At 46.6% G+C, this 72,089-nt stretch overlaps 5 non-coding genes across 5 annotated transcripts; 2 read left to right on the plus strand and 3 right to left on the minus strand.

Annotated features, from left to right (window-relative positions):
• Nucleotides 1–15,503: 15,503 nt before the first annotated feature.
• On the plus strand, nucleotides 15,504–15,575 carry trnae-uuc (transfer RNA glutamic acid (anticodon UUC)). Its single transcript has one exon. It is a non-coding gene; the product is annotated as a tRNA-Glu (tRNA).
• Nucleotides 15,576–19,664: 4,089 nt separating this feature from the next.
• trnaw-cca (transfer RNA tryptophan (anticodon CCA)) lies at nucleotides 19,665–19,736 on the plus strand. Its single transcript has one exon. It is a non-coding gene; the product is annotated as a tRNA-Trp (tRNA).
• A 5,817-nt stretch (nucleotides 19,737–25,553) lies between these two features.
• On the minus strand, nucleotides 25,554–25,625 carry trnae-uuc (transfer RNA glutamic acid (anticodon UUC)). The gene has a single exon. It is a non-coding gene; the product is annotated as a tRNA-Glu (tRNA).
• Nucleotides 25,626–45,254: 19,629 nt separating this feature from the next.
• trnae-cuc (transfer RNA glutamic acid (anticodon CUC)) lies at nucleotides 45,255–45,326 on the minus strand. The gene has a single exon. It is a non-coding gene; the product is annotated as a tRNA-Glu (tRNA).
• Nucleotides 45,327–47,844: 2,518 nt separating this feature from the next.
• Nucleotides 47,845–47,918, minus strand: trnan-guu (transfer RNA asparagine (anticodon GUU)). The gene has a single exon. It is a non-coding gene; the product is annotated as a tRNA-Asn (tRNA).
• Nucleotides 47,919–72,089: the final 24,171 nt, after the last annotated feature.

Here is a 72,089-nt window from a genome sequence, read left to right on the forward strand (position 1 = left end):
TTTAACTGGACAGTAGAATCTCGAGAGAACAGCTCCTGGGCTCAACAAGCAGCAACGCCCAATGGAATCAGTTGGCTGCGGGGCTAGGTGGGGCAAGGGCATAAAACAAAAAAGCCCACTGACTCTCCCACTTCACACACACTGTCAGAAATCACAGGGGCTCAGTACTGGGAGTTACCCACAGCAGTTCCATCAAGAGAACCACACTTGATGAACAGATCTTGCACACCAGAATTATAATTTAAACAAAAACAAACAATTACGAATACCACAAATTTACTCAGGCAAAGTTAAACAAGATAATCCAGTTAATAGCAATGATTTAATCCCTTTGATCAAGTCCTCCACCATCTCAGAGGCAGAAACTTGAAAGGTAAATTAAGGAAGAGAATTTTTAAAATTATCAATTCAAGCAAACAGTTTCCAACAATGGCTTGCCAAGCCGTTGGGCAATCCTTCAATGATGAGTTCTTCACAGGCACATAACCATAAATTTAATTTCTAAGTCACTGATGAATGCGAATGGACACCCTGGAGTATTCAGCTATTTCTTACAGACTGGAGCTCGTTCCTAGTCAGAGTCAATAATTGTTTAACTGGACAAAAAAAACTGAAGAGAACAGCGCCTGGTCTCAATGAGCAGCAGCTCCCACTGGAAGCAAAGTTGCAGGGGTGGTGGAGCACGACGGCATAAAACAAAAAAATCCGACTGACTCTCCCATTATAAGCACTGTCAGAATGTGCAGGGTTTCAGTCCTCGCAGTGACCCACAGCAGTTTCACCAGCAGAATCAGATTGTTGGGAGCACTGGTGTGTCCGCTGGCGCTTCTGCAAGGTGCAGAATGATGAGAACCTCCGCTTCCACTCGGGGCAGGTGAACGGCCTCTCCCCGGTATGGCCCCACCTGTGCCTCAGCAGGTGGAAGGAATTGCTGAAGGCCTTCCCCCACTCTGGGCAGGGGAAGGGCCTCTCCCCCGTATGGACCCGAAGGTGGGATGCCTGGCTAAAGCCCTTCCCACATTTGAGGCAGGAGAACGGGCTCTCCCCGGTGTGGACCCGCTGGTGGTTCAGCAGGGCAGAGGTATCGTTGTAGGCCTTCCCGTACTTGGAGCAGCTGAAGGGCTTCTCTAATATGTGGACCCGGCGGTGGGTCAGTCGGAAGGAGGAATAGCTGAAGGCCTTCCCGCATTCGGGGCAGGAGAATGGCCTCTCGCCTGTGTGGACCCCCTGGTGCCTCTGCAGTACAGAGGAATTGCTGAAGGTCTTCCCGCACTCAGGGCAGGAGAACAGTCTCACCCCGGTGTTACTGCGCCCATGAGTCTCCAGGTCAGATGGGAAACGGAAGCCTTTCCCACAGTTCCCACATATTCATGGTTTCTCCACGGGACGGGATTCCTTGGGTTTCTCCATGACCGAAGCTTCAGCTGCACACAAACGCGAATACAGCACCTCTCTGCCGTGAATTCCTCTTCCCAGTCCGTATAACTTTTACTGGCTCCACAATCAGAGTGCTGCAACAGTCAGGTCTCTCTTCCAGTCTCACTGATGCTGAAAACGTACTGAAAGAGGAACCAAAAAGCTTGGTTCCTTCTCACAGAATCATAGTCGAAAATTGTTATCGTCCCGATGGATTCAGTGACTGCCAGACATTGACGTGAAATTGAGGACTGCAAATGCTGGAGAGTCGGAGTCAAACCACAGCAGATCAGGCAGCATCTGAGGAGCAGCAGAGTCAATGTTTCAGGCAAAGCTCTTCATCTATGGATATTGAAACTTCCGTCTTCAGATCTTCAAATAATCTGTAAAAAGAGATTACAAAAGTCATTACTGTCAGTCCAGGTTAGAAATTCCGAACAAGCAATTCTACTTTCTGCAGAACATTCTTTTCTTTTTCGACAAAATTGAAAGCACCATCCCACCCCTTCTCACCCCTCTATTCTCACTCCGCTCAAACTAATCCTCCTGACGGTCCTGATACAGGATCTTACAGAGACCGAAAACTGAAAACATCAAGATAGACACCTCTGAATTTTGGATCCTCCACCTGAGAGTTAGTATCTTTCACGACATCGAGGAGTGAGTAAGTCTGATTTTGGGAACCAAACAAAGTGGCAATTCAGGATGAACCTTCAATGCAGCTTCTTGAGAAACAACCAGACACGAAATGGTTAACATCTGGGGAGGTGGAAGTGGGGAGATGGAGGAAATGAGATATCAAGGCATTGGCACCGACACCAGACAGAAACTGAACACATAGGCAGGGCAAACATTACAGGCAAGCCAGAGTCACACAGATACACAGCACAGAAACAGGTCCTTCAGTCCAACTCATCCATGCCGACCAGATAGCCTAAATTAATCTCGTCTCATTTACCAGCACTTGGCCATATCCCTCTGAACTCTTCCTATTCATATACACATCCAGATGCCTTTTAAATGTTATAATTGGACCTACATCCACCACTTCCTCCGGCAGATCATTCCTTACACTTGCCTCCCTCACCCCAAACATAATATCGTCCTGTTCTGGACTTTTCCCATCCCAGGGAAATGACCTTGTCTATTTATCCTATCCATGCCTCTCATGATTCTATAAACGTCTGTAAGATTACCCCTCAGCCTCTGGTCTACCGGGGAAAACAACTCAAGCAATGCACTGCGTTTACTTTTAGCTTCACACTCACGGAACCTTACTCCCGTGTAAAACATTGTTTCCCTCCCCCACACTGTCCATGGGAAAAGCCAAGAGTGCTGAGACTTTGGAGTTGGGGGAATGCCACGTAGAATTCCTGCAATGTGGAAACACGCCATTCAGCCCAACAAGTCCACATCGACCATCCAATGCGTAACCCATGTTGACACATTCCCCTATCCCATGCCACGACACTTACTGCACACTATGGGCCCATTTAGTATGGCCACTTCTCCCGAAACTGCACATCTTTAGATGTTGGGAGGAATCCAGACCACCCGGAGGATACCCAGCAGACACGGCAGGGAGAATGTGCAAACTCCACACAGACAGTCGCCCCAAGGCTGGAATCGAAAGCCGTTCCCTGTCGCTGTAAGGCAGCAGAGCGAACCACTGATCCATAGTGCTGCCCATGTGTGCAGAAAGAGGTGGGGGCTGGGAACTTTGTTAATTGTACTACGCAGTGGATTGTTGAGTAAGGTTAAATCTCACGGGATCCAGGGAGAGCTAACCAACTGGGTACAAAATTTATAAGCGCGTTGTTGTAGATGCTGGAATCCTTCCTGAAAACAACAAATGCTGGAGATCACAGTGGGTCAGGCAGCGCTGTACTACTCTCTGACTGGATAGTGTGGGCATGGAGATGATGTTTCCACTAGGAGAAGGGTTGAGGATGCCAAGTCATTGAGGGCATTTAAGACAGAGATAGGTTCTTGATTAGTAAGGGGTCAAGGGTTATGAGGAGAAGGCAGCAGAATGGGATGGAGAAATATATCAGCCATGATCGACTGGTGGAGCAGACTCGATGAACCAAATGGCTTCATCCTGCTCCTGTGTATTATGGTCTTAGAGCTGGGCAGATGACTTAAGGGGTTCTCACAAACTATTTCAGAATCCTGAAGAGGAGTTGTTGGACTCGAAAGTTTAACTCTGCTTTCTCTCCACAGATGCTTCCAGTCCTGCTGAGATTTTCCCGTGTTCTCAGTTTTTGTTTCAGATTCCCAGCATCCACAGTTCTTTGTCTTATTTATCAAATTCATTTCTAGCCCTTCCCAAGTGTCTGGAACTTCATCTCCCTGATCTCCAAACTGTTCACTTACCCTAGAAATGAACACTCCCTCCTTCTCAGAGTAGATCACTTTGTTGCAAAATGATTGTCCAATTCTGTGACCAAAATAATTGCATTCGTAATTACTTACACCAGGGTCTCTCAATATCTCAGCCAGAACAGTATGATCCTCTATCACTCACACACTTTATCAAGCACGCACACACTCACACATACTCTCATGCATGCACACTTACATATAAGGCTTTGGTGTGATTTGTATTTGCAGATACATTGTGCGCTTTTTGAGCCAAATACAATCTACAGGCAGTCAATCCATGTGAGATTTTATAAATTCCTAATCAAGATTGGGATACAGACCTTAAGTTGTCTCGAGAATGTGTCTTCAAACAAGTTCTGGGATTTACATATTAATGAACCAAAACCTGCATCCCATTCTAAAAGATGAAAGACTTCACAACAATCTCGGTTTGTTCTATATCATCATTTCTGTTGCATAAAACTGCGATCTTTTGCTATAGTTTCTCCAATGATCCTGCTCCACAAACACCTGATGAAGGAGCAGTGTTCCGAAAGTTAGTGCTTCCAAATCAACATGTTGGACTATAACCTGGTGTTGAATGATTTTTAAATTTGTTTCTCGTGAATACATCCCACACTTCCAGGTGCTGCCAGTAAACCTTACAATGTGAATGAAACGATGCAATACCTGCAGAGATGAAAACTTTACAATTTCTAGCGATATTAGCTACTCATTCACTGCTCCTTCTGAAACTTAGTGCAAGAGGTTGAAAGAATTGAGCAGCTTTAAAACAAAAACCTATTGGATCTCATAGGTTTCACTGACAGTCTGAGACTGGGGTTAAGTTCAAGTAACCTTTATTGTCACCCAACTTTGTTACAGCTTCAGATCTCCCCAGCAAAAAAAGTGTGTGAAAAGAAGTGTTTTTTTTTAAAAACAGCTCAAAGCTCACATACTCCTCCCAACTCCACTTGCTTTACTGTTAGTCAGCACCGAGTTGTCCCTTTATAATTGGTCCTTGGGAGAGCCTTAAGCTGAAGGAAGTATTGTCTCACTCAGCAATTTCAACCCACACACTGTATCCATTTAAGTTACTCCCACTCATTTGCCATGGAGGGGGGCAGTCAAGAGTCAACCATGCTGCTGTGGGTCTGGAGTCAGGTGTAGGCCAGACCGGACAAAGGATGCAGTTGAGATGACTGAGTGAATCATTTCCCACAATGGCAGTTTCCTTTCCTAAAAGGGACATGAGTGAATTAGATGGCAGTTTCTCCCCCCAAAAATGGTTTCATTCTTAGATTCAGAACTCCAAATTTCTGACCGGATTCCAATCCCACCATCTGCCTTGGCGTGATTCAAACCCCGGGAATTCCCGGAACTGGGTTGATAGTCCAGTCGATAATGGCACTCAGCCGTCGCTCCTTCAATCCCCCTGCAATGGCACATGAACTCAATAGACAATAAACAATATGTACAAGAGTAGGTCATTCTGCCCTTTGAGCCTACACGACCATTCATTATAATCATGGCTGATCATTCTCAATCAGTATCCTGTTCCTGCTTTATCTGCATAACCCTTGATTCCACAATCCTTGAGAGCTCTATCCAACTCTTTCTTCAACGAATATAAAGACTGGGCCTCCACTGCCTTCTGAGGCAGAGCATTCCACACACCTACCACTCTCTGGTGAAGAAGGTTCTCCTCAACATTGTCCTAAATGGCCTACCCCTTATTTTTAAGCTGTGTCCTCTGGTTCGGGACTCACCCATCAGTGGAAACATGTTTCCTGCCTCCAGAGTGTCCAATCCTTTAATAATCTTATATGTCTCAATCAGATCCCCTCTCAGTCTTCTAAACGCAAGGGTATACAAGCCCAGTCGCTTCAATCTTTCAACGTAAGATAGTCTCGCCATTCAAGGAATTGACCTCGTGAACCTACGCTGCACTCCCTCAATATTCCAGGCCACTATGCTATTGGCTTTCTTCACTACTTACTGTACCTGCATGCTTGCCTTCTTTGACTGGTGTACCAGAAAGCCCAGATCTCTTTGTACTGCCCCTTTACCTAACTTGACTCCATTTAGGTAGTAATCTGCCTTCCTGTTCTTGCCACTAAAGTGGATAACCATATATTTATCCATATTAAACTGCATCTGCCATGCATCTGTCCACTCGCCTAACCTGTCTAGGTCACCCTTTAATCTCCTAACATCCCCCTCACATTTCATCCTGCCACCCAGCTTTGTATCATCAGCAAATTTGCTAATATTACTATTAATACCATCTTCTATATCATTCATGTATATTGTAAAAAGCTGCGTTCCCAGCACTTATCCCTGCGGTACCCAACTGGTCACTGCCTGCCATTCCGAAAGGGAGCCATTTATCACTACTCTTTGTTTCCTGTCAGCCAACCAATTTTCAATCCAAGTCAGTACTTTGGCCCCAATACCATGCGCCCTAATTTTGCTCACTGTGTGGGACTGAATGAATCATTTCCTATGTGGGACTTCATCAAAGGCTTTCTGAAAGTCCAGGTAGACTATGTCCACTGGATCTCCCTTGTCCATCTTCAGAGCTACATCCTCAAAAATTTCCAGAACTCGCTGGTGGGAGGAGCGGGTGAAGCACTTTCCACACTGAGAGCAGATGAACGCCCTCTCCATGATATGGACCCTTATGTCGATTGCAGTGTAGATGTCTGACTGAACCCCTTCCCGCACACAAAGCATGTGAATGGCCTCTCCGTTGCATGGATCGGCTGGTGCCTCCACAAGTTGCCCACATGACTGCACATTTCGCAGTCTCGCACTTCGGGCAGGTGAACGGCGTCTCTCCGATGTGGATCTGCTGGTGGGTCAGCAGGGTGTAAGAATCGACAAATCCCTTCCTGCACTCAGAGCAGGTGAATGGCCTCTCCCCCATGTGAACCCACTGGTGTTTCAGGAGGTGGGATGCATCGATGAATCGCTGCCCATACAGAGAGCAGGTGAATAGCCTCTCTCTGGTGTGTACCTGCTGGTGTATCTGCAGGTGGGACGACTGAATGAATCATTTCCCACAATGGCGGCAGATGAACGGCCTCTCCCTGGTGTGAACTCGCTGGTGTGTCTGCAGTCTGCACAGCCAACTGAATCCCTTCCCGCATACTGAGCAGGAGAACGGCTTCTCCCCAGTGAGAACGCATCTGTGGGTGTCTAGCTCCAATGGGGAAGGGAGCCCTTTCCCACAGTCCCCATGTTTCCATGGTTTCCCCATGAGGGGAGCATTCTTTGTGTCGCGCTGGGTTTGACATTAAAAACAGAATGGATACATAGTCTCTCCCCACTGTGAGGGGTGAGATTTTGATCCCCCAAGCTGAGTAAATTGTTTGACACATTTTTCACAGACAGCGTACTCAATCTCCCTCACTCGGGTGTCTCAGTATTATTCCTGCCATACCAGTGTTCAAAATCTCTCATACAGACAAAAGTAAACATTTCTTCTCGAATGAATGGCTGCTGATATTCAGCCCCATTGATTCAAGTGGCTCTGTCAGAAAATAATGTGTCATTTGTTTTCAGATTTCTTTCTGCATGTCTTCCTGCAAAAAAAATCACAAATTGAGTGATCACTGTCAGTACTGTTAAATGAATATAACATCGGTGGCAATTCCTGTCGATCACTAGATGAGTGCTGACCATATATTATGCAGGACACGGAAAACCCTCATGCAACAAGATAGCCTTAAGTGTGTATCGAGGAAAACTTAATTTAGATCGCAATAACCTGGAACAAGCTATCGACAAAGGTGCTGGAAATCGAGCTGAATCAAGAATATGATAATGAAATGTCAAGGCTGCTTGGGAAAAGAAAGCCAGTGAAGTTAATGAATGACTTCCTGCTGTCCTAGTAAATAAAAAAAGACAAGAAATATAGAACGTGACTCTATTACTGCATTAGAAGGTGAACAATTATAGCCACAAAGATTTTATAATAGCCAACAATATTAGATATACACCATATGAAGCAATATATGTCTACATTTGAAATCAATGTGCCAATCCCTTAAATACTGCTCAGTTCCAAGAGAAACTACCCTTATAATTCTGAGCATGAGGAAAGAAGTAACCTTTTCCGGGTACAAACTCTTTGGGTGCCAAACTGAGGGAATACACAAGGAAAATACCTTTGAGAGGGACAGAGAGCATCTGAGCACCTTTGGAGAGCCTGCTCCCTCCATGGAGTCACTCCAGTTGCTACAAGTGAACAGTCTCCACCTCACTCCACACCCACCCCCACCCCCACGCCTCTCTCTCTCCCCCTCCCAGGATGAGGAATGGAAAAGGGGAGACATTGTTTTGCTCCCAGATGTTGCCCAGAGGGAGGGAGTTTCTCTCTGAAATTGACAGGGCTACCTCCACATTGTGACGTCCACAATGGGGGGAGGGGGGGTCGCACTGCGCCTGCGCTGCCTTGCAGATGAGGCACATGGGGAGGGGAGGACACTTTTAAAACTCCTTTCGCTCTCCTCCACGTCAATGCGGTTTGAGTTCAAGCAAATCACGGGGTTTAATTTTAGCTTTACACTCTCAGAAGACGCCCACCTCTGTGAATCCAACACTTTACTCTCCCCTCCACTCCATGGAAATACCGATTTGAGAGACTCCAGAGTTGGAGTTGCTGCCATACCTGCTGTAGGGGGTTTGGTAGAAGCTGTTTATTTCAATGAACCATTTCAATTCAACTTCATCCTTGCCATTCAAATACTAATTTTACACAGAGAGTGGTTGATGTGTGGAATGAACCTCCTCAGGAAGCAATGGATGCGGGTACAAAAAAATACATTTGTTTTAGTACATGAATAGGAAAGGTTTGGAGGGATACAGGCCAACAGCAGGCAGGAGAGACTGAATTAGTTTGAGATTATGGTTGGCATGAACTGGTTGGACCAAAAGTCCATGATCATGCTGTATGATTCGATCGTAGGTTCATAGTTCCTTGAAAGGGGAGTCGCACATCAACAGAATAGTGAAGAATGCGTTTGATATGCCTGACCTTATTAGTCAATGCACTGGGTGCAGGAGTCGTGAGGTCATGTTGCGACTGGAGTATTGCATGCAATTCTGGTACCAGTGATCCCACCCTGACACACCATAAACCAGAGACAGTGACTGCAATTGACTCTAGTACAAAATCAAATCATTAAATCGCTGCAGTGCAGAAATAAGCCATTTGGCTCATTGAATGCATTGGGTATAGGAGTTGGGAGGTCATGTTGTAGCTGTACAGGACATTGGTTCGCCCACTTTTGGATTATTGCATTCGATTCTGGTCTCCCCACTGTTGGATAGGAACAACGTTGTGAGACATGAAACTGTGCAGAAAAGATTGACAAGGATGTCGCCAGGGTTGGAGGGTTTGTGGTATAAGGAGAGCCTGAATAGGATGGGGCTGCTTCCCTGGAGTGTCGGAGGCTGAGGGGTGATCTTATGGACATTTATAAAATCATGAGGGGCATGGATAGGGTAAATAGGCTCAAGGACGTGGTGGAAGCTGGTACAATTACAACATTTAAAGGGCATCTGGATGGGTGTGTGAATAGGATAGGTTTGGAGGGATATGGGCCAAATGCTGGCAAATGGGACACTAGATTTATATAGGACATCTTGTCAGCATGGATGTGTTGGATCAAAAAGTCTATTTCCGTGCTGTATATCTCTATGTCTATTTGATAGTCGATGCTTTATTTCTGTTGATGTAAATGTTGTTAGGGAGAGGGAATTCCTCAAGGGGGGGGGGGGGGATGATAAGAATCCTGGGAGACCCCTAATTCTGGTTTACTATCTAATGAACACACTTTAAGCAACAAATGTGCATTTATGTCTAATTTTGTTTCATTTTTCTTGTTTTATTCCCTGCTCCGATGACTCTCTCAGTCTGGATGGTTGTCAGGCTGAGAATATTTTGGATTACGCCTTGATGAACTGAATGTTTCATTGCTCTGGAAGGTGTAAAAGGGGTTCAAAGTTTCAGCAGAAAGCCAGCTGAGCTGAGAACAGACAACATCTTACTCGTGGGAACAGGGAGAAGAGGACAGAGAAATCAGGACCTGAAATCCGAGCTGACAACAGACTACCATGTTATCAGTGCTTTGATTAGCAGTGCCCACCCTCTACCTTTAGTGAGCCTCTCACTCGAATTGAATGCCACGTATCCCCTCAAAATTCTGGATCCAATCCTTGTCATTCTGAAGCCATATCTCTGTAAGGAGTCTCAGATCATAATTATTCTCTTCAATGTGTGCAGTCAATTAATTCGCTTTTTTTTTACAATGCAGCTTATAGTTTTATTTTTTGTGATGGTGAGAATCCAGTTTTGATTGCTAGTACATTTATTCTCCTTGTCCCTTTCTCTCATTCTCTGGTGTTTGGTTTCCACATCACTACGTTGCTCACTGGCCTTGATTTGGACTGGCCATGCTAAATTGCCCAGTGTCCAGGGACGTGCAGGTTAGGTGGGTAGGCCATGGGAAACGCAGGGTGTCGTTTCAAAGTAATAGAAGGAGTAGCCCATTTGGCCCGCCATTCATTAAAATCATGGCGGATCGATCAATCGTCTCAGCTCCTCCTAATTGCATAAATCCCAACTACCCTTAATTCCCTTGCCACGCAAAAAAACCCATCCAACAGTGTCTTAATGAAGCTGCCTCTACTGCTTCCTTGAGCACAGAATTCCATTAATTTACCTTTAACCACATTGGTCCTGCCCTGAGTTGCCTCATCAAAATACAACAGCTCATATTTGTCTAAATTAAACTCCATCCACTACTCCTTGGCCCATCGGCTCATCTGATCAATTATAATTTACATTAAACTTTCTTTCCTACCTTATTCCCTAAAAGCTGAAAATCTCCATCCCACACTCTCACCCTCCATTCTCACTTTGTTGAATCTAATCCCTGCTGTCCTCATCCTGAAGGGTTTGGTTCATGCTGATTAACAGGCCCACATTCAAGGGAGATCTAACTGAAACGTACAGAACGTTGAACGGTCTGGACAGAGTGGACATTGGGAAGATGTTTTCATTGGGAGGAGAAACTAATACCCATGGGCATAGCCTCAGCATAAAGGGAGAATGGAGATTAGGAGAAATTTCTTGAGCCAGAGATTGCTGAATCTATGCAATCTGTTGTCACAGAAAACTGTGGAGGCCAGGTCACAGAGTATGTTCAACATTGAGATAGAGATGTCCAGCACAGAAACAGACTGTTTGGTCCAACTTGTCCATGCCGACCAACTATCCCAACCCAATCGAGTCCCACCTGACAGCACACGGCCCCATATCCCTCCAAACCCTTCCTATTCACAAAACCTATCCAAATGCCTTTCAAATGTTGCAATCGTATTAGCCTTCACCACTTCATCTGGCAGATCATTCAATAAACGTACCATCCTCTGCGTGAAAAAGTTGCCCCTTAGATCTCTTTTGTATCTTTCCCCTCTAACGCGAAACCCATGTCCTCTCGTTCTGGACTCACCCACTCCAGGGAAAAGATTCTGTCTATTTATCCTATCCATGCCCCTCATGATTTTATACACGTATAGTTACGACGTTCAAAAGACATTTGGATAAGTACATGAATAGGAAAGATGGAAGGGTTATGGGCCAAACACTGGTAGGTGGGACGAGTTTAGTTTGAGAACATACTCAGCATGGACTAGTTGGATGAAGGGTCTGTTCAGTGCTGTCAGACTCTGTGACTGACCTGTACTGGTCTTAAAATCATTTTCTTACCTCCCCCCATAACCATCCACTTCTTTGTTGTTCAAAACTCTGATGAACTTCGCCTTAAATATGTTCAATGACCCCACTTCTGAACTCAATTCCTCTTCGTAATATACCACTTGCCTTGCTCATTGCCTGCTGCATCTGCCCGACAACTGGCATTGACTGGTGTGGAGGGACTCTGAGACCCCTTAGTACATCCATATTCATTCCTGATGAAGGGCTTGTGCCCGAAACGTTCACTGTCCTGCTCCTCAGATGCTGCCTGACCTGTTGTGCTTTTCCAATGCCACATTTTTCGACTTTCACCTCTAGTCCTCACTTTCTCCACATTCCAATATATCACCATTTAAACAATGCACTGTTTTTTTTTGTAAATAGCAATGTTTATAACTTCACATTGCGGCACTGCACTTGCCATGTGTTTGTCAATTGAGACACAGACCTGGACCAACTTCGGGAAGAGGTAAAAGACTGAGTTCTGAACAAAAACCGTAGCACCACTCAAAACGTCGGCTCTGTTTACCTTTCCACAGATGCTGCTCGACCCCTTGGCTTTCTGCAGTATTCGCTGTGTTTGTTCGACACAAATGCTGCTTTCCATTAAAGAACTTCAATCCCTGTCCTCTGGGAACTGAACCTAGTCAGTGGCAATAGGTTCTTCTGATCATTAATCTGCCCATTCCCACCACGTCTTCTCCCATCATTGACAACAGCCCCTGGGAATCTCCAGTTAACCTTCTTTGCTCCAAAGAGAACATTCCCAAACTTGGGAATGTCTCCACAAAATGGAAATTCCTCATCCCTGGACATGATGCAAATGTTACAATGGGGAAGAGGTTTTGGCAAAATATCGTCAGTTAGCAGGTGGAAAAATGTTCAGGAAGTAAAACACAAATCCCAGTCTCCAGCTTTGTGAATCTTTAGAAACTCTTTGGGAAGTGGAATTAGAGGAGAATGAAGGATGAACTGACGGACTGAGCAGAGACAGTCCAGACACTGTCCCCTTGTTTAAGAGGCTGATTGACTCTGATATTCTCGGGACATGAACTGACCCGAGACATTGAAAGAATTCTCGGCACATCAGGAGTTCAAACCCCTTCTCGGCTCGGGGCCAATGAGAAAATTCGGGAAGAGGCAAAACACTGAAAGGCTCGGAGGGCGATGGCCCCGGTGTAGCAGAGCTCGTTCCTCGTGACATGGATGTGCCTGCAGATGGTGGGATCAGGCTGTCCCCATGTCTCCATAATGAATGTCAAAGGCTTTATTATGGAAAAGTAAAACTGATAGAAGACAATGGTAATTTTGGGCGGGACAGGTTGAATTATGAATTGATTAGTAGGTTCCTCAAAGACACTGTGCTTGCGGGGCCCAGGCCTATCTGTGTGGCGCAATTGGTCAGCGCGTTCGGCTGTTAATCGAAAGGTTGGTGGTTAGAGACCACTCAGGGACGGAGTGTTTCTTGTTCTCGCTCCTACCGCTTTCTTGGCTGCGAAAGTGCACGTTTTTAATGGTTTCAGGAAAATGTTTCCTAAAAGGAAATCTTTTCCACTGAGGCAGCACAAAGGGGTTTCTGAATTGATTGTGTTTCTAACGTAAAGAACTGCGGATGCTGAGAATCCGAGACAGAAAGAGAAACTGCTGGAGAAACTCAGCAGGTTTGGCTGTACTTGGTTGAGGAAAAAAACGAGTTCTGAAATGTTGTCTCTGATTCTCTTTCCACAGATGCTGCCTAACCTGCTGAGTTGCTCCTGCAATTTCTGTTTTTGACTGAACGTCCATTTCATCTTTCGGGATGAAACACCCAGACTCGCCATTTGCAGATATTTAACCCTTTCGAAACCTGTGAAGTGATTGGATTCAAACAAACTCTGCAATGATTCACTCTTTCTCAGCTCCACAGGCAGAGAGACCTGGGAAATGAAGCTGTCAGTGTGATTCTGTTTTGGTGGGCCGAAGTGGTGAATGCGATGGACATGAAATCCATTGCGGTTTCCCCACGCAGGTGTGAACCCTGCCGACTACAGTTGAGAACTGTCGTCAGAAAGAAAAGGAGATTGCTCCACGGTTTTTTTAAAAATGCAAATCAGTGGAGGGGTTGAAGTATTTCAATCACACTGGGACTGGTCGGGAATTTGTAGCCCACTGCCTGTCAGGGTGGAAACAAGCAGATACCCACAGAGCTGCTTTTGAGGCTATGAGCCAAGAGTTTGGAAATGAGACTAGAACAGTGAGGGGCGTGAAGTCGTGATCGAAGTTAAGCAGGCACCTGAGGATTAATGTGTTTTATTTGCCAGTGAAAGATACTGCTTCACAAAGTTGGGACTATGGAAGGGAAGCAGTGACGGTGATAATCTTTGGCTGTTCCTCTTGTGAATGTTCCCATTGCTGCGCATGTCCGTGTTAATGTCAGAACTCTGACCCATGGCGGCGTCAGGTTCGCACATTGCCAGGGGCGCAATGGATGACGCATCTGACTCCACCTACCTGTTTGAAATGCATCTCACAGCTTCTTCACACACCCCAATTCATCTTTCTCATTGTCCTGAAGCCGACATATTGTTTGAATTCCTGATCTGCAGGAACGAGACTCTTTTCATTGTCTCGCGTCAGTAAATGTCCCTGAGAACATCAGAGTCCCGTCACAGCGCTGTCAGAGGAGGGGAAGCTGAAATAGCCCCACACGCTGCTCACGGGCACATTTCACATTCCCCAACTCACCGCCCGAACCACTGCGGCTCTTGGGAGTGGAAAGGAAACAAACACCAAAACCCAGTCTCAGCTTTGTAAGTCTTCAGGAAATAAGAAAACTGTCCATCCCTTCGGGTCTTCCATCCTGGGCTGACAGCCTTGATTTTAAATGGCTGTCCAGTCAGTGCCGATTCGTTTAGGCTGAAAAAAATCTTCCTTATCTCATCCCAGCATTTCTTGCTACAGAGAACTGTGTGGCAGTGTTCATGTATATATTTCCTTGTATGGTATTTTGTAAATTACATTCGTTTGCTGGTTGTTTGTATCGGGTATTTCAGGTTCATTAGCCGCTGTTTAAGTGTGTTGGTAGGTTTGTGGGCTACCATGATGATGAGAGGGTTGAGTTGTCTGGACATCATTTCCCAGATGTCTTTAATGTAAAGTAATGTGGCTAGGGTTTCTGCAGACGTTGTGTCTACTTGTGTCAGTTTGTTGATGTGAAATTGGCACAATGGGTTTATTGGGTAGGCAAAAGTGAGGACTGCAGATGCTGGAAACCAGAGTTTAGAACAGAGTTGTGCTCGAAAAGCACAGCAGGTCAGACAGCTTCCGAGGAGCAGGAAAATCGACGTTTCGGGCAAAAGCCCTTCATCAGGAATAGAGGCAGGACGCTTCCAGGGGTGGCGAGATAAATTGGGGGGTGCTGGGCCAAAGGTAGCAAAGAGTACAATAGGTGAATGGGGTTGGGGACGTAGTTGACAGGTCAGAGAGGAGGGTGGAGCGGATAGGTGGGAAGGGAGATTGACAGGTCCTGAGGACAGCGCTGAGCTGGAAGGTTGGAACTCAGGTAAGGTGGGGGGAGGGGAAATGAGGAAACTGGTGCAGTCCACATTGATGTCCTGAGGTTGAATGTATCCGAGGCAGAAGTTGGGGCGTTCTTCCCCCAGACATCGGGTGGGGAGGGAGGGACGATGGAGGAGGCCCGGGTCCTGCATGCCCCTGGCAGAGTGGGAGGGGTGGTTGAAATGTTGGGCCACAGGGCGATGGGGTTGATTGTTGCGGGTGTCCTGGAAATGCTCCCTCAAACGCTGTGACTTGACTCTGCGACGGGGCTCCAGTCTCCCCAATGTAGAGGAGACCGCATCGGGAGCAATGGATACAAGAAACAACTTTTGTGGAAGCCTTCTAACTACCGTGACCCGTGTTCGATTTCCGGGCAGGGAAGCAATTTTCAGTAGAGCTGTCAAACTTCGCTGCCGTCTCCCTGGTGGTCTAGTGGTTAGGATTCGGCGCTTTCACCGCTGCGGCCTGGGTTTGATTCCCGGTCAGGGAAGCAATTTGCAGTGTGTTTCTCTCCATGCTTCAGGCTCACTGCCTTTATTCCTGACGAAGGACTTATGCCCGAAACGTCGATTTCGAAGCTGCTTGGATGCTGCCTGAATTGGAGTTGCGCAGTTATGTTGTGGCTGCACAGGACATTGGTGAGACCACTGTTAGAATATTGTGTGCAATTCTGGTGTCCCTCCAAGCAGAAGGATATTGTGAAATTTGAAAGGGTTCTGAAGCACCAATGGGTCCACAGAGGGGAAGAGGCCCTTCTGCTGCCCTGAGTGTGGGAAGGCCTTCAGTGATTCCTCTGCCCTGCTGACGGACCAGTTGGTCCACACCGGGGAAGGCTGTTCTCCGGCCCCAAGTGCGAGATGGCCTTCAGCAGTTCTTCCCACCTGTTGAGACACCAGTGGGTCCACACTGAGAGGCCGTTCTTCTGCCCCAACTGCAGGAGGGGCATTGCTCTTTCCTCCGACGTACTGGCCCATTGGTGTATCCAAATGGTAGAGAGGTCGTTCAGTTGCCCTATGTGCAGGAAGGCCTTCAGCAATTCCTCGGCCCTGCTGAGGCACCAGTCTATCCACACCGGGGAGAAGCCGTTCTCCTGCCCCGAATGTGGGAAGGTCTTTACCCACTCCTCCACACTGCTGAATCACCAGATGGACCACACGGGGGTTTAGTGGGGGGGGGGACAGTGGCGGAGGAGGGGAGGCCATTCTGCTGCCCTAAGTGTGGGAAGGCCTTCAGCAATTCCTCCGCCCTGCTGAAGCACCAGTGTGTCCACCCTGGGGAGAGACCCTTCAGCTGGTCCGAGTGTGGGAAGAGGTTCATGTTTTCCTGCAACTTGCGGAAGTACTAGCGGGGGCACCAGCGCTCCCAGCAATCAGATCCCACCAGTGACGCTGCCTTCGGTTACCCCCCAGGACTGAATCTGCTGCCAGTTCTGACAGTGGGTGCAGTGGGAGAGTAGGTGGGCTGTTATTGTTTTCTGCTGGAATGCAATTGCCTCCCCTACACCCCACAAACCCAACCCCAAGGTAGCTCAGGGTTAGCACTGCTGCCTCATGGCACCAGGAACTCAAGAATAATTCCACCCTTGGGGTTCTGTGTGCAATTTATGGAGGGTAGGAAAATGGATCTGAGTGGGTTAGTTTTCGGAAGATCAGTGCAGATGTGTTCGGCTGAAGGACCTGTTTTTCCACATTGTGGGTGTGCTATGATTCTATGAGCTTTGCCTTCAGTGGACACTGTTGCTCATTGAGCCCGGGACTGCACATTGCCAATGAAATGATCCAGAGAAACCTAAGACCGCAAGACCATCGGAGAAGAAGTTTGGCCTTCTCTGCCATTCGTTCGTAACAAAAGTATTGGATGAGATTAGCTACAGTGTGGAAACAGGCCATTTGTCCCAACAAGTCCACACCGACCCTCCGAAGTGTAACCCATCCAGACCCATTTCCCTCTGACTAATGTACCTAACTCTATGGGCAATTAAGCATGGCCAATCCACAAGACCTGCACATCTTTGGTTTATGGAAGAAAACAGGACCACCCAGAGAAAACCCACGCAGACATTGGGAGAATGTGCACACTCCTCACAGACTGCCACCCAAGGCTGGAATAAAACCTGGGTCCCTGGCACTGTGAGGCTGCAGGTGTAACCACTGAGTCACTACATATTGCAACCCGAGGTTGGAAAGCCGGGGGTTGGGAGAATACAGCAAGCCAGGCAGCACCAGGATGTGGAGTAGTCAGCGTTTTGGGTATTAACCCTTCTTCATTACTGAAAGAGTGACTTATCTATGAGAAAAGATTTACATGAATGTTGCTGGGGGTTGGAGGGTTTGAGCTGCAGGGAGCGGCTGAATAACGTGGGGTTGTTTTCACTGGAGCATCGGAGGCAGAGAAGTGACCTAATAGCGGTTACAAAATCATGAGGGGCATGGACAGGGTAATAGACAAGGTCTTTTCCCTGGGCTGGGGGAGTCCAGAACTAGAGGGCATAGGTTTAGGGTGAGAGGCGAAATATATTAAAAGCGACGACATCTTCATGCAGAGGGTGGTACTTATATGAAATCAGCTGCCAGAGTATGTGGGTCAGGTGTTGTCAAATGGGACTAAATTAATATAGGATATCAGGTCAGCATGGACAAGTTGGACCGAAGTGTCTGTTTCCATGCTGTACGTGTCTCTGACTACTGCTCCTGATGTAAGTTTAAAATAGAGTCCAAGTAACTTTGAATACTTCAATCTTGTTGAGCTCACCTACTGAAAAGTTTCAGATTAATCCCTCTGAGAGATACTGTTTAAACATGCTAAGTTGGACAAAGTATCCCATCAAGTTCAACACAAACCCAGAGTTGAAGAAGTCAGAAGTCAGAACACCAAGGGGACAAAAACTGATCACAATATTCCAGGTGCGGCCTCATCAACGTCCTGTATAACTGCAACGTAACTTGCCAACATCTGTCCTCAATTCCCTAACTGATGAAGGCCAGTGTGCTGAAACCTTTCTTCACTACCTTGTGTACCGATGGTGTCAGAGATATTGGACCTACTTTAAACTGATGCAGAATCCAGCTGCTGAGTGCCCAGAAGCAGAGTAGTGCTGAGTGAGTGTGCTGGGCTTTAGATTTTGATACCACCTCCCCACACCTCTAGAGACCTCAGGTCTGTAGCTTGCCTTCTTATCTTTGAGGGTTTTCCACCTGTTTGAAACAGCCTGTCCTGCAATTAACCCCTTTATGCCAAGGCGTTCCTTCTACAGGCAGAATTAATTGTCCTTCTGTCACACAGTTATTAAACACCATTATCTCATCTGTCCAAAGGAACTGCTCATTGTTTTGCCTCCTCCTTCCCAGTGATAGTTAATGTATGTTATTTGTTAACTCCCTTGTAGCAGTTTCTCATTGGCCCTTTCGTTTCTTGGTCCAGAAAGAGTTATTGCTGACTCATGAAGTTTTCAAAGTTCTGGAGTTTACAGGACCACACCACATTCCTCTCTGCCTCCCCCAGGAATAACGATTGCTCCTGAGGTACTCACAGTTCCTGACGTTCCTTGATATCCCCAAATACAATCCATATGTCAGGAAATCACTGGTGCTGCCCTGACATAGATAGTCAATGTTTGAACAGAAGATTATGGGGAGAAAATGCAGAAATCCGAAATGTAAAGAGACTTGGGAGTTCAAGTCCAGGATTTTCTCAAAGTAAACTTGCAGGTTGAGATGCACTTTCCCCTGCAAGTGCCGAATGTGTGACACCAGCCCATTTACCTATTCCCTCCTCGCTATCCAAGGAGCCAAACTTACATTCCAAGTGAAGTGGCCCTTTACCTGCACTTTCCACAACCCAGTCTACTGCATTTGCTGCTCACAATGTTGCCTCATCTACATTGGGGAAAACGAAGCCTTAACTGGGTGACTGCTGCACAGAACATCTACGTTCTGCCTGCAAAAAAGACCCTGAGCTTCCAGTTGCCTGCCAATTCCACACCCCACCCTGTTCCCCGGCCAACATCTCTGTCTCCGGTTTGCTGTTGTGTTCCAGCGAAGCTCAGCACCAGCAGAACGAAGAGCACCGAATATTGCACTTGGGGACCATACATCCCTCTGGTCCCTATATCCAATTCAATCATTCGAGGACCTGAACTCCATAGTATCCTCGTCCCTTCCACACACACCAAGTCTTGTTATCACATAGTCTGTCATTCCACACTACTTCGCCACGAACAGTCTCCATTAACAGTTATTCACCCTCCCACGCAGATCGTTATCAACTTCTTTTTCTGTCCAACAGTTCTTCCCTCGCTTTGGGCTCTGTCCTGATCTCCGCCTTCCTCCCACAATATCTCCTGCATATAAACCGACAATTTCCCAATCACCATCTGTTCTGTGGAAGGGTCACCGGCAACTCCTGTTTTTTGTTCCTGATATACAGCATCCGCAGTTCTTTCAGATTTTTATTGAGAGAGAGTTGGAAATTGTTTCGAGAGACAGAAAGAGAAGGGGGAGAAACAGAACAGACATGAACGTAAAATCATTGTAGTGCGATCACTTCCCTTAAGCATCAACAGAGCGCACAGACCATCCGTGAGCTTGTGGCGCAACGGTAGCGCGACTGACTCCAGATCAGAAGGTTGTGTGTTCAAATCACGTCAGGCTCACTACAATCAATATCGAACATGTCGAATGAAGAAAAGAGTACGTTGTGTTGAAAGTTCTTTGCGGAAACTTTCGATCACACGTGAATCTTTGCTGTCAGTTTGATTTGTGAACACTGTGTCAGGGAGGTGGTGTGCCCATTGTTTGGGTAAATGCTCAGCTCCCCGCAATGTGAGAAGTAAAACACAAACTGTTCATCACGGGATTAAAACACACAGCCGCTTCGTTCAGTTGGTGACAGCGCAGTGTGAATCACATTATACCGATATTTTTACAACATAATCTAGAGATTTCCATCCAGGTTTTAGTCACATCAAACTGCCACGTAATGCTGTCATGGCCTCAGTAAACTATAATAACGTGAAGATCGCTGGGATGATTTTCTACATCCGACTGCAATATAAACACAGATCATTGTTTCCAATTTTGGTGGAACAAAAGACATCATATTGGTGGATAATTACAGTTAGTGCAAACACAGCTAGCCATCGATAAATATTAATCCTGTTCCCTTCAATGGCCAAATTTCAATTCAGAAACCAAGTGCACTCGGCTGCTTGTAACGGAGACAACATGACAAAATGGCTCATAGGAGGAGAAATGGGACATTGAGGAGAAGTGAAATGTTTGCTTTTGGTCACCTCCACAATTGTTAGAAAAACAGGTTGAAAGGATTCTTAAAAGGTGTCTGAAGGAGTGGTGAGGGATAACACTTCAGACAGCGCAAAGTGGAAGACCACTTTCTAGGGGAAGGAAAAGACATTCCTTATTTCTGAAAGAACTGGGAAACAGAAGAGGGAATGAAATCTCACTTGGGAGCTATTTCCTATTTGTTGAGGATGTTGCTTCATCACAGTCTTGGTTTCGAGCATAAGCTCTTCATCAGGAATAAAGGGTGGCCCAAGAGGGCTGAGAGATAAATGGGAAGGAAGTGAGGCTGGAGGGAAGGCAGCTGGGAGTGCAATAGGTTGATGGAGGTAGGGATTGATGGTGATAGGTCAGAGATGAGGGTGGAGCAAATAGGTGAGAAGCAAATTGGACAGGTATGACAGGTCAAGGGGTTGGTGTCGAATTGGAAGGTTGGATCTGGGACAAGGTGGGGGAGAGGAAATAAGGAAACTGATGAAATCTACATTGATACCATGTGGTTGGAGGGTCTGAAAGCAGAAGTTGAGGTGTTTTCCTACAAGTGTCGGGTAGCAAGAGTTTGGCAGTGGAGGAGGCCCAGGACTTGCATGTCCTTGGTGGAATGGGACGGGGAGTTAAAGTGTCCCGCCACAGGGCGGTGTGTCGTTTAGATTTAGATTCCCAGAGTTGTTCCCTGAAATGTTCCGCTAGTTGGCGTCCAGTTTCCTCAATGTGGATGAGACCATATTGCGAGCAATGGACATAATCTTATAAATAGATTGCATAAATCTTAGCTTGCCAGAGTTATTTTCTTTAATTAAATTAAAGAATTTTTTTATTCAATTGGATGACTGCATGAAACGGTTTGTTGGTCAGATTTGAATCATCACACCCAAATGAGACGATGCCATGAATATCAGTGAACTGCTCTTTTTGTTAAAAACCACAAGTTCTTGATTTATTTTCACAACTTACTGGTATTCACACCTGCACATTCAATGTCAAACTCTGACATCAGATATGACATGACACCATTAATTTTGACTTATAATATTCAAACAAACAAATTAATAGCACACAGTGAATCGCAAGTCTGATTAATATGAAATTAAATTTGACCAAAAAAATATAAAATCAAGATGGGAGATAAGAAATGGGGTAAGGGCAGAAGGCAAGAAATGCAGCATCATATAAAGTGCTCCCCCAGAGAGTGCATTTTACCAACTACCACTGCTAAATATAAACACTCTGATATGATCCTCCGGTTTTAATGTAAACCATAGCCCCATACAGTAGGTACCATTAAAATGAGTTAAAAATACAAGCCTTGAGCAAATCCTGCTTCCAGCCTTACCCCGCGCTTCTTGGAGCTTGGAACTTCCTCCAGCTCCGGGGGGTTGTTGAACGCCTGGGCTCCAGCGGCCACGCCTCCACTGAAGAAGCTTTGGGAACCAGATGCACAGAACCTTTGTATATGAAAGCAGCTTACAGAGACATTGAGCAATAGCATCACATGGTTTTTACCCATCGACCTCTGGGTTATCGACCCAGCACACTCACGCAGCACTACTCTACTTCTGTGCTACCAGCAGCTAGATCGTGGATCAGTTTAAAGTAGGTCCTATATCTCTGAGTACATCGGTACACAAGGCAGTGATGAAAGGTTTCACCACACTGGCCTTCATCAGTTAGGGAATTGAGTACAGATGTTGGCAAGTTATGTTGCAGGAATACAGGACGTTGATGAGGCTGCACCTGGAATATTGTGATCAGTTTTGGTCCCCTTGGTGTTCTGACTTCTGACTTCTTCCACTCTGGGTTTGTGTTGAACTTGATGGGATACTTTGTCCAACTCAGCATGTTTAAACAGTATCTCTCAGAGGGATTCATCTGAAACTTTTCAGGAGGTGAGCTCAACAAGATTGAACTATTCAAAGTTACTTGGACTCTATTTTAAACTTACATCAGGACCAGTAGTCAGAGACACGTACAGCAAGGAAACAGACCCTTCGTTCCAACTTGTCCATGCTGACCTGATATCCTAAATTAATCTACTCCCATTTGACAGCACCTGACCCATATACTCTGGCAGCTCATTTCATATATGTACCACCCTCTGCATGAAGAAGTTGTCCCTTTAATATATTTCGCCTCTTACCCTAAACTTATGCCCTCTCGTTCTGGACTCCCCTACCCCAAGGAAAGGACTTTGTCTATTACACTGTCCATGCCCCTCATGATTGTATAACCGGTATTAGGTCACCTCTCTGCCTCCGATGCTCCAGTGAAAACAGCCCCACGCTATTCAGCCTCTCCCTGTAGCTCAAACCCTCCAACCCCCAGCAACATTCCTGTGAATCGTTTCTCATGGAGAAGTCAACGTTTCAGTCCTGAAGAAGGGTTAATACCCAAAATGCTGACTACTCCACATTCTGGTGCTGCCTGGCTTGCTGTATTCTCCTAACCTCCTGCTTGCCAACTTCGGGTTGCAATATGTAGTGGCTCAGTGGTAACCACTGCAGCCTCATAGCACCAGGGGCCCAGGTTTGATTCCAGCCTTGGGTGACTATCTGTGAGGAATTTGCACTTTCTCCCAGAATCTGCGTAGGTTTTCTCTCTGTGATCCTGTTCTCTTCCATAAACCAAAGATGTGCAGGTCATGTAGATGGGCCATGCTTAATTGCCCATAGAGTTAGGTACATTAGTCAGAGGGAAATGGGTCTGGATGGGTGACTCTTCGGGGGGTGGCGGGGGGGGTCGGTGTGGACTTGTTGGGACGAATGACCTGTTTCCGCAGTGTAGCTCATCTCATCCAATACTTTTGTTACTAACGAATGGCAGAGTAGGCCGAATGGCCTAACCTCTTCTCCGATGGTCTTGCGGTCTTCGGTTTCTCTGGATCATTTCATTGGCAATGTGCAGTCCCAGGCTCAATGAGCAGCAGTATCCACTGAAGGCAAAGCTCATAGAATCATAGAACTCCCACAATGTGGAAACAAGTCCTTCAGCCGAACACATCTGCACTGATCTTCAGAAGACTAACCCACTCAGATCCATTTTCCTACCCTCCATAACTTGCACACAGACCCCAAGAATGGAATTATTCCTGGGTTCCTGGTGCCATGAGGCAGTAGTGCTAAACCTGAGCCCCCTGGAGTTGTGATTGTGGGGTGTGGGGGAGGCAATTGCAGTCCAGCAGAAAAGAAAAACAGCCCACCTACTCTCCCACTGCACCCACTGTCAGAACTGGCAGGAGGTTCAGTCCTGGGAGGTGACCGAAGGCAGCGTCACCGGTGGGATCTGATTGCTGGGAGCGCTGGTGCTTCCGCAAGTTGTAGGAAAACATGAACCTCTTCCCACACTCGGGCCAGCTGGAGGGCATCTCCCTGGTGTGGGCACATTGGTGCTTCAGTAGGGTGGAGGAATTGCTGAAGGCCTTCCCGCACTGAGGGCAGCAGAATGGCCTCCCCCCTCCTCCACTGTCTCCCCACCCCCCCAAAACCCCCGTGTGGTCCAGCTGGTGATTCAGCAGTGTGGAGGAGCAGGTAATGACCTTCCCACATTCGGGGCAGGAGAACGGTTTCTCCCCGGTGTGGATGGACTGGTGCCTCAGCAGGGCAGAGGAATTGCTGAAGGCCTTCCTGCACATACGGCAACTGAACGACCTCTCCACCATGTGTACACACCAATGGGCCAGTAGGTCGGAGGAAAGAGCAATGCCCCTCCTGCAGTTGGGGCAGAAGAACGGCCTCTCAGTATGGACCCACTGGTGTCTCAGCAGGTGGGAAGACCTGCTGAAGGCCATCTTGCGCTTGGGGCCGGAGAACAGCCTTCCCCGGTGTGGGCCAACTGGTGCGTCAGCAGGGCAGCAGAATCATTGAAGGCCTTCCCATACTTAGGGCAGCAGAAGGGCCGCTTCCCCTCTGTGGACCTATTGGTGCTTCAGAACCCTTTCAAATTTCACAATATCCTTGTGATAGGAGGGAGACCAGAATTGCACGCAATATTCTAAAAGTGGTCTAACCAATGTCCTGTACAACCACAACATAACTTCCCAACTCCAATACTCAGTCAGAGGATTGGGAAAGCTTTCAAAACCGACAAAAAACAAAGAGGAAAGAATGGAGGTTCAAACCGAATTTTTGAGAGTCAGCTTGAAAGCATCAATGAGAAATCGGCGGAATGGGTTTATTGGGGACACGTTCTCCCTCAATGCACCATATACTTATTTCTCTTGAGCTCTTCGTAGTTTCTCTGTGCTGCAGTATGTAGTGGCTCGTTGAAATAATCTCCTGATGCAGCTTCGTTTGTGGGTGTTGGGATGATTGCTTCTGTGGTTAAGTATTTGGTTTGTGTGTGTTGTTTTTCTGTAGATGCCAGTTTGAAGTTCCCCGTTGACTGTTCGCTCTACTGTGACATCTAAGAATGGCAGTTTATTGTTGTTCTCCTCTTTTTCAAACAAGGAGCCCCCCACAGGCCAGAGTCTCACTACTTGGAACACCAATATACAGACTAGTCCAAGGCCTCCACTGAGGACTAAAACACCAAGTCGAAGATTCATGCCACTCCATTCACTCCATCCAAGAATTCCTGAACACCAAAGACACGAAGATAGAAGAGGATGGAATAATGTTGTCCTTTGACATAACAGCCCTGTTCACATCCATTAACATCAACGTGACCAAAGAAAACTGAAGACACTACTCGAAGAACTAAAGACAAAAACACAGCACCAACTTCATCAGCAAAGATAGCACTGTCAACCTCGTGGTTACCACCCACTTTATATTCAGTAACAAGCCCTACAAATAAATCAACGAAATACCGATGAAACACTTCTGTCATCAAAAAATGAAACAAATTAGAGGAAACGTACAACACCATCAACAATCTCCTTACTGGCATAAAATTCACAAAAGAGGAGAACAACAACAAAGTGCCATTTCTAGATGTCACAGTAGAGTGAACAGTCAATGGTAAAATCAAAACAGCCTCTACAGGAAAACACCACACGCGAACCAAGTATTTCGCTACAGAAGTAATCATCCCTACGCATACAAACAAATCTGAACGAGGGCACTATTTCAACGAAACACGACACACTGTAGCACCCAATCACTACGAAGACAAATAATTAACTGTCCAGCGCTTTTAAGGAGAATGGATAGCCATGCAACAACACTGAAAATTGAATCCCTGACCGGGAATCGAACCCGGGCCGCAGCGGTGAAAACGCCGAATCCTAACCACTAGACCACCAGGGATATGCGGGAGAAGTTTGACAGCTCTCCTGAAAATTGCTTTCCTGCCCGGAAGTCGAACCCGGGTCACGGAAGGAAGAAGGCGAACACCACTGTCATTTCATGTATCCATTGCTCCCGATGCGGTCTCCTCTACATTGGGGAGACTGGAGCCCCGTCGCAGAGTCAAGTCACAGCGTTTGAGGGAACATCTCCAGGACACCCGCAACAATCAACCCCAGCGCCCTGTGGCCCAACATTTTAACCTCCCCTCCCACTCTGCCAGGGACATGCATGTCCTGGGCCTCCTCCATCGCCGCTCCCTCCCCACCCGATGCCTGGAGGAAGAACGTCCCAACTTCTGCCTCGGATACATTCATCCCCAGGACATCAATGTGGTCTGCACCAGTTTCCTCATTTCCCCTCCCCCCACCTTACCTCAGTTCCAACCTTCCAGCTCAGCGCTGTCCTCATGACCTGTCCTACCTGCCAATCTCCCTCCCCACCTATCCGCACCACCCTGCTCTCTGATATGTCACCTCCATCCCCACCCCCATTCACCTATTGTACTTTTTGCTACCTTTGGCCCAGCACACCCCAACCCTAATTTATCTCTCCACCCTGGAGGTGTCCTGCCTCTATTCCTGATGAGGGCTTTTGCCGGAAACATCGATTTTCCTGCTCCTCGGAAGCTGTCTGACCTGCTGTGCTTTTCCAGCACCACTCTGATCTAAACTCTGGTTTCCAGCATCTGCAGTCCTCACTTTTGCCGACCCAATAAACCCAGTGTGCCGATTTCACATCAACAAACTGACACAAGCAGACACAACGTCTGCAGAAACCTTAGCCACATTACTTTACATTAAAGACATCTGGGAAATGATGTCCAGACAACTCAACCCTCTCAGCATCATGGTAGCCCACAAACCTCCCAACACACTTAAACAGCCCCTAATGAACCTGAAATACCCGATACAAACAACCAGCAAACGAATGTAATTTACAAAATACCATACAAGGAAATATATACATGAACTCTGCCACACAGTTCTCTGTAGCAAGAAATGCTGGGATGAGAAAAGGAAGATTTTTTTTAGCCAAAACGAATCGGCACTGACTGGACAGCCATTTAAAATCAACGCTGTCAGTCCAGGATGGAAGACCCGAAGGGATGTACAGTTTTCTTATTTCCTGAAGATTTACAAAGCTGAGACTGGGTTTTGGTGTTTGTTCCCTTTCCACTCCCAAGAGCCGCAGTGGTTGGGGCGGTGAGTTGGGGAAAGTGAAATGTGCCGGTGAGCAGCGTGTGGGGCTATTTCAGCTTCCTCTCCTCTGACAGCGCTGTGACTTGACTCTGATGTTCTCAGGGACACTTACTGAAGCGACACAGTGAAAAAAGTCTCATTCCCGCAGTTCGGGAATTCAAACCGTATGCCGGCTTCAGGACAATGAGAAAGATTAATTGGGGTGTGTGAAGAAGCTGTGAGCTGCATTTCAAACAGGTAGGTGGAGTCAGATGCGTCATCCATTGCGCCCCTGGCACTGTGCGGACCTGACACCGCCATGCTGCAGAGTTCTGACGTTAACACGGACATGCGCAGCAATGGGAACATTCACAAGAGGAACAGCCAAAGATAATCACCGTCACTGCTTCCCTTCCATAATCCCAACTTTGTGAAGCAGTATTTTTCACTGGCAAATAAAACACCTTTGTCCTCAGGTGCCTGCTTAACTTCGATTACGACTTCACGCCCCTCACTGTTCGATCTCATTTCCAAACTCTTGGCTCATCGCCTCAATAGCAGCTCTGTGGGTATCTGCTTGTTCCACCCTGACAGGCAGTGGGCTACAAATTCCCGACCAGTCCCAATGTGATTGAAATACTTCAACCGCTCCACTGATTTGCATCTTTAAAAAAACCGTGGAGCAATCTCCCTTTCTTTTTGACGTCGTTTCTCAACTGTAGTCGGCAGGGTTCACACCTGCGTGGGGAAACCGCAATGGATTTCATGTCCATCGCATTCACCACTCGGCCCATCAATACAGAACCACACTGGCAGCTTCATTTCCCAGATCTCTCTGCCTGTGGAGCTGACAAAAAGTGAATCCTTGCAGAGTTTGTTTGAATTCAATCACTTCTCAGGTTTCGAAAGGGTTAAATATCTGCAAATGGCGAGTCTGCGTGTTTCATCCCGGTAGATGAAATGGACGTTCAGTTAAAAACAAAAACAGAAATTGCAGGAGCAACTCCGCAGGTCAGGCAGCATCCGTGGAAAGGGAAACAGAGCCGACGTTTTGAGTGTGCTACGGTTTTTGTTCAGAACTCAGTCTTTTGCCTCTTCCCGAAGTTGGTCCAGGTCTGTGTCTCAATTGGCGAACACATGGCAAATGCAGTTCCGCAATGTGAAGTTATAGCCTTTGCTGTTTAAAAAAAAAGCAGTGCATTGTTAAAATGATTATATATTGGAATGTGGAGAAAGTGAGGACTAGAGGTGAAAGTCGAAAAATGTGGCACTGGAAAAGCACAACAGGTCAGGCAGCATCTGAGGAACAGGACAGTGAACGTTTCGGGCACAAGTCCTTCATCAGGAATGATGTATGGATGTACTAAGGGGTCTCAGAGTCCCACACCAGTCAATGCCAGCTGTCGGGCAGATGCAGCAGGCAATGAGCAAGGCAAGTGGTATATTACGAAGAGGAATTGAGTTCAGAAGTGGGGTCATTGAACATATTCAAGGCGAAGTTCATCTGAGTTTTGAACAACAAAGAAGTGGATGCTTATAGGGGGAGGTAAGAAAATGGTTTTAAGACCAGTACAGATCAGTCACAGAGTCTGACAGTACTGAACAGACCCTTCATCCAACGAGTCCATGCTGAGTATGTTCTCAAACTAAACTCGTCCCACCTACCAGTGTTTGGCCCATAACCCTTCCAACCTTTCGTATTCATGTACTTATCCAAATGTCTTTTGAACGTCGTAACTGTACGTGTATAAAATCATGAGGGGCATGGATAGGATTAATAAACAAAGTCGTTTCCTGGGGTGGGGGTGTCCAGAAGGAGAGGGCATGGGTTTCGCGTCAGAGGGGAAAGATACAAAAGAGATCTAAGGGGCAACTTTTTGACGCAGAGGATGGTACGTTTATTGAATGATCTGCCAGAGGAAGTGTTGAAGGCTAGTACGATTGCAACATTTAAAAGGCATTTGGGTAGGTGTATGAATAGGAAGGGTTTGGAGGGATATGGGGCCGTGTGCTGTCAGGTGGGACTAGATTGGGTTGTGATAGTTGGTCAGCAAGGACAAGTTGGACCAAACAGTCTGTTTCTATGCTGTACATCTCGACCTCAATGTTCAACATACGCAGTGACCTGGCCTCCACAGTTTTCTGTGACAATGAATTCCATCGATTCACCACTCTCTGGCGAAAGAAGTTTCTCCTAATCTCCATTCTCCCTTTATGCTAAGGCTATGCCCATGGGTATTAGTCTCTCCTCCCAATGAAAACATCTTCCCAATGTCCACTCTGTCCAGGCCGTTCAATGTTCTGTACGTTTCAGTTAGATCTCCCTTGAATGTGGGCCTGTTTATCAGCATGAATCAAACACTTCAGGATGAGGACATCCGTGATTAGACTCAACAAAGTGAGAATGGAGGGTGAGAGTGTGGGATGGAGATTTTCAGCTTTTAGGGAGTAAGGTAGGAAAGAAAGTTTAATATAAATTATAATTGATCAGATGAGCCAATGGGCCAAGGAGTAGTGGATGGAGTTTAATTTAGACAAATATGAGCTGTTGCATTTTGATGAGGCAACTCAGGGCAGGACCTATGCGGTTAATGGTAAATTAATGGAATTCTGTGCTCAAAGAAGCAGTCGAGGCAGCTTCATTAAGACACTGTTGGATGGGTTTTTTTTTTGCGTGGTAAGGGAATTAAGGGAAGTTGGGAGAATGCAATTAGGAGGAGCTGAGACTATTGATCGATCCGCCATGATTGTAATGAATGGCGGAGCAGGGTCGATGGGCCAAATGGCCTACTCCTTCTATTACTTTGAAACGATAACCCTGCGTTTCCCATGGTCAACCCACCTAACCTGCACATCTCTGGACACTAGGCAATTTAGCATAGCCAATCGAAATCAAGAGCAGTGAGCAATGTAGTGATGTGGAAACCAAACACCAGAGAATGAGAGAAAGGGACAAGGAGAATAAATGTACTAGCAATCAAAACTGCATTCTCACCATCACAAAAAATAAAACTAAAAGCTGCATTGTAAAAAAAGCGAATTAATTGACTGCACACATTGAAGAGAATAATTATGATCCGAGACTCCTTACAGAGATATGGCTTCAGAATGACAAGGATTGGATCCGGAATATCGAGGGGAGATGTGGCATTCAAGTCGAGTGAGAGGCTCAGTAAAGGTAGAGGGTGGGCACTGCTAATCAAAGCACTGATAACATGGTAGTCTGGTGTCAGCTCGGATTTCAGGTCCTGATTTCTCTGTCCTCTGATCTCCCTGTTCCCACAGAGTTAAATGTTGTCTGTTCTCAGCTCTGCTCGATTTCTGTTGAAGCTTTGACCCCCTTTTACACCTTCTGGAGCAACAAAATATTCTGAGCCTCCTGGAAATGACACCTTATCTATACCCCTCCTGTTTTTAAAAATCTCGATAAAGTTATCTGTCAACTTGCTCGGCTCTGTTGGAAAAATGTCCCAGCTTCTTCTTCATTCAAACCCTCCATTCCCAGCAACACGCTGGCAAAGTAAGGAATAGGGAATTGCATCAAATCACATAAATGTACTGTCTGAAATAATCTAGCTGTGCTCTGGCCTGAGATATTGAGAGTCCCTGGTGTAAGTAATTACGAATGCAATAATTTTGGTCACAGAATTGAACAATCATTTTGCAACAAAGGGGTCTACATTGATAAGGAGGTAGCGGTCATTTCTAGGGTAAGTGAACAGTTTGTAGATCAGGGAGATGAAGTTCCAGACACTTGTGAAGGGCTAGAATTGAATTTGATAAATAAGACAAAGAACTGTGGATGCTGGAAATCTGAAACAAAAACTGAGAACACTGGAAAAACTCAGCAGGACTGGAAGCATCTGTGGAGAGAAAGCAGAGTTAAAATTTCGAGTCCAACAACTCCTCTTCAGGATTCTGAAATAGTTTAAGCCTGGCAGTAAGTTCAGGTAACCTTTACTGCGACCCAACTTTGTTACAGCTTCAGATCTCCACATCACAAGGCGTACAAAAAGTAGCTTTTCTTAAAAAAAAGCACCTCAAGCTCAAAGTGCGCACACTCACCCCCCACTCCCCCCACCACACTTTCTTTATTATTGGTTCGTTGAGTTGTCCCTTTGTTACTGGATTCTTCGTACAGCCGGTTAAAGCATGCAGCTGGGACGACTGAGTGAATCCTTTCCCGCAACGGTAATTTCCATCACTGAAAAGGACATGAGTGAATCAGATGGTGTTTTGATCTCTAAAAACGGCTTCATCCTTAGATTCTGAAGTCCAGATTACTGACCGAATCCCAATTCTGCCATCTGCCGCGACGGGATTCGAGCTGAGAGTCCCCAGAGCTGGGTTGTTAGCGGCGATCGGCCATCGCTCCTTCCATCCCCCTGCAATGGCACGTGAACGCGCTGGTGCCTCCACAGGTGGGAGGAGCAGGTGAAGCCCTTTTGGAACTGACAGCAGGTGAACGGCCTCTCTCCGGTGTGGACCCACTGGTGGGTCAGCAGTGCAGCTGACTGAGTGAACCCCCTCCCGTACATGGGGCACGTGAATGGCTTCTCTCACTTGTGGACCCACTCGTGCGTCTTCCGATGGCTGATCCGACTGAAGCCCTTCCTGCACACCGAGCAGGTGAATGGCCTCTCCCCGCTGTGAATACATCTGTGGGTTTCCAACACGGATGGGGAAGGGAATCCTTTCCCTCAGTCCCCACATTTCCACAGTTTCCCCATTGGGGGAGCTTTCCTTGTGTTGTTCTGGGTTTGAAATTACAATCAGAACGGGGACATAGTCAATCCCCACCGTCAGTGATGAGACTTTGATTCCCCCAAGCTGAGTAAATGGTGTAAAGCACTTTTCACAGTCAGCGCACTGAATCGCCCTCACTCGGTGTCTCAGTATTCTTCCTGCCACACCAGTGTCTAAAATCTCTCAAGCAAACAAAAGCAACCATGTCTTCTTGATTGGAATGGCTGCTGATATTCAAGTCCCAATGAATCAAGCGGCTCTGTCAGAAGTTGATGTATCATTTGTTTTAAGATTTCTTTCAGCATGTCTTCCTGCAAAAAAAATCACAAAATAAGTGATCATTGGCAGTACACTGAAACGAACATAACATAGGTGGCAGTTCCTGTAGTTTGCCAGATGCCTGCTGATCACATAATACCCAGCACACAGAAACCTGAAATCCCTCATGCAGCCAGATAGGCTCAGGTGTGTTTAGAGGAAAACTTCATTCAAATCTAATCTAATCTTAAACTAAATACGTGTACATATATATATATCAATATGACAATCCTTTCAATGCGGCTCAGTTCCATGTGAAACTACACTTTTAATTGTGAACATGAGGAAAAAAGCAATCATTTTCCAGGGTGCAAACTGCATATGTGACAAACTGAGGGAATACACAAGGAAAATACCTAAAAGGGAGATAGAAAGTATTTGAGCACCTTTACAGAATCTGCTCCATCTCTGGATTCACTCCAGTTGCTCCAAGTAAACCTCCCTGGAGGGTCAAGCAGCCCTGCATCGGGAAGCACTGGGATGGTCAACGACGACCAGTTTACATGGAGAACACATCTCCACATTAAACAGCCTCGAGGCAAACTTCCCTTCCTTCCACTTAAAGTTCAAGACCCCTCAAAGCGAAATTCCCCAGGTAAGTTTGGAAGAATTTCTTCCAGGTGTTCACTAATCATTTCTATGAGCACTTTGTTAAAGTTTGAATATTGTGAGTTTTGAAAATTAGTGATTCTGAGCGAAATCACAGTTCGAAAAACAGAATGTGGGAATTTGGACAGAGTTTATATTTGCACATCGACGATATGTCGGCACAACAGCATATGACACGACAGCAGAGAAGATCTTTTGACGTCATTCTCAAACGTGCCTGACACACACCAGATGAAAAGCTAAATACTTCTCTGTAAATACAGCCGAGCAATGCAGGAGAATGGCACAACGCGTGCTTATTGGGATCATAACCCAAAAGAGAGACCATTCTCTCCTATTCATTCAACGTCATCTTTAGCAGCTTTCCCGTGTAACAGCGCTCTGTTCTGCACCTTGCCTTCTCATCTGCTTCCCAAAAAAGCTTCGACATAAATATTTCACAATGATATACTGGCCCAATGTGCACAGTTGAGGTGAAAACCTCTGAGGGGTCTCCTGTTCTCTGTATCCTATGTTGAGGAGGGCAATGCTTGTCACTGGCCACTCGGGTGTCAGAGAAAAGTTTCGAAACAGTGGAGGGAGCCCGGTTCCTGAGGACGGGACAAACAGCAGCAGGGAGACAGAATGAGAAGCAGCTGTTCTGGAAACTCTTCGTCACTTGCAATTCTTCGAGCAATGTCAAATGTATTTCACACTAAGCAAGTCTCAGATGGCTCAAGAAGTGTGTGGTGGGGAAATAGCCGCTCTTTGGCTTGTTGGTCTAGGGGCATGATTCTCAGGGAGAGTCTTTAACTGTACAGACTTGTGCGCAGTCCTAGATTCAACTCCCAAAACAGGCTGCGTCTCTTAACTTGATTTGTGCAAAAATGGCCCATTAATTTTCTCAAAAAGCACCTTCGTGAAACGAGGTTTGGCTGCCAGGAATACGAATGGGGCAGAAAACAGGGAAGTGAAATGTTTGGAGATCGCGTTGAATAGGTTGACGTGAGTGGTGGGGTGTTTGAGGGATGTCAGCGATGAGGGTCGATTGGAAATTTGGGACAGCTCTCTTCGGAATACAGAAGTTTGAATCTGACACGATTGAAGCTTTTCAAGTCATGCAAAGTCTAGACAGAGTAAGTAATGTAGTCAAAATGTTCCCACGCCTGAGAGGATCGACAACGATTCGGCAGAGTTTTAAAGTCATGAGGAAAAGAACCAAAAGTGACATTAGGAAGAATGCTTTCGTACAGGGAGTGGTTGGGGTCAGTAAACCCCTAACTGACACTGACAAAGAGGCAGATTTATTACACGCAAACGGGAATTCGGTGATCATGTTTAAAGTAACAATGTGCAGAATTACATGGCGAAGGCAAGAGAATGATACGAATAGAGACCCACGTTTACTTTCGGTGTCGACCCAGCAGAGCGAAGGTGGGCCGCATGGCGTCTATTCAGAGTGAAATCAAAGGAGAATGAGGGTAGTTAGAAATAGTTTATATTGACACAGTCTCCATATGTCTGCGGAACACCATATAAGATGACAGCAGTGGAGATCTTTGACATCAGTCTCCAACGTGCATACCACGCGCCTGACGAAAGGCTGAAAGGACCCGTGGCAAACGCTTCCGTGTGTAGGGGCAGAGTGGCGCAGCGGGGGCGTGCTGGGCCCATAACCTAGAGGTCGATGGATCGTAACCATCCTTTCTTATCGTTCAGTGCCTCCTTGAGCGACTTTCATTGGTGGTGGCACTCTGTTCAGCATCTTGCCTTTCAAACGACTTCCGGAGTGTCTAAATATCTTTTACGGCGCTTTGTTCTTTTCCTTGCCATGTCGTTTGCTTCCCAAAACTTCGGGTATCTGAGCTCAATATCGATACACAGGTCAAATTTACACAGTTGCGCTGGCAGCCTTGTGGAGATCTGAGATGTCTTGTCCTGTTCTCCGTCGCTGTGGCCTGATCTCGTATGAAAACTCTTATCTCAGATGGCAATGAACCGGTGAAGTCGAAACACATGACTTGCTGTTTTAGTCCATTTCCTGCAGTAAAGAAACGAACGTCCGTGTAATAAATGACTTTCTACAGGATTGCTGTGTGAGGACAAATTCTGAACACCAAGCAGGCTGCACAAAAATGCACTCATATCAATTTACCTGAGGGAAGAGTCTCCGGAGTCCGTTTCTCTCTGTCCCGACAGCACAGCATCTTTCTGTCTCTCCGTTAACAAGACCTTTGAAACAAATTCAAAGTTGCCCATTTCCTCCGCATGACTGTAACTGACTTAACCTGCCTCACGTAATAGTGTGAGAGAGCAGAAGAGTGAATGGGCTCTGCCTTCCACCAGCACAGCTTGTAAGTAGAAACGAAATGGTTCAATTATCCAACAGTGGAGAGAGCCCGGCTCCTGGGGACAGTACAAACAGCAGCGTCCTGGGAGCAGGGAGACAGATTGAGAAGCAGATGTTCTTGAAACTCTTCCCTGCTTGCAATTCTGGGAGCAATGTACAATGAATTTCGTACTGAGCAAGTCTCAGCTGCTTCAGGAGGTGACTGCACCCATGGCTAGTGGCTCGTTAGTTTGGGATGTGATTCTAGCTTTGGGTCTTCGAGCATATGCAGCCGTGTGAGAGTTCCCGGGTTCCAATCCCAAGCGAACCATCATTCCTTAAATTGATATGAGCAAAAATGCCCGATGAATTTTGTCAATTAAAGCCACTTCGTTAATTTAGATCGGACTGCCTGAATTTGGGACGGCGCAGAGCTGCTATTGCTGTGAACACGGCGAAGGGAAACACGTGGTGAAAGTGAGAACAAGTATTGCAGATTTTTCGCCCGCACAATCCGAGTCTGAATGAATCCTCCACCTGTATTACGCTCAATTCTGAGGGTGATACTTCAGGAAGCGGGGAAGTGAAGTGATTGCAGACGGCGCTGAACAGGTTAACGTGAATGGTACCGTCCTGAGGAATGTCAGCAATGAAGGGAGATTGGAAAGTTTGGGGTAGCTCTCTTTGGAGAACAGAGGGCTGAAACCTGGTCTGATTGAAGTTTTCCACGTCATGAGGGTTTTAGACAGAGGAAATAATGCAGTGAAAATGCTCCCAGGCCTGAAAGGATCGAGAACGATTTGGCAGAGATTTAAGGTCATCAGGAAAATAAGTAAAAGTGACATTAGGAAGACCGTTTTCGCACAGGGAGTGGGGTCAGTAAGTCGCTGTCTGACAGTGAGAAAGAGGCAGATTCAATGGACACAAAAGGGAATTCGGTGGGCATGTTCAATGTAACAATGTGCAGATTTACAGGGAGAAGGCGACAGAATGAGACACTTATTTACATATTGTGTTGAGCCAGCAGAGCTAAGGTGGGCTGCATGGCCTCAGTCTGCGCTGTCACACATTTCGTGATTCTGAGTGAAATCGGAGTTGGACCAACAGAATGTAGGAAATTTGACAATGGATATATTCTGCCCTACAGGATACTCCATCACAGCAATGAAGGTGTTTTGACATCATTCTCGAAGGTACATGACACAATGCAGATTCAAAACCGAGTATTCCTTTCAATCACTGAGTAATTTGTTGACAGTTATTCAGTTGAGGTGAACGGAGTTGCGCATTGGGAGCCACTCCAGTTGATAGGTCGAAGCCGTTTTCTCCTGTGTGATAGTCCCACCAGCACTCCAATTTGCTGTGCTTCCAGTCAGTAGATGCAGATTTCTATCCCATACTGATACACAGGCCACGATGACCCAGCTGTGGTGTCAAGTTTGTGAAGGGCTGAGTGCTCTTCTCCTGTTCTCTGTCAGGCTGCTATGATCCGAATCATCAAACCTCTCTTCTCCGAGAGAGGAATAAACTGGTGAAGGTGAAACACATCAGTTGCGGAGTGTTCCATGCGCAGGAGGCCCTGCAGTAATTCCCCACGCTGTTTCACACAGCAGCATCCTCTCGGTGAATTACACTTGGCAAAAAAAAATCGATTGAACCAAATCAGTGTCCGCCACTGGATTTTACTGACACCGTTGATAAAATTCAGACTCACCGTTAATGTGGAGAGGGGCCGTCAGACTAGGGTTTCCGCTCCTTCTGATGAATAAAGATAATTTTAACTGTGTCCAGTGAGAGGAAAGGATTTGCTGTTGGTGAGAAACATTTCTATCTGAACTCGCTGTCACTCTCCTGATAGATTGAAACATAAAGACGGGAGTCTCTGGATTATGTTGTAAGAATATTGGTATTGTGTTATTCACACCACACTGTCACCAACTGAACGAAGCGGCTGCCAGAGGGAGACGGCTGTGTTTAAACCCCGTGATGAACTGGGGGAGATGAGCATTTAGCCCAACAACGACGTCAGTGAATCTGACATAATTCAATCACGCCATCTTCCGATCTGGAGTCAGACACGCTACCTTTCAGCTACACGGTCACGGATGGCTCCTTCCCTCTATTCATACTTCAGGGAAGTGATCGCACTGCAATGATTTTACATTATGAGTAACAACGGAGATAAATAGTTCATGTCTGTTCTGTCTCTCCCCCCTCTCCTTCTGTCTCCCGAAACAATTGCCAACTCTACCTCAATAAAAAGTTGAAAGAACTGTGGATGCTGTATATCAGAAACAAAAAAGACAGGAGTTGCCGGTGACCCTTCCACAGAACTGATTGTAATTGGGAAAACGTTGATTTATTTGCTGGAGATATCGTGGGAGGAAAGCAGATGCAGTAAAGGACAGATCAGGACAGACCCCAAAGCGAGGGAAGAATTGTTGGACAGGAAAGGGAGTTGATAACGATCCGTGTGGGAGGGTGAATGGTGACTGTTCGTGGCTCAGAATACATAGTGTGCAATGACAGACTGCGTGATAACAAGTCTTGGTGTGTATGGTCGGGACGAGGATACTATGGATTTCAGGCCCTAGAATTATTGAATTCGATATTGGGACCGGAGGGATGTATGGTCCCCAAGTGAAATATTCGGTGTTCTTCGTTCTGCTGGTGCTGAGCTTCACTGGAACACGACAGCAAACCTGAGACAGAGATGTTGGCCAGGGAACAGGATGGGGTGTGGAATTGGCAGGCAACTGGAAGCTCAGGGTCTTTTTGTGGGCAGAACGTAGATGTTCTGTGCAGCAGTTACCCAGTTTATGTTTCGTTTTCACCAATGTAGAAGAGGCCACATTGTGAGCAGCAAATGCAGTAGACTGGGTTGTGGGAAGAGCAGGTTAAGTGCCGCTTCACCTGGAAGGTAAGTTTGGCCCTTGGATAGTGAGGAGGGAGCAGGTAAATGGGCTAGTGTCACACATTCGGCAGTTGCAAGGTAAAGTGCCGTTGGACTATTGGGGTGGGAATGGGGTTAGGGTTGATTGGAATGAAGGAAGAGTTGACCCAAGCTATAACTTCTGCCCATTTACTTATCCGCCAAATAGAGAAATTTTTTAAGTGTGCACAAGGAAATTTTCTAATTCACACTGAGGATGTACATACTGGCGAGGGTGCAAAACCTAAGGACCAGCAACCATAATTCTATTAACATTACAATAGTGATTCAAAGTAATATATCAGATCTAAAAGTTGAAGTTCTAAATTGGAGGAAGACTCAGGTATTAGGCAAGATCTTTCAAAAGCTGATTGGGGGCAGCTGTTTGCAGGTTAAAGGACTGCTGGAAAATGGGAAGCCTTCAAATATGAGATAACAAGAGTCCACACACAGTATATTCCTGTTAGGGTGAAAGGAAAGGCTGGTAGGTGTATGGAATGCTGGATGACCAGAGAAATTGAGATTTTGGTAAAGATAACGAAGGATTCATACGTCAGGCATTGACAGAGAGATCGAGTGAATCCTTAGAGAATAAAGACAGTACGGCATACTTAAGAGAGAAATCATGAGGGATAAAAGGGGACATGAGATAGCTTTGGCAAATAGAGTTAAGGATAACCCAAAGGATTTTTTATAAATACGTTAAGGCCAAAAGTATAACAAGGGAGAGAATAGCGCCCCTCAAAGATCACCAAGGCAGCCTTTGTGTGGAGCTGCATTCGATTGGATTGGGCGGGGAGGGGGGTGGGGGGATACTCAACGGATTTTGTGCATCAGTGTTTACTGTGGAGAAAGGCATGGAAGATATAGAATGTGAGAAAGTAGATGGTGACATGTTGAAAAAATTCCCATATTACAGATGAGAAATTGCTGGATATCTTGAAATTCATAGAAGTGGATAAATCCCAAGGACCTGATCAGGAGTACCCTAGAACTCTGTGGGAAACTGGGGAAGTGATTGCTGGGCCTCTCACTGAGATATTTGTGTCATCAATAGTCACAGGTGAGGTTCCGGAAGGCTAGAGGGTGACTAACGTGGTGCCACTATTTAAGAAATGTGGTAAGGAAAAGCCAGGGAACTATAGACCAGTGAGACAGATATCCGTGACGGGCAAGGTTTTGGAGAGAATCCTGAGAGATAGGATTTACATGTATTTGGAAAGGCAAGAATTGATTAAGGATAGTCAACATGGCTTTATGCTTGGGAAATCATGTCTCACGAACATGATTGAGTTTTTTGAAGAAGTACAAAGTGGATTGATGAGGGCAGAGCGATGGACGTGATTTATATGGACTTCAGGAAGGCATTCATCAAGGTTCCACAAGGGAGACTGGTGAGCAAGGTTTAATCTCATGGCATGCAGTGACAACTCGCCATTTGGATACAGAACTGGCTAGAAGGCAGAAGACAGAGGGTGGTGATGGAGGGTTGCTTTTCAGACTGAAGGCCTGTGACCAATGGTGTACCACAAGGATCGATGCTGGGTCCGCTAGTTTGTGTCATTTATATAAATGATTTATATGTAAACGGAGGAGTATAGTTAGTCAGTTTGTAGATGACACCAAAATTGGAGGTGTTGTGGACAGCAAAGAAGGTTACCTCAGATTAAAATGGGACCTTGATCAGATGGGCCAATGGGCTGAGAAGTGGCAGATGGAGGTTAATGTAGATAAATATGAGGTGCTGCATTTTGGAAAAACAAATCAGAGCAGGACTTTTACACTTAATGGGAAGTTCCTTGGAAGTGTTGCTGAACAAAGAGACCTTGGAATTCAGGTTGATCGTTCCTTAAAAGTAAAGACGCAGGCAGATTGGGTAGTAAAGAAGGTGTTTGGTATGCTTTCCTTTGTTGGTCAGAGCATCGAGGATAGATGTTAGGACCTCATGTTGCCACTGTACAGAACATTGGTCAGGCCACGTTTGGAATATTGCATGTAGTTTTGGTCTGCTTCCTGTCGGAAAGATGTTGTGAAACTAGAAAAGGTGGAGAAAAGATTTACAAGGGTGTTGCCAGGGTTGGATGGTTGAGCTATAGGGCGAGGCTGAATCCACTCTTTTCTCTGGAGCGTCGGAGGCTAAGGGGTGACCTTATAGAGGTTTATAAAATCATGAGGGATATGGATAGGGCAAATAGACAAGTTCTTTTCCCTGTGATGGGGGAGTCCAGAACTAGAGGGAATAGTTTTAGGAAGGGGAGGGGAAATATATAGAATGCACTTAAGGGGCATCCTTTTCCCGCAGAGGGTGATGCATGTACGGCATGAGCTGCCGGAGTAAGTGATGGAGGCTGTATAATTACAGCATTTAAAATGCATCTGGACGTGTATATGAATAGGAAATGTTTATGGGGATTTGGGCCAAGTGTTGGCAAATCGGACTTGATTAGGTTAGGATATCTGGGCTGCATGGACGAGTTGGACCGAAGGGTCTGTTTCCATGCTGTACATCTGTGTCACTCTGTGAGACTCCATGGGATTATTGAGGAGAAAGTGAGGACTTCAGATGCTGGAAATCAGAGCTGAAAATGTGTTTCTGGAAAAGCGCAGCAGGTCAGGCACCATCCAAGGAGCAGAAGAATCGACGTTTCGGGCATGAGCCCTTCTTCAGGAAGTTTTAGCTATAAACTATAAACATTCCCTTAGTTAAACATTGTGAAGTGTGAAGCCATTGTTTTAGTCCCCAAGATCGACCTGAGCTCCCCCCTCCCCCATCCCAGTAACTCTGTTGACAGCCTTCGTGTCACATTTAAAACTAGGATCAATAAATTCGTGATCAGTTGGGGGATGAACAGTTATAGGAAAAGGGCAGGAAAGTGCAAGTGGAGAATGTCAGATCAGCCACAATCCTATTGAATGGAGAAGCAGGCTCAAGGGGTTGAATGGCATTTTCCTGTTCCTATTTCTTATGGTTCCCGAGCCCTTACCTCTGAAACAGGGTCCTGGCTTCAGTGTGTGCCATTACTGAGAGTGCTGATGTTCCCTTGTGTAATATCAACAACTTAGCAGCTGCTGAAACCTCTTGCTCCTTTGTTACCTCTAAACACAATATGCCAATGTGTCCAGGGGAGGTGATGGCCGAATTTATTGTCACCAGACTATTCACCCAGGTAATGTCCTGCGGACCTGGGTTCAAAACCTACCACGGCAGATAGTGGAATCTGAATTCAATATAAAACTGGAATTAAGAGTCTAATGATGAAACTGTTGTGGTTTGTTGTAAAAACTTATCTGGTTTCCTTCTCTCCGAACCTGATCTGATCTGATCTACATGTGATTTCTGATCCACTGTCAGCTGGTTGAATCTTCACTGCCCTTTCAGTCAATTCTTAAAGCTCACCTTTTTTAACTATGATGTTGCCAGAATGATTTATAGACGGCATAGGCTGGGACTTTCTTTCACTGGAGTGGAGGAGGTTGAGGGTGGAGGTGATGGAGGTTTATGAAGTCATGAGGGACAAAGATAAGGTGAATAACCAGCGTCTTTTCCTGAAGGGTAGGGAGTTCAAAGTCTGGGAGTATATTTTTAAGATGAGAGGGAGAAGATTTAAAAAGGACGGAGGGGGGCAACGTTTTTTACATTGAAGGTGGTTCGTGTGTGGAATGAACTGTCAGAGAACGTGGTGGATGCAGGTCATGTTACAATGTTTAAAATTATTTGGATAAGTACATATGAGCCACACACAGGCAGGTGGGTCTAATCTTCCCCCAGATATTCAAAGGGACAGCCAGTCAGAGGGGGGCAGGGCCACGCCTATCGTTGTTGTGTGGCATGTGTGACAGCTGCAACAAGACGTCCCAACTCCTGTGCTCAATCTCTGACCAATGAAAGCAAGCATGCCAAAAGCCCTCTTCACCACCCTGTCTACCCACGACACCATTTTCTAGGTGCTAATAACCCGCAACCCTAGATCTCTCTCAGTTTTGGTCCCCTTGGTGTTCTGACTTCTGACTTTTCCAACTCTGGGTTTGTGTTGAACTTGATGGGATACTTTGTCCAACTCAGCATGTTTAAACAGTGTCGCTCAGAGGGATTCATCTGAAACTTTTCAGGAGGTGAGCTCAACAAGATTGAACTATTCAAAGTTACTTGGACTCTATTTTAAAGTTACATTATTACCAGTCATCAGAGAGACATACAGCATGGAAACAGACCCTTCGGTCCAACTTGTCCATGCTGACCTGATATCCTAAATTATTCTAGTCCCATTTGACAGCACCTGACCCATATACTCTGGCAGCTCATTTCATATATATACCACTCGCTGCATGAAGAAGTTGCCCATTTAATATATTTGTCTCTTACCCTAAACCTCTGCCCTCTAGTTCTGGACTCCCCCATCCCAGGGAAAAGACCTTGTCCATGCCCGTCATGATTTTGTAACCTCTATTAGGTCACTTCTCTGCCTCCGATGATCCAGTGAAAACAGTCCCAGCCTATTCAGCCTCTCCCTGTAGCTCAAATCCTCCAAACCCCTGCAACATTCCCGTAAATCGTTTCTCACAGAGAAGTCAACGTTTCAGTCCGAAAGAAGGGTTAATACCCAAAACCCTGACTACTCCACATCCTGGTGCTGCCTGGTTTGCTGTATTCTCCCAACCTCCTCCTTGCCTATGGCGGCGTGCAGTATGTAGTGGCTCAGTGGTTACCACTGCAGCCTCATAGTGCCAGGGACCCAGGTTTGATTCCAGCCTTGGGTGACTGTCTGTGAGGAATTTGCACATTCGCCCAGTGTCTGCTTGGGTTTTCTCTGGGTGATTCTGTTTTCTTTAATAAACCAAAGATGTGCAGGTCTTGTAGATTTGCCATGCTTTCTTGCCCGTAGAGATAGGTACATTAGTCAGATGGAAATGAGTCTGGATGGGTTACTCTTCCGAGGGTCGGTTTGGACTTGTTGGGACAAATGGCCTGTTTCACACTGAAGCTAATCTCATCTGCGCTACATTTGTCACTAACGAATTACAGAGTAGACTCGCCAGGCCGAATGGCCTAACTTCTGCTCCGATGGTCTTACGGTCTTAGGTTTCTCTGGATCATTTCATTTGGCAATGTGCAGTCCCGGGCTCAATGAGCAGCAGTGTCCACTGAAAGCAAAGCTCATAGGATGGTTGAACTCCTACAATGTGGAAACAGGTCCTTCAGCCCAACACATCTGCACTGATCTTTCGAATAGTAATCCAGTCAGATCCATTTTCCTACCCTCCCTAAATTGCACACAGACCCCGACGGGTGGAATTATTCCTGGGTTCTTGGTGCCATGAGGCAGCAGTGCAATCCATGAGCCACCATGGGGTTGTGGTTGTGGGGTGTAGGCCAGGCAATTGAAGTCCAGCGGAAAACTAAAACAGCCCACCTCCTCTCCCACTGCACCCACTGTCAGGACTGGCAGGATGTTCAGTCCTGGGGGGTGACCCAAGGCAGCGTCGCGGGTGTGTTCTGATTGCTGGGAGCTTTGGTGCCCCTGCTGGTGCTTCCGCAAGTTGCAGGAAAATATGAACCTCTTTGCACACTCGGGAGAGCTGAAGGGCCTCACCCCAGTGTGGACACACTGGTGCTTCAGCAGAGCGGAGGAATTCAGGGCGCACTCAGGGCAACAAAACGGCCTCCCTCCTCCGCCACCACCTCCCGCCTCCACCACCCTGGGTGGATCAGCTGGTGCTTCAGCAGTGTGGAGGAGTGGGTAAAACCCTTCCCACACTCGGGGCAGGAGAACGGCTTCTCCCCGGTGTGGATGGACTAGTGTCTCAGCAGGGTTGAGGAACTGCTGAAGGCCTTCCTGCACTTAGGGCAACTGAACGACATCTCCCCGATGTGGACCCACTAGTGGGCCAGCAGGTCGGAAGAACGATCAAAGCCCTCCCTGCACTCGGGGCAGAAGAACTGCCTCTCCTCATTGTGGACCCACTGGTATCTCAGCAGGTGGGAAGAACTGCTGAAGGCCATCTCGCACTTGGGGCAGGAGAACAGCCTTCCCCGGTGTGGACCAACTGGTGCGTCAGCAGGGCAGAGGAATCACTGAAGGCCTTCCCACACTCAGGGCAGCAGAAGGGCCTCTTCCCCTCTGTGGACCCATTGGTGCTTCAGAACCCTTTCAAATTTCACAATATCCTTCTGATAGGAGGGAGACCAGAATTACATACAATATCCCAAAAGTGGTCTAACCAATGTCCTGTACAGCCACAACATAACTTTCCAACTCCAACACTCAGTTAGAGGATTACGAAAGCTTTCAAAACCCACAAAAAACAAACAGGAAAGAATGGAGGGAAAAATCGAATTTTTGAGAGTCAGCTTGGAAGCATCAATGAGAAATCGGCAGACCTGGTTTATTGGGTACCTGTTCTCCTTAAATATACTATATACGTATTTCTCTTGTGCTCTTCGTAATTTCTCTGTGCTGCAGTGTGTAGCGGCTCGCTGAAATAATGTCCTGTTGAATCTTCATTTGTGGGTGTTGGGATGATTGCTTCTGTGGTTTAGTATTTGGTTTGTGTGTGTTGTTTTTCTGTCGACGCTTGTTTGAAGTTCCCCATTGACTGTTCGCTCTAATGTGACATCTAGAAATGGCACTGTGTTGATGTTCTCCTCCCCTTCAAACCAGGAGCCCCCCCAGGCCCAAAGTCTCACCACTTGGTACACCAATATACAGACTCGTCAAAGGCCTCCACTGAAGACTAAAACATCAAGTCGAAGATTCACACCACTCCATTGCCTCCATCCAAGAATTCCTGAAAACCAAAGACACTAAGATTGAAGAGGATGTAATAATGATGTCCTTTGACATAACAGCCCTGTTCAATCTATTAACATCTGCGTGGCCAAAGAAAACTGAAGACACTACTCGAACAAGCAAAGACACAAACACAGCACCAACTTCATCAGCAAACATAGCACTGTCAACCTCGTGGAACTGTGCCTTACCACCCACTTCATATTCAGTAACAAGCCCTACAAACAAATCAACGAAACCTCCATGAAACCACCAGTATCAGGATTCCTAGCAGAAGCAATAATGCAGAGACTCGAACAAACAGCCCTTTCGACAATCCAACCCAAAATTTGAGTCCGCTACAGCGATGACACTTTTGTCATCAGAAAATAAAACAAATTAAAGGAAACCTACAACACCATCAACAATCTCCTTACTGGCATAAAATTCAAAAAAGAGGCGAACAACTACAAAGTGCCATTTCTAGATGTCACAGTAGAGCGAACAGTCAATGGTAAATTCAAAACAGCGTCTACAGGAAAACAACGCACGCGAACCAAGAACTTAACTACAGAAGTAATCATCCCTACACATAAAAACAAAACTGAAGCAGGTCAATATTTCAACGAGCCACTACACACTGCAGCACCCAGGAATTCCGAAGATCAATAAATCACTGTGCGGCTCATTTAAGAAGACCGGGCAACCTTCCAACGCCCTGAAAATTGCTTCCCTGAGCGGGAATCGAACCCGGGCCGCAGCGGTGAGAGCGCTGAATCCTAACCACTAGACCACCAGGGAGATGCGCCAAGACGCTGACAGCTCTACTGAAAATTTCTTCCCTGCCCGGAAATCGAATCCGGGCCACGGTTGTTCGAAGGCTTTCACCTGTGCATCCATCAATGTCATTTCTTGTATCAATTGCTCCCGATGCGGTCTCATCTACATTGGGGAGACTAGAGACTCCTCGCAGAGTCAAGTCACAGCGCTTGAAGGAACACCTTCAGGACACCCGCACCAATCAACCCCATCGCCCTCTGGAACAACATTTCAAAACCCCTCCCAGTCTGCCGAGGACATGCAGGTCCTGGGCCTCCTCCATCGCCGCTCCCTCCCCACTCGATGCCTGGAGGATGAACGTCTTACCTTCCGCCTCAGATAAATTCAACCACAGGCCATCAATGCGGACTTCGCCAGTTTCCTCATTTCCCCTCCCCCCACCTGACCTCAGTTCCAACCTTCCAACTCAGCGCTGTCCTCATGACCTGTCCGACCCGCCAATCTCTCTTCCCACCGACCCGCTCCACCCTCCTCTCTGACCTGTCACTTCCGTCCCCTCTGCCATTCACCTACTGTACTATTTGATACCTTCGGCCCAGCACCCTCCAATTTATCTTTCTACCCTGGAGGCGTCATGCCTTTATTCCTGATGAAGGGCTTTTGCCCGAAACGTCGATTTTCCTGCTCCTCGGAAGCTATCTGACCTGCTGTGCTTTTCCAGCACCACTCTGATCTAAACTCTGGTTTACAGCATCTGCAGTCCTCACTTTTGCCTACCCAATAAACTCAGTGTGCCAATCACACATCAACAAACTTACACAAGCAGACACAACGTCTGCAGAAGCCCGAGCCACATTACTTTACATTAAAGACATCTGGGAAATGATGTCCAGACAACTCAACCCTCTCAGCATCATGGTAGCCCACAAACCTACCAACAGACTGAAACAGTGGCTAATGAACCTGAAATACCCGATACAAACAACCAGCAAACGAATGTTATTTACAAAATACCATACAAGGAAATATATACATGAACTCTGCCGCACAGTTCTCTTTGGCAAGAAATGCTGGGATGAGAGAAGGAAGATTTTTTTCAGCCAAAACGAATCGGCACTGACTGGACAGCCATTTAAAATCAACGCTGTCTGCCAAGGATGGAAGATCCGAAGGGATGTACCGTTTTCTTATTTCCTGAAGATTTACAAAGCTGAGACTGGGTTTTGGTGTTTGTTCGCTTTCCACTCCCGGGAGCCGCAGTGGTTGGGGCGGTGTGTTGCGGTAAGTGCAATGTGCCGGTGAGCAGCGTGAGGGGCTATTTCAGCTTCCCTCCTCTGACAGCGCTGTGCCTTGACTCTGATGTTATCAGGGACACTGACTGGCGCGAGACAGTGAAAGGAGTCTTGTTCCTGCAGATCGGGAATTCAAACCGTATGCCGGCTTCAGGACAATGAGAAAGATTAATTGGTGTGTGTGAAGAAGCTGTGAGCTGCATTTCAAACAGGTAGGTGGAGTCAGATGCGTCATCCATTGCGCCCCGGGCCTGTGCGTTCCTGACGCCGCCATGCTGCAGAGTTCTGACGTTAACACGGACATGCGCAGCAATGGGAACATTCACAATGTGAACAACCAAAGATAATCACCGTCACTGATTCCCTTCCACAGGCCCAACTTTGTGAAGCAGTATCTTTCACTGGCAAATAAAACACATTAATCCTCAGGTACCTGCTTCATTTCGATCACGGCTTCACGCCCCTCACTGTTCTAGTCTCATTTCCAAACTCTTGGCTCATAGCCTCAATAGCAGCTCTGTGGGTATCTGCTTGTTCCACCCTGACAGGCAGTGGGCTACAGATTCCCGACCAGTCCCAATGTGATTGAAATACTTCAACCGCTCCACTGATTTGCATTTTTAAAAAACCGTGGAGCAATCTCCCTTTCTTTTTGACGACAGTTCTCAACTGTAGTCGGCAGGGTTCACACCTGCGTGGGGGAACCGCAATGGATTTCATGTCCATCGCATTCACCACTCGGCCCACCAATACAGAACCACACTGACAGCTTCATTTCCCAGGTCTCTCTGCTTGTGGAGCTGAGAAAGAGTGATTCATTGCAGAGTTTGTTTGAATCCAATCACTTCACAGGTTTCAAAAGGGTTAAATATCTGCAAATGGCGAGTCTGGATATTTCATCCCAAAAGATGAAATGGACGTTCAGTTGAAAACAAGAACAGAAATTGCAGGAGCAACTCAGCAGGTCAGGCAGCATCCGTGAAAAGAGAATCAGAGACAACATTTCAGAATTCTTTTTTCCCTCATCCAGGTACAGCCAAACCTGCTGAGTTTTTCCAGCAGTTTCGCTTTCTGTCTCGCATTCTCAGCACCCGCAGTCCTTCACGTTAGAAATTCAATCAACTCAGAAGCCTCTTTGTGCTTCCTCAGTGGAAAAGATTTCCGTTTGGGAAACATTTTCCTGACACCATTAAAAACGTGCACTTTCGCAGCCAAGAAAGCGGTACGAGCGAGAATAAGAAACACTCTGTCCCTGGGTGGTTTCGAACCACCAACCTTTCGGTTAACAGCCGAACGCGCTGACCAATTGCGCCACAGGGACAGGTCAGAACTCCAGCCGCACAGTGTCTTTGAGGAAGCTACTATTCCATTCATAATTCAACCCGCCCCGCCCAAAATTGCCATTGTCTTCTACCAGTGTTACTTTTCCATAATAAAGCCTTGGACATTCAGTATGGAGACATGGGAACAGCCTGATCCCACCATCTGCAGGCACATCCATGTCACGAGGAACGAGCTCTCCTACACCGGGACCGTCGCCCTCCGAGCCTTTCAGTGTTTTGCTTCTTCCCGAATTTTCTCATTGGCCCCGAGCCGAGAAGGGGTTTGAATTCCTGATGTGAGAGAATTCTTTCAATGCCTCGGGTCAGTTCATGTCCCGAGAATATCAGAGTCAATCAGCCTCTTAAACAAAGGGACGGTGTCTGGACTATCTCTGCTCAGTCCGTCAGTTCATCCTTCATTCTCCTCTAATTCTACTTCCCAAAGAGTTTCTAAAGATTCACAAAGCTGGAGACTGGGATTTGTGTTTTACTTCCTGAACATTTTTCCACCTGCTAACTGACAATATTTTGCCAAAACCTCTTTCCTATTGTAACACTTGCATCATGTCCAGGGATGAGCAATTTTCATTTTGTGGAGACATTCCCAAGTTTGGGAATGCTCTCTTTGGAGCAAAGAAGGTTAACTGGAGATTTCCAGGGGTTTTTGTCAATGATGGGAGAAGACGTGGTGTTTTCGCTGCTCGTTGGATGCTGCCTGAACTGCTGTGCTCTTCCAGCACCACTAATCCAGTATTTGGTTTTCAGCATCTGCAGTCATTGTTTTTACCTTGTTGATTTTAACCCTACTGCGAATCCTCTTGCAAGGATGCCTGCCTTGAAGAAGTTTTCCTCCTCTCTCTACAAGAATCTCAGGGAGTCCCTCTCCCACTGCAACTCCCAGGTCATTTCCTCTGCTCTGAAGCTCTTCAACCATGTTTTGAAACAAACTCGGTACCACAGCCACATTTGCCTAGTTTCAAACTTCCAGCTCAGTTACTGTCTCCTTGACTTGTCCGACCTGCCTGTCTTCTTTTCCACCTATCCACTCCACCCTCTCCTCCTTGACCTATCCCCTTCATCTCCTCCCCCACTCACCCATTGCACTCTATGCTACTCTCTCCCCACCCCCACCCTCCTCTAGCTTATCTCTCCATGCTTCAGGCTCACTGCCTTTATTCCTGATGAAGGGCTTTTGCCCGAAACGTCGATTTCGCTGCTCGTTGGATGCTGCCTGAACTGCTGTGCTCTTTCAGCACCACTAATCCAGTATTTGGTTTTCAGCATCTGCAGTCATTGTTTTTACCTTAATGATCAGAAGAACCTATTGCCACTGACTAGGGTCAGTTACCAGAGGACAGGGATTGCAGTTCTTCAATGGAAAGCAGCATTTGTGTAGAACAAACACAGCGAAAACTGCAGAAAGCCAACCGGTCGAGTAGCATCAGTGGAAAGGTGAACAGAGCCAACGTTTTGAGTGTGCTACGGTTTTTGTTCAGAACTCAGTGTTTTGCCTCTTCCCGAAGTTGGTCCAGGTCTGTGTCTCAATTGGCAAACACATGGCAAGTGCAGTGCTGCAATGTGAAGTTATAGCCTTTGCTGTTTAAAAGAAAAGCAGTGCATTGTTGAAATGGTGACATATTGGAATGTGGAGAAAGTGAGGACTGGAGGTGAAAGTCGAAAAATGTGGCACTGGAAAAGCACAACAGGTCAGGTAGCATCTGAGGAAAAGGACAGGGAACGTTTCGGGAACAAGCCCTTCATCAGGAATGATGTATGGATGTACTAAGGGGTCTCAGAGTCCCTCCACACCAGTCAATGCCAGTTGTCGGGCAGATGCAGCAGGCAATGAGCGAGGCAAGTGGTATATTACGAAGAGGAATTGAGTTCAGAAGTGGGGTCATTGAACATATTCAAGGCTAAGTTCATCTGAGTTTTGAACAACAAACAAGTGGATGCTTATCGGGGGAGGTAAGAAAATGGTTTTAAGACCAGTACAGGTCATTCACAGAGTCTGACAGCACTGAACAGACCCTTCATCCAACTAGTCCGTGCTGAGTATGTTCTCAAACTAAACTCGGCCCACCTACCAGTGTTTGGCCCATAAACCTTCGAAACTTTCGTATTCATGTACTTATCCAAATGTCTTTTAAACGTTGTAACTGTACATGTATAAAATCATGAGGGGCATGGATAGGATTAATAGACAAAGTCTTTTCCTGGGGTGGGTGAGTCCAGACCGAGAGGGCATGGGTTTCGTGTTAGAGGGGAAAGATACAAAAGAGACCTAAGAGGCAACTCTTTCACGCAGAGGATGGTACGTTTATTGAATGATCTGACAGAGGAAGTGGTGAAGGCTAGTACGATTGCAACATTTAAAATGCATTTGGGTAGGTGTATGAATAGGAATGGTTTGGAGGGATATGGGGCCGTGTGCTGTCAGGTGGGCCTAGATTGGGTTGGGATAGTTGGTCGGCATGGACAAGTTGGACCAAACAGTCTGTTTCTGTGCTGTACATCTCTATCTCAGTGTTCAACATACTCAGTGACCTGGCCTCCACAGTTTTCTGTGACAATGAATTCCATAGATTCACCACTCTCTGGCTAAAGAAATTGCTCCTAATCTCCATTCTCCCTTTATGCTTAGGCTATGCCCATGGGTATTAGTCTGTCCTCCCAATGAAATATCTTCCCAATGTCCACTCTGTCCAGGCCGTTCAATGCTCTGTACGTTTCAGTTAGATCCCCCTTGAATGTGGGCCTGTTAATCAGCATGAACCAAACCCTTCAGGATGAGGACATCCGTGATTAGATTCAACAAAGTGAGAATGGAGGGTGAGAGTGTGGGATGGAGATTTTCAGCTTTTAGGGAAGATGGTAGGAAAGAAAGTTTAATATAAATTATAATTGATCAGATGAGCCGATGGGCCAAGGAGCAGTGGATGGAGTTTAATTTAGACAAATATGAGCTGTTGCATTTTGATGAGGCAACTCAGGGCAGGACCAATATAGTTAATGGTAAATTAATGGAATTCTGTGCTCAAGGAAGCAGTAGAGGCAGCTTCATTAAGACACTGTTGGATGGGTTTTTTGCGTGGGAAGGGAATTAAGGGAAGTTGGGATAATACAATTAGGAGGAGCTGAGACGATTTATCGATCCGCCATGATTGTAATGAATGGCGGAGCAGGGCCGATGGGCCAAATGGCCTACTCCCTCTATTCCTTTGAAACTATAACCCTGCGTTTCCCATGGCCAACCCACCTAACCTGCACATCCCTGGACACTGGGCAATTTACCACAGCCAATCCAAATCAAGGCCAGTGAGCAATGTAGTGATGTGGAAACCAAACACCAGAGAATGATAGAAAGGGACAAGGAGAATAAATGTACTAGCAATCAAAACTGGATTCTAACCATCACAAAAAATAAGACTAAAAGCTCAGTATGTGAATGTGTGCTGCATTGCAACAAAAGCGAATTAATTGACTGCACACGTTGAAGAGAATAATTATGATCTGAGACTCCTTACAGAGATATGGCTTCAGAATGGCAAGGATTGGATCCGGAATATCGAGGGGATACGTGGCATTCAAGTCGATTGAGAGGCTCAGTAAAGGTAGAGGGTGGGCACTGCTAATCAAAGCACTGATAGCATGGTAGTCTGGTGTCAGCTTGGATTTCAGGTCCTGATTTCTCTGTCCTCTAATCTCTCTGTTCCCACAGAGTTAAATGTTGTCTGTTCTCAGCTCTGCTCGATTTCTGTTGAAGCTTTGACCCCCTTTGACACCTTCTGGAGCAATAAAATATTCTGAGCCTCCTGGGAATGACACCTTATCTATACCCCTTCTGATTTTAAAAATCTCTAAAAGGTTAACTGTCAACTTCCTCGGCTCCATTGGAAAAATGTCCCAGTTTCTTCTTTACTCAAACCCTCTATTCCCTGCAACACGCTGGTAATGTCGGGAATAGGGAATTGTATCAAATCACATAAATGTACTGTCTGAAACAATCTAGCTGTGTTCTGGCCTGAGATATTGTGAGTCCCTGGTGTAAGTAATTACGAATGCAATAATTTTGGTCACAGAATTGAACAATCATTTTGCAACAAAGGGATCTACTTTGATAAGGAGGTTTGGTCATTTCTAGGGTAAGTGAACAGTTTGTAGATCATGGAGATGAAGTTCCAGACACTTGGGAAGGGCAAGAAATGAATTTGATAAATAAGACACAGAACTGTGGATGCTGGAAATCTGAAACAAAAACTGAGAACACTGGAAAAACTCAGCAGGACTGGAAGCATCTGTGGAGAGAAAGCAGAGTTAAAGTTTCGAGTCCAACAACCCCTCTTCAGGATTCTGAAATAGTTTGTGAGAACCCCTTAAGTCATCTGCCCAGCTTTAAGACCACAATACACAGGAGCAGGATGAGGCCATTTGGCCCATCGAGTCTGTACCACCAGTCGATCATGGCTGATATGTTTCTCTGTCCCATTCTGCTGCCCTCTCCTCATAACCCTTGACCCCTTACTAATCAAGAACCTATCTCTGTCTTAAATGCCCTCAATGACTTGGCATCCTCAACCCTTCTCCTAGTGGAAACATCATCTCCACGTCCACACTATCCAGTCATAGAGTAGCACAGCGCTGCCTGACCCACTGTGATCTCCAGCATTTGTTGTTTTCAGGAAGGATTCCAGCATCCACAACAACGCGCATCTAAATTTTGTGCCCAGTTGGTTAGCTCTCCCTGGATCCCGTGAGATTTAACCTTGCTCTACAATCCACTGCGTAGTACAATGAACAAAGTTCCCAGCCCCCACCTCTTTCTGCACACATGGGCAGCACGATGGATCAGCGGTTCGCACTGCTGCCTTCCAGCGCCAGGGATCCACTTTCGATTCCAGCCTTGGGGCGACTCTCTGTGTGGAGTTTGCACATTCTCCCTGCCGTGTCTGCTGGGTTTCCTCCGGGTGCTCTGGTTTCCACCCAACATCTAAAGGTGTTCAGTTTCGGGAGAAGTGGCCAAACTAAATGGGCCCAGAGTGTGCAGTAAGTGTAGTGGAATGGGATAGGGGAATGTGTCCACATGAGTTACGCTTTGGATGGTCGATGTGGACTTGTTGGGCTGAATAGCGTGTTTCCACATTGCAGGAATTCAACGTGGCATTCCCCCAACTCCAAAGTCTCAGCAGTCTTGGCTTTTCCCATGGACAGTGTGGGGGAGGGAAACAATATTTTACATGGGAGTAAGGTTCTGTGAGTGTGAAGCTAAAAGGAAACGCAGTGCACTGCTTGAGCTGTTTTCCCCGGTATACCAGAGGCTGAGGGGTGATCTTACAGACGTTTATAGAATCATGAGAGGCATAGACAGGGTAAATAGACAAGGTCATTTCCCTGGGATGGGAGAACTCTAGAACAGGAGGATAATATGTTTGAGGTGAGGGAGGCAAGTGTACGGAATGATCTGCCGGAGGAAGTGATGGATGTAGGTCCAATTATAACATTTAAAAGGCATCTCGATGGGTATATGAATAGGAAGAATTCAGAGGGATATGGGCCAAGTGCTGGTAAATGAGACGAGATTAATTTAGGCTATCTGGTCGGCATGGATGAGTTGGAATGAAGGACCTGTTTCTGTGCAGTGTATCTCTGTGACTCTGGCTTGCCCGTAATGTTTGCCATGCCTGTATGTTCAGTTTCTGTCTGGTGTCGGTGTCAATGCCTTGATATCTCATTTCCTCCATCTCCCCACTTCCACCTCCCCAGATGTTAACCATTTCGTGTCTGGTTGTTTCTCAAGAAACTGCATTGAAGGTTCATCCTGAGTTAACACTTTTTTTTGCTTCCCAAAATCAGACTTACTCACTCCTAGATGTCGTGAAAGATACTAACTTTCAGGTGGAAGTATCCAAAATTCTAAGGTGTCTGTCTTGATGTTTTCACTTTTCGGTCTCTGTAAGATCCTGAATCAGTACCATCGGGAGGATTAGTTTGAGCGGAGTGAGAATAGAGGGGTGAGAGGGGGTGGGATGGTGCTTTCAATTTTGTGGGAAAAGAAAAGAATGTTCTGCGGAAAGTAGAATTGCTTGTTTGGAATTTCTAACCTGGACTGACAGTAATGTCTTTTGTCATCTCTTTTTACAGATTATTTGAAGATCTGAAGATGGACGTTTCAATATCGATAGATGAAGAGCGTTGCCTGAAACATTGACTCTGCTGCTCCTCAGATGCTGCCTGATCTGCTGTGCTTTGACTCTGCCTCTCCAGCATTTGCAGCCCTCAATTTCACGTCAATGTCTGGCAACAACTGAATCCATCGGGACTATAACAATTTTCGACTATGATTCTGTGAGAAGGAACCAAGCTTTTTGGTTCCTCTTTCAGTACGTTTTCAGCATCAGTGAGACTGGAAGAGAGACCCGACTGTTGCAGCACTCCGATTGTGGAGCCAGTAAAAGTTATACAGACTGGGAAAAGGAATTCACGGCAGGGAGGTGCTTTACACGCGTTTGTGTGCAGCTGAAGCTTCGGTCATGGAGAAAGCCAAGGAATCCCGTCCCGTGGAGAAACCATGAAAATGTGGCAACTGTGGGAAAGGCATCAGTTTCCCATCTGACCTGGAGACTCATGGGCGCAGTCACACCGGGGTGAGACTGTTCTCCTGCCCTGAGTGCGGGAAGACCTTCAGCAATTCCTCTGCACTGCAGAGGCACCAGGGGGTCCACACAGGCGAGAGGCCATTCTCCTGCCCCGAATGCGGGAAGGCCTTCAGCTATTCCTCCGTCCTACTGACCCACCACCGGGTCCACATATTAGAGAATCCTTCAGCTGCTCCAAGTACGGGAAGGCCTTCAATGATACCTCTGCCCTGGTGAGGCACCAGCGGGTCCACACCGGGGAGAGCCCGTTCTCCTGCCTCAAATGCGGGAAGGGATTGACCCAGGCATCCCACCTTCGGGTCCATACGGGGGAGACGCCCTTCCCCTGCCCAGAGTGCGGGAAGGCCTTCAGCAATTCCTCCCACCTGCTGAGGCTTAGGTGGGCCCATACCGGGGAAAGGCCATTCACCTGCCCCGAGTAGAAGCGGAGGTTCTCATCATCCTGCAGAAGCACCAGCGGGCGCACCAGTGCTCCCAACAATCTGATTCTGCTGGTGAAGCTGCTGTGGGTCACTGAAAGGACTGAACCCCTGCACATTCTGACAGTGCTTATAGTGGGAGAGTCGGTCGGTTTTTTTTTGTTTTATGCCGTCGTGCTCCCCCATCCCTGCAACTTTGCTTCCATTGGGCACTGCTGCTCGTTGAGACCAAGAGCTGTCCAGTTAAAGAATTGTTGGCTCTTTCTGGGAATGAGTCCCAGCCTGTAAGAAATGGCTGAATACTGGGGTGTCTATTCACATTCAGCAGTGACTTTTAAATTAGATTTACAGTTACGTGTCTGTGAAACAGTCATAGTCCAAAGATTGCACAAAGGCTTGGCAATCCATTGTTGGAAACTGTTTGCTTGAATTGGTAAGTTTAAAAAAAAATTCTTTCTTAATTTGCCGCTTAAGTCTCTGTCTCTGAGATGGTGGGGGGCTTGATCAAAGGGTTTAAATCATTGCTATTAATTCGATTATCTTCGTTAACTTTGCCCTAGAAAATTTGCCATATTTATAATTTGGTTGTTGTTTAAATTATAATGTTGATGTGCAAGATCTGTTCTTCATCAAGTCTGGTTCGGGACAGTTGAGAAATTGAGGGACATTGCATGTTTAAATTTCACTGTGTTGTGAATCTGGTGACAGTGACATTCATTTGTATTGGGTGACTTACCCTTAGTTGTAGTGTCTTCCACCCCAACTATTCACTATGGTAGTGAGTTCCGCAGTCTCACCACACTCTGAGGTTTTTCATGAAATCCTTAGTCGAGAATTGTAAGGGAAAATGTTGACAAGGGCAGAATATAGGGTCTTAACTGCAAATGCCAGGAAGACATTCGACAAAGTAAAACCATGACAATGTCGGGATAAATCAGGAACTTTGACAGTAATGAAGAGGTCACACGTCAGAGTTCTAGATATTGATCGTGACAAAAAGAAAAAGTACTCAGCAGATATTGGATATTGTAATTAAGCAAGTTTCTAGATGCTGTAGTTGGTTGAATACGATAATAAGAGATGAAATAACCAAAACCACTCATGTAATTTGATGTCGGTAACCATAAAGCAAGTGCATACTATTGATTGATATAGGCCAATTGCGTGCAAGTAGGCCATTCAGCCCATCGAGTAAACATTGACTGACCGTCCCACCCAGATCCAGTTCGTTACCCACCACCACATGCTGCTCTCTAAAGAAGTGAATTTCAAAGACTCGAGAACACTTGAGAGAAAAACAAAACTCTCCTATCTTAAATGAGAGACTAGTCTCTGGCTAGAATTGAGTTGAAATTACATTTACATTAAGTCCTCTCCAGATGTTATACAGCTCCATCGGATCATCTATTTCTTCTAAACTCAAACTGATACCAGCCCAGCCTGACATCCCCTTGTCCCCGATTATAAGTTGAGTAAATGAGCCACCCTCGACCTCACTGGCATGACAAAGGATGCCCTCAATCCAAGTTGACCTTAACTGTCCAACCTCTTGACCTCCACGCCACAATGTGGTCAGCCGCAACTCAGCCCTGAACGAGAGCAGAGGAACTGAATAGAGAGCAGTGAGGTGGACATTGCATTCTCATAGAATATTGTTCAAGTGTGAAATTTATTCAGCTCACATTTGGATCACTGCAGAGACTATGCGTCCTGTCATTTAAATGTCTTTGATTCCAATAACAGTCTAGTTTTGTTGTACATTGTGTGTGTTTTATCTGTGTGTCACGACATGATTTTCTGTTGCTGTCATTCCCATTAGGATGTGTGAATTCAGTACCAGATAATAGTCTCAGTTCTGAATTTTCCTTGAGGATTGGTATAGTACGGACTAAGTGTCAGTGAGAATGGACGAAGCTCTACTGTTTATTTAACCCTTTGCTGTCCTTCCCCTGGGACTGTATGAATGGGGAAGTGTAGAGGAAGTTTTACTCTGTATCTAACCCAATGCAGTCTCTGTCTTGGCAGTGTTTGTTGGGGACAGTGTTGAGGTAGCTTCACTTGCAATTGAAGAGTAGAGGAAGCTTTATTCTGATTGTCATCCCATGCTGTCCTTGTCCTGGGAGGTTTAGATGGCATCTATCATTGAAGTGAGTGCAGACTTGGCTGTGGGTGTGGAGGGTACTTGTACCTGAGCACGCCCATCTTTGAGATTGCTGTGCTGATCAAGACAATCTCAGACACCTTCATGCACTTTTCCAACCAACCACAGGGTGGTTAAGGATGGGTATAAATGATGGCATTGCCAGCGATGCCCACACCCCAGGCATGAATAAATACTTTCTGTTTAAAAGTTTACATTCACGTTCCAAACCCTCTAATGTATGATTACTTACATGGAAAATTCCTGCCTGCTGGAATTTCATTTTAAAACATAGGAATGTGTCAACCATGTAGAAATATAACAAGAACAACAAATTGAGAATTTAACAGGTAATGAGCAGGACCAGAATGCTGAGTCAGCCTGACCCCCAAGGCTGAGAGAGTTCTCCCAGATGTTGAACTTACACCAGTGCCTTTTACTCTTGCAGCTTCCCCAAAAGTTTGTCCCTGATGTAAGATCATTCAATGACCCGAAGTACGAACTGTTTTTAATCTCCATAACTGGTGCCAGACTTGCTGAGTAATTCCAGCGCTTCTGCTCTACCCTTTTATGGGATTTGAGCTTCCCTAAGTCAGTGTAATGAAGAACTGCAGATGATGGAGATCTGAAACACAAAAATGCATCAAATGCTGGAGAAACTGAATAGGACTGGCAGCACATGTGGAGAGAGAAGCAGAGTTAGCATTTCAAGTGCTGTGACCCTTCTTCACAACTGTTCTGGACTCAAGCCAGAATATTGTCTTTGTTTCTTTCTCTCTCTCTCTCCACCAGTGTTGCTAGACTGGCTGAGTTTCTCCAGCAATTTCTGTTATGAGACTTTCACAAGGTTGATATTTGTTATCCATCCCTAAGTGAAAGGTGTCTTGCTTGTGCCAATTCAGAGGACAGTTTAAGAGTCAACCACATTGCTGTGGGTCTGGAGTCACATGTAAGTCAGACCCTGCAAGGATGGCAGTTTCCCTCATGAAAGGACATTGGTGAACATGGGTTTTTAGGACAATTGACGTCAGTGCCATCGATACCATACTGAGACTTACTTTGTGTTCCCCATTTATGATTTGAATTATTCACATCTTACCTCTTGCTGTGGTGGGATTTGAACTCATGTTCCCTGGATTACTCATCCTGTGACGTTATAACTACACTTTTGTTCCCCATTCTTTGCTATTTTGTGTTTGCTGTGCACGTCTTTGTCCTCTGATGTTTGGGAAATTGAACCTGTTTAAAAGATTGCCCTAAACCTGTCCCTTTGACCAAGTCTTTGGTCACCTGTCCTAATCTGTGCTCCGGTCTTGTGATATTTAAAGGAATTCTCATTATGTTCATGTGAAGCACTTTGAGATAGTTAACTGTACCACAGGTATTATTTGAATGCAGCATGTGTCCCTATCTTAATATCTGAAAGTACAGGGTCATATTTTAAATGTAGAAGACAAAAATGAGGATGATTTCTTTTCTTTCTGAGGGTTGTGTGTCTTCTTCAAAAGGCAGTGGATTCAAAATCTTTAAGGCAGAGGTAGATAGGTTCTTGATAACCAAGTGGATGAAAGATTGTCGGGGATGTGTTGGAATGTAGAGTTGAGGTTGAATTCAGATCAGCCATGATCTTATTGAATGTTGCAGCAGGCTCGAAGTGCCCAGTGGCCTACTCCTGCCCATTATATGTTTGTATCAATCAGTATGTGTCTCCCCTCTTATAGCTATGAACTGGGTAATTCCTTTCCAATATTGCCCCTTGTAGACAGTTAATTTCACACCGATGGCCCCCTATTGGGAGCAGGCACATTGTAGCAATTGCAGTACTCCTTGTGTTAATTTTGTTGCTTCTTACTCAGTGTTGCTGAGAATCTTCGAAATAAAAACCAAAACACTTCTATTATTATCGCACGAATAGAAGTGTTAGTTTGGATGTCACATTGTTGAATTAGCCATTCCCATCTTTTCCAGAATTCTGTGTTTAAAGCCCTCGAGTCTGGTTTCCACCCCTGAAGCAGTTATTATCAAGGTCATGTTTGACATCCTTTGTCACGGTGACAGGGATGGACATTCCCTCGTCGACCTGTGGACAGCCTTGATCAGGGTTAATGACAGAACTGACCCTCTCCAGCATCACTCTATCCCCTGGGAGGGTCTGCTTTTCGCGTCTTCCGTTCTTATTTGTTTTACCGTAGCTGCTGGTGTTAGCATCTATACTAATGATATCCAACTGTGCCTGAACACCACTTCTCTCCCGACTCCTCTGTCATTCATAATTTACCAATAATTTCATCTGAATGCCTGCCCAATTTCCAGCATTGGATAACCATAAACATTCCCTTAGTTAAATATTGTGAAGTGTGAAGCCATTGTTTTAGTCACTAAGTTCGACCTGAGCCCCCGTCCCCACCCCCCACCCACACCCCAGTAACTCTGTTGACAGCCTTCATGTCACTTTAAAACTAGGATCGATAGATTCGTGAAGAGTCGGTGGATGAACAGTTACAGGAAAAGGGCAGGAAAGTGAATGTGGAGAATGCCAGATCACCCAGAATCCTACTGAATGGAGAAGCAGGCTCAAGGGGCTGAATGGCATATTCCTGTTCCTATTTCTTATGGTTCCCGAGCCCTTCCCTCTGATACAGGACACTGACTTCAGTATGTGCCATTACTGAGAGTGCTGATGTTCCCTTGTGTAATATCAACAACTTAGCAGCTGCTAAAACCTCTTGCTCCATTGTTACCTCTGAACACAATAAGCCAAAGTGTTCAGGGGAGGCGATGGCCGACTTTATTGTCACCAGACTATTCACCCAGGTAATGTTCTAGGGACTTGTGTTCAAAACCTGCCACGGCAGATGGTGGAATCTGAATTCAATATAAATCCGGAATTAAGAGTCTAATGATGACCTCGTTGTGGTTTGTTGTAAAAACCTATCTGGTTTCCTGCTGTCCGAACCTGGTCTGATCTACATGTGATTGAGATCCACTGTCAGCTGGTTGAATCTTCACTGCCCTTTCAATCAAAACCTCCACTATAACTTCCCTACTTTTATACTCCATTTAAAGGTCAATCTCCCTTTTGCCTTCCCTATTAGTCACTGTGTTCCCAGAAGCAGGATTGTGGAGCAGTTTAAATTAGGTCCTATATCTCTGATTACATCGATACACAAGGCAGTGCAGAAAGGTTTAGGCACACTTACCTTCATCAGTTCGGGAATTGAGTTTAGATATAGTTATGTTGTCGTTATACAGGACGTTGATGAGGCTGCACCTGGAATATTATGATCAGTTTTGGTCCCCTTGGTGTTCTGACTTCTGACTTCTCCAACTCTGGGTTTGTGTTGAACTTGATGGGATACTTTGTCCAACTCAGCATGTTTAAACAGTATCCCTCAGAGGGATTCATCTGAAACTTTTCAGGAGGTGAGCTCAACAAGATTGAACTATTCAAAGTGACTTGGACTCGATTTTAAACTTAGATCAGGACTCGTAGTCAGAGACACATACAACATGGAAACAGACCCTTTGGTCCAACTTGCCCATGCTGACCTGATATCCTAAACTAATCTAGTCCCATTTGACAGCACCTGACCCAAATCCTGTGGCAGCTCATTTCATATAAGTACCACCCTCTGCATGAAGAAGTTGTCCCTTTAATATATTTCGCCTCTCACCCGAAACCTATGCCTACTAGTTCTGGACTCCCCCATCCCAGGGAAAATACCTTGTCTATTAACCTGTCCATGCCACTCATGATTTTGTAAACTCTATTAGGTCACTCCTCTGCCTCTGATGGTCCAGTGAAAACAGTCCCAGCCTATTCAGCCTCTCCCTGTAGCTCAAATCCTCCAACCCCCAGCAACATTCCCGTAAATCATTTCTCACAGAGAAGTCAACGTTTCAATCATGAAGAAGGGTTAATACCCAAACCGCTGACTACTCCACATCCTGGTGCTGCCTGGCTTGCTGCATTCTCCCAACCTCCTGCTTGCCTACTTCGGGTTGCAATATGTAGTGGCTCAGTGTTTACCACTGCAGGCTCACCGTGCCAGGGACCCAGGTTTGATTCCAGCCTTGGGTGGCTGTCTGTGAGGAGTTTTCATATTCTCCCGGTGTCTGCGTGGGTTTTCTCTGGGTGGTCCTGTTTTTTTCCATCGTCCAAAGATGTTCAGGTCATGTCGATTGGCCATGCTTAACTGCCCATAGAGTTAGGTATATTAATCAGAGAGAAATGGGTCTGGATGGGTTACTCTTCGGAGGGTCGCTGTGGACTTGTTGGGACAAATGGCCTGTTTCCACACTGGAGCTAATCTCATCTGCACTACTTTTGTCACTAACGTATTGCTGAGTAGACTCGATGGGCCGAATGGCCTAACTTCTGCTCCGATGGTCTTGCGGTCTTACGTTTCTCTGGATCATTTCATTTGGCAATGTCCAGTCCCTGGCTCAATGAGCAGCAGTTTCCAATGAAAGCAAAGCTCATATGATGGTTGAACTCCTACAGTGTGGAAACAGGTCCTTCAGCCCAACACATCTGCACAGATTCTCCGAAGAGTAACCCACTCAGATCCATTTTCCTACCCTCCATAAATTGCACACAGACCCCCAAGGGTGGAAGTATTCCTGGGTTCCTGGTGCCATGAGGTAGCAGTGCTAACCCTGAGCCACCATGGGGTTGTAGTTGTGGGTGGTGGGGCAGGCAATTGCAGTCCAGCAGAAAACAAAAACAGCCCACCTACTCTCCCACTGCACCCACTGTCAGAACTGGCAGGAGGTTCAGTCCTGGGGGGTGACGAAAGGCAGCGTTACCGGTGGGATCTGATTGCTGGGAGCACTGGTGCCCCCGCTGGTGCTTCCGCAAGTTGCAGGAAAACATGAACCTCTTCCCACACTCGGGCCAGCTGAAGGGCCTCTCCCGGTGTGGACACACTGGTGCTTCAGCAGAGTGGAGGAATTGCTGAAGGACCTCCCGCACTCAGGGTAGCAAAAAGGCCTGCCCTCTCCACCCCGCCATCCCCCCGTGTGGATCAGCTGGTGCTTCAGCAGTGTGGAGGGGCGGGTAAAGCCCTTCTCACACTCGGGCAGGAGAATGGCATTTCCCCGGTGTGGACGGACTGGTGCCTCAGTAAGACAGAGGAATTGATGAAGGCTTTCCTTCACTTAGGCAACTGAACGGCCTCTCCCCCATGTGGACCCACCAATGGGCCAGCAGGTCGGACGAAAGTGCAAAGCCCTTCCTGCAATCGGGGCAGAAGAACGGCCTCTCCTCAGTGTGGACCCACTGGGGTCTCAGCAGGTGGGAAGAACTGCTGAAGGCCATCTCGCACTTGGGGCTGGAGAACAGCCTTCCCCGGTGTGGACCAACTGGTGCGTCAGCAGGGCAGAGGAATCACTGAAGGCCTTCCCACACTCAGGGCAGCAGAAGGGCCTCTTCATCTCTGTGGACCCATTGGTGCTTCAGAACCCTTTCAAATTTCACAATATCCGTCTGATACGAGGGAGACTAGAATTGTACACAATATTCCAAAAGTGGCCTAAAAAGTGTCCTGTACAACCACAACACAACCTTCCAACTCCAATACTCAGTCAGAGGATTGGGAAAGCTTTCAAAACCCACCAAAAACAAACAGGAAAGAATGGAGGGTCAAACCGAATTTTTGAGAGTCACCTTGAAAGTATCAATGAGAAATCGGCGGAGGGGGTTTATTGGGGACCCGTTCTCCTTTAATACACTGTATAAGTACTTCTCTTGTCCTCTTCGTAGTTTCTCTGTGCTGCAGTGTGTAGTGGCTCGTTGAAATAATCTCCTGATGCAGCTTCGTTTGTGGGTGTTGGGATGATTGCTTCTGCAGTTAAGTACTTGGTTTGGGTCTGTTGTTTTTCTGTAGATGCCAGTTTGAAGTTCCGCATTGACTGTTCGCTCCACTGTGACATCAAGGAATGGCACTTTGTTGTTGTTCTCCTCCCCGTCAAACCAGGAGCCCCCCTTAGACCATAGTCTCACTACTTGGAACACCAATATACAGACTAGTCAAAGGCCTCCACTGAAGGCTAAACACCTCCACTGAGGATAAAACCCCAAGTCGAAGATTCACTCCACTCCATTTACTCCATCCAAGAATTCCTGAACATCAAAGACACTGAGATAGAAGAGGATGGATTAATGTTGTCCTTTGACATAACAGCCCTGTTCACATCCATTAACATCAACGTGGCCAAAGAAAACTGAAGACACTACTCGAAGAACCAAAGACACAAACACAGCATCAACTTCATCAGCAAAGATAGCACTGTCAAGCTCGTGGAACTGTGCCTTACCATCCACTTCATATTCAATAACAAGCCCTACAAACAAATCAACGAAATACGCACGAAACCGCCAGCATCAGGATTCCTAGCAGAAGCAATAATGCAGAGACTCGAACAGACAGCCCTTCCAACGATCCAACCCAAACTTTGGGTCCGCTACAGCGATGACACTTTTGTCATCAAAAAATGAAACAAATTAGAGGAAACCTACAACACCATCAACAATCTCCTTACTGGCATAAGATTCACAAAAGAGGAGAACAACAACAAAGTGCCATTTCTCGATGTCACAGTGGAGCGAACAGTCAATGGTAAATTCAAAACAGCGTCTACAGGAAAACAATGCACGCGAACCAAGAACTTAACTACAGAAGCAATCACCCCTACACATACAAACATATCTGAATCAGGACACTATTTCAACGAGCCACGACACACTGCAGCACCCAGGAACTACGAAGATTAATAAATAACTGTACAGAGCATTTACGAAGAACGGGGAGCCCCTAAACCCCCTGAAAACAGTTTCTCTGACCGGGAATCGAACCCAGGCCGCGGCGGTGAGAGCGGCGAATCCTAACCACTAAACCACCAGGGAGATGCAAACACAGCCTGATAGCTCTACTGAAAATTACTTCCCTGCCCGGAAATCGAATCCGGGCCGTGGTCGTTCGAAGGCTGTCACCTGTGTATCCAACAATGTCATTTCTTGTATCCATTGCACCTGATGCAGTCTCCTCTACATTGGGGAGACTGGAGACTCCTCGCAGAGTCAAGTCACAGCGCTTGAGGGAACATCTTCAGGACACCCGCACCAATCAACCCCATCGCCCTCTGGCCCAACAGTTCAAACCCCTCCCACTCTGCCGAGGACATGCAGGTCCTGGGCCTCCTCCATCGCCACTCCCTCCCCACTCGATGCCTGGAGGATGAACGTCTCATCTTCCGCTTGGGGTAAATTCAACCCCAGGCCATCAATGTGGACTTCATCAGTTTCCTCATTTCCCCTCCCCCACCTTACCTCAATTCCAACCTTCCAGCTCAGCGCTGTCCTCATGACCTGTCCGACCTGCCAATCTCCCTCCCCACCTGTCCGCTCCACCCTCCTCTCTGATCTGCCACCTCCATCCCCACCCCCATTCACCTATTGTACTTTTTGGTACCTTCAGCCCAGCACACCTCAGCCCCAATTTATCTCTCCACCCTGGAGGGGTCCTGCCTCTATTCCTGATGAAGGGCTTTTGCCCGAAACGTCGATTTTCCTGCTCCTCGGAAGCTGTCTGACCTGCTGTGCTTTTCTAGCACCACTCTGATCTAAGCTCTGGTTTCCAGCATCTGCAGTCCTCATTTTTGCCGACCCAATAAGCTCAGTGTGCCAATTTCACATCAACAAACTGACACAAGTAGACACAACGTCTGGAGAAACCCTAGCCACATTGCTTTACAATAAAGACATCTGGGAAATGATGTCCGGAAAACTCAATCCTCTCAGCATCATGGTCGCCCACAAACATACCAACACAACTTAAACAGCGGCTCATGAACCTGAAATACCCGATACAAACAACCAGAAAACGAATGTAATTTACAAAATACCACACAAGGAAATATATACATGAACTCTGCCACACAGTTCTCTGTGGCAAGAAACGCTGGGATGAGATAAGGAAGATTTTTTCAGCCAAAACGAATCGACACTGACTGGACAGCCATTTAAAATCAACGCTGTCAGCCCACGATGGAAGATCCGAAGGGATGTACAGTTTTCTTATTTCCTGAAGATTTACAAAGCTGAGACCGGGTTTTGGTGTTTGTTCCCTTTCCACTCCCAAGAGCCGCAGTGGTTGGGGCGGTGAGTTGGGGAAAGTGAAATGTGCCCATGAGCAGCATGTGGGTCTCTTTCAGCTTCCCCTCCTCTGACAGCGCTGTGACTTGACTCTGATGTTCTCAGGGACATTTACTGACGCGAGACAGTGAAACGATTCTCATTCCTGCAGATTAGGAATTGTACCCATACGCCGGTTTCATGACAATGAGAAAGATTAATTGGGATGTGTGAAGAAGCTGTGAGCTGCAGTTGAAACAAGTAGGTGGATTCAGATACGTCATCCATTGTCCGCATGGTCCTGAAGAAATGTTTGCTTTTGTCTGCTTGAGAGACTTTGGACACTGGTGTGGCAGGGAGAATACTGAGATACCGAGTGAGGAAGATTCAGTGCGCTGACTGTGAAAAGTGCTTCAAACCATTTACTCAGATTGGGGAATTAAAATCACACCCCTCGCGGTGGGAAAGACGATGTCCCCGCTCTGTTTGTAATTTCAAACCCAGAGCAACACAAGGAAAGCTCCACCCAATGGGGAAACCGTGGAAATGTGGGGACTGTGGGAAAGGATTCCCTTCCCCATCAGTGCTGGAAACCCACAGACGCATTCACAACGGGGTGAGGACGTTCACCTGCTCAGTGTACAGGAAGGGGTTCAGTCAGAGAGAAGCCATTCACGTGCCCCATGTGCAGGGGAGAGCTCACACAGTTAGCTGCACTGCTGACCCACCAGTGGGTCCACAATGGAGAGAGGCCATTCACCTACTGTAAGTTCCAAAAGGGCTTCACCTGCTCCTCCCACCTGAGGAGGCACCATCGGGTTCACGTGCCAGTGCAAGGGGATTGAAAGAGCGATGGCCAAGTGCTCCGATCAACCCAGCACTGGGGCGTCCCAGGTTCGAATCCCACTGCGGTGGATGGCAGAATTGGAGCTCGGTCAGTAATCTGGACTTCAAAATCTAAGGATGAAACCACTTTTAGGGGGAAAAAACACCATCTGATTCACTCATGACCTTTTTAGTGAAGGAAACTGCCGTTGCGGGAAAGGGTTCACTCAGTCATCCCAGCTGCATGTTTTACCCGGCTGCACCAGGGATCCAGTTACAAAGGGTCAACTCAGCTGACCAACAAAGAAAGTGGTGGGTGGGTGGGGGGGGGGGGGGGGAGTGGGTGCATTTTGAGCTGGAGGTGTTTTCTTTAAAAACTACTTTTTGTATGCCCTTTTCCTGGGGAAATCTGAAGCTGTAACAAAATAGGGTCGTAGTAAAGGTTACCTGAACTTACCGTCCGTCTTAGACTCTGTGAGGTCCAACAGGTTTTTGTTTTAAAGCTGCTCATTTCTTTCAGCCTCCAGCACTAATGTCATGTCTCAGAAGGACCAGTGAATGAGTCGCTAATATTGTTACAAATTGTATATTTTTTCAGGACTTCAGGTTCATTGTTTCATTGGAATTGCAAAGTTTACTGGCAACAGTGGGAGGTGTGGGCTGTATTCACTGGAAACAAAGTTTTAAAATCTCACAAACACCAGGGTATATTCTAACAGGTTTATTTGGAAGCACTAGGTTTCGAAGTGCTGCTCCTTCTTCAGGTAGCTGTGGTGTAGAATCACAAGACACAGAATATATCGCAAAAACATTATAGTGTCATTCAACATAAGTGACGTATTGAAGAAACCTAGATTGCTGTTAAATCTTTCATCTTTTAAAATGGGTTGCAGATTTCGGTTCATTAATATGTACATTCCAGAACTGTTAAGTCACGTTCTCCAGGAAACTTGATGTTTTATACAAGGAGGTAACACCTCACATCAAACAACGCATGAAAGCTGTGAGGTGAGAGTCTGTCTGTATCCCAATCTTGAGTCAGACTGTTTCTATTTCCAAATATATAATCCTGCAAAAGCAAATTCATCCCAAATGTGTGAGTGCATGCATGAGAGAGAGAGTGTGTATGTGCGTGTGCATGCTGGGTAAAGTGTGTGTGTGATGGAGTGTCATCATGTGCGAAGATGTATGCGTGGGTGTTAGTGGGGGGGCGTATTAGTGTGTGTCTGAGAGAGAGCATGTCTATCGGAAAGGCGCTGCATGAGCGTGTGAGTATGGAAGAGTGAGTGTGAGAGAATGAGAGAGAGAGAGCGTAACAGTGAAGTGGGGTTACCTGTCATGTGACATGAACCCAAGGTCGCGATTGAGGCCATCCTCCTGGTTTCCGAACTTGGTTATCAGCCTTTGCTGGGCCACTAAAAATGATTAAGCAGTTACACAATACACATTAGAGAGGGCCGAGTGGTACTTGTTTTTCGATTTGCAGAAGGTGAGACGTTCTGGGTGCTGAAAACGAAGGAATACACATACTGGAGGAGCTTCGGCACAGAGAGATGGAGCTGGAAGCCAGGCTGCAGACACGTTGGGGGATTCACTGTGGAAACAGGCCGTTTGGCCGACCAAGTCCACACTGACCCTCCGAAGAACATACCCCCACTCCCCGACCCACCAGTTAACCCCACAGCTAATCCCTGAATTTAGAACGCCCAATCCACTCTAGCCTGCACATCTTTGGAACATGGGAGAAAACCCGAGCACCCAGAGGAAACCGACGTGAACAGGGGGTGGGGGAGGGGTAGGAAAGTGCAAACTCCACACAGTCACTGTGAGGGTGGGATCGAACCCAGGTCCCTGGCGCTGCGAGGAATCCCCTCTCCAGCTCTCTGCATTCGATTGGCTTCTCCCCAATCCTGGTGACACTCCAATCAGTTTGAGGAATTCAATTTGCTTCCACAGAGTTTCCACGGGGAAGGGATCGTTGTTACTCGGCAGATTCAACGATCCAATGAAGGGCTCGTCTATAGCGAGAACACTGGTCCACATTTCGCTGAAAAATTAAAGTTCTCTCCGCAATTAGAACCCTTGAGCACTCGCACGCAGGCTGCGTGTATTCACGGGGACTCTCATAGCATGTTGATATTTGAATTCATTTCCTGCAGACAAACATTTCCCCTCCTGGATTCAAACACTGCTGATATTCAGGCCCTGACTAAATTTCTATTCCATGCCTGAAAAGCAAATCCTCCTCTGCTAATAACTTGAGAAAACAGATCACTGCTGTCAGTGCAGGGCAGAAAATAGGATGAGAGAATTTTGGTTTGCACAGAACAGCCTTCTCTATCTTCTACCCGAAATCTCTGTCTCTCAATTCCTAAGCCTTTCAATGTATTCCAACCCAAATTCATCCTTCCATCCTCCTGCCTTTGCCCAGCTCCCCTCTCCTGAAAGTGCTGACCATCTGTTCAGTTTCTCAGCCGCATCTCGCCATCCTTAGTGTATAGCCCACATCTTTATTTAGTTTTTGAGACAGAAAGGCAGTGGTTTGCTGATGCCTGGATGTGATGGTGATTGCATTCACACAGTGTTCCAGACTCGTCTCTCGTGTCATTCAGAAAAGTCTGCACTGCACATGTGCAGAGAAGGGGATGCTGGGAGTGGGTGGGATGCATTCTCACCTCCCGATCCAATCATCCCCATAGCGTCCCCTGTCCATTCCCTCACCGCCACCCATAGCATCCCCTGTCCATTCTCTCTCTAGACCCTAACCTACCAGTCCCTTCTCTCTCTCTCGAACACATGCCACTCTCCCCACCCCGTCCATTCTATCTCTGCACCCTCTGCCCTCTGTCCAGTCCCTCATCCACCCTCTGTCCCCATCCATTCCCTTTATCGCTCCACCCTCTGCCTTCCCCAATCCAGTCCCTTCGCTTACACTCATTTTCTCTCACCTCCCACACGCTGCCCCATCCATTCCTTCTCTCCCCCACCTTCTCCCGCCATTCATTGTTGCTCTCTTTCTCCACCCTCTACCCCGTCCATTCTCACCCCAACCTTTGCCCCGTCCATTCTGTCCCCACCCACTGCCGCCCGTCCATTCTCTCCCCACCCACTGCTCCCCGTCCATTCTCTCCCCACCCATTGACCCCATCCATTCTCTCCCCACCTACTGCCCCATCCATTCTCTCCCCGCCCACTGCCCCGTGTCCATTCTGTCCTGATCCACTGCTCCCCGTCCAATCTCTCCCCATCCACTGCCCCATGAATTCTCTCCCCACCCATTGCCCCCGTCCATTCTCTCCCCACCCACTCCGCCACTGACCCCCGTCCATTCTCTCCCCACCCACTGTCCCGTCCATTCTCTCTCCCCACACTCTGGAACCAATTTCTTCCACTTCACACTTTTCAACTCCGCAATCTCTCTCTCCTCCCCAATCCTCTTCACCACATTCTCTCTCTCTGCTCCCACCCTGTGTACCCCCATGCATTTTTTACCACCAACGCTCTGCTCTCCTACCTATTTTCTCTCTTTCTCTTCCCCCAGTCTCTGCGCCCCCCCCCGTTCAATCTCACTGTGAGTACCCTCCCCCGTCCTTTCTCGTGCCTCGAGCCCTCTTTGATCTCTGTATCAAACCCTTCTAATGATAGAGAGAGAATGGATGGTGATGGCGACCTGGGGTGGGGGTGGGGAAGGGAAGGGTGAGAAATGGCTGACCTTTAACATTGAGAATAGCTAAAATGATGTATTCAGAAACATCAGTAATGTCTGAAAGCACATTCAATGTTTAAAAAAAAGCTGCAGACATCTTTCTGAAACTTGCATTGAAATCTGCGCAGTTAGGCCACAATTGAGGACAGCCGGTAAACTTGGAATGGCCTATTCCTAGTCTTGTGAAATTGGTTCAGAATATGTAGAAATGCAGTCATAGAGTTGCAGGGAAGAGAAACAAACCTTTCGGTCCACGCCGACAACATTTCCTAAATTAACCTCGTGATCCATTTGCCAGCGTTTGGCCCATATCTCTCTCAGCCCTTCCTATTCATACCTCCATCCAGATGCCTTTTAAATGTTGTAAATCTACCAGCCTCGACCACTGCCTCTGGCAGCTTATTCCAAACACATGCCACGCTCTGTGTGAAAAAGTTCCCCCGTTCAGTCCATTTTAAACCTTTTCCCTCTCAGCCTAAACACCTCTCGTTTTGGACACCCTCTACTCTGGGGAATAGATATACAAAAGTTGAGCTGCCAGACAAAATCATAGAGTCACAGAGATGTCCAGCATGTAAACAGACCCTTTAGTCTAACTCATCCATGCCGACCAGAGATCACAACCCAATCTAGTCCCACCTACCAGCACCCAAATATACCCTTCCTATTCATAGAGCCATCCAAAAGCCTCTTAAATGTGGCAATTGTACCAGCCTCCACCGTTTCCTCTGGCAGCTCATTCCATACACGTACCACCCTCTGCGTGATTCAGTTGCTCCTTCGGTCTCATTTCTATCTTTCCCCTCTCACCCTAAACCTATGCCCTCTCGTTCTGGACTCCCCGAACCCAGAGAAAAACCTTTGCCTATTTATTCTATCCATGCCCCTCATAATTTTGTAAACCTCTATAAGGTCACCCCTCAGTCTCTGATGCGCCAGGGAAAACAGCCCCAACCTGTTCAGCCTCTCCCTCTCGCTCAGATCCTCCAACCCTCAACATCCTTGTAAATCTTTTCTGAACCCTTTCAAGTTTCACGACATCTTTCCAATTGGAAGGAGACCAGAATTGCACGCAATATTCCAACAGCGGCCTAACCAATGTCCTGTACAGCCGCAACATGACCGCCCAAATGCTGTACTCAATACACTGACCAATAAAGGAAAGCATACCAAACGCCTTCTTCACAATCCTATCTACCTGCGACTCCAATGTTCAGGAGCTATGAACCTGCACTCCAAGGTCTCTTTGTTCAGCAACACTCCCTAGGAGCTTATGATTAATTGTAGAAGTCCTGCTAAGATTTGCTTTCCCAAAATGCAGCACCTCACATTTATCTGAATTAAACTCCATCTGCCACTTCTCAGCTCCTTGGCCCATCTGGTCCAGATCCTGTTGTAATCTGAGGTAACCCTCTTTGCTGTCCACGACGCCTCCAATTTTGGTGTCTTCTGAAAACTTACTAACAGTCCCTTTTATGGTCGCATCCAAATCATTTATGTAAATGACAAAAAGTAGAGGGCCTAGCACTGATCCTTGTGGCACTCCACTGGTCACAGGCCTCCAGCCGGAAAAACTGCCCTCCACCACCACCCTCTGCCTTCCACCTTTGAGCCAGTTCTGTATCCAAATGGCTAGTTCTCCCTGAGATCTAACCTTGCTAATCAATCTCCCATGGGGAACCTTGTCAAACGCCTTACTGAAGTCCATATAGATCACATGTACTGCTCTGCCCTCATCAATCTTCTTTGTTACTTCTTCAAAAAACTCAATCAAGTTTCTGAGATATGAATTCCAATGCACAAAGCCATGTTGACTATCCCGAATCAGTCCTTGCCTTTCCAAATACATGTACATCCTGCCCCTCAGGATTCCCTCCAACAACTTGGCCACCACCGTGGTCAGGCTCACCGGTCTATGGTTCCCTGTACTGTCTTTACCGCCCTTCTTAAACAGTGGCACTACATTTGCCAACCTCCAGTCTTCCGGCACCTCACCTGTGACTATTGATGATTCAAATAACTCAGCAAGAGGCCCAGCAATCACTTCTCTAGCTTCCCACAGAGTTCTTGGTTACACCTGATCAGGTCCTGGGGATTTATCCATCTTTAACCGTTTCAAGACATCCAGCACTTCTTCCTCTGTAATCTGAACTTTTTGCAAGGTGTCACCATCTATTTCCCTTCAGTCTATATCTTCCATATCCTTTTCCACAGTAAATACTGATGCAAAGTATTCATTTAGTATGTCCCCCATTTTCTGTGGCTCCACACAAAGACCGCCTTTCTGATC

This window comes from Chiloscyllium punctatum, chromosome 36 (assembly GCF_047496795.1).
Source record: "Chiloscyllium punctatum isolate Juve2018m chromosome 36, sChiPun1.3, whole genome shotgun sequence".
Taxonomy (NCBI): domain Eukaryota; kingdom Metazoa; phylum Chordata; class Chondrichthyes; order Orectolobiformes; family Hemiscylliidae; genus Chiloscyllium; species Chiloscyllium punctatum.